The following is a 72,089-nucleotide window of genomic DNA, read 5'->3' as shown; positions in this document are numbered from 1 at the left end:
ACTGTCCCAGCGAGGGCTCCACGCCCCCCTCCCCCAGCCACCAGAGCGACATCCCTGCCCGGAGGAGACTTCTAAAAGCTCTGATTTTGTGCTCCTCGGCTCTAGCACTTGCCGGGAGCCGGCGGATGGAGGCTCCCTTCCCCCCACCACAGCCTGTCGTCCCATATGTCACCTCAGATTCACCTCACCGCACCTCCTACCTTGCAGAAAGTGGCCGCTTTTCTGCTCACAGAGTTGCTGCTAATCTTTTCTCCGTTCTCCAGTTGAGTTCATAGTGCTCAGAATGGTCTGAGAGCTATCTAGCTGAATTCCTGGGACCAAGGAAATCTGGGTCTCCAGCTCTTCCGCCATCTTGGGCCCCTCCCTGGACCCGTGTTGGAGGACCTTTCACCATTCACCATTGCTCTAGAAATACCAGAGAATTGATCATAGGGAAGTACTCGACTCGATTACAGAGGACTCGATTCTGAAAAGACTACCAGAGCCTTTATAATGCAGAGATTACAGATCAATGCAAAGGTGGCTGTCTAGTAAAATTCTGATGTATCTTCATAACAGCGATAGCTAGAAATAGAAAATAGTAGTGGATGTGGTTGAAATGAAGAAATCCTGGGGTGCCTGGGTGGCTCAGTTGGTTGGGTGTCTGCCTTCTCCTCAGGTCATGATCTCAGGGTACTGGAATCGAGTCCCACATCAGGCTCTCCGATCGTCAGGGAGTCTGCTTCACCCTCTCCCTCTGTCTGCCGTTCTGTCTGCTTGTGCGTTCTGTCTCTGTCAAATAAATAATAAAAAAAAAAAAGAAGAAATCCTGACAGATACCAGAAAGAGGATAGCTAACTCTTCCCCAACATGGCATTAATTGTACATCTAAGTTTCTTAAGAATTACCTCAGGCCTGAAAATTACCTCAGTATTCCCAGATCATTATATCAGCACTTGAATGCTTCTTAACACTTGTATTCTGTATTTTGAAAAAGAATTATAAAGTGGATTTGAAATGTTTGATGTAGTCTATGTTTGAATTTAATATGTTTTAATTAATTAAACATAATGGTTTTTAACATGTTAACACGAACGATCTGTTATCCCACCACCAATGTTAATCTATCTTATTTTATTGAAAATTGTGGGGAACTGATGAAATCTGTCACCTATTTGGTAATGGAGTGGAATAATCCTAGGAATCCATTTTTTCAGTGGCCTTAAGGTTTAAATAATGTGTGATTATTTTTCCCCTAGTTTATCTATTGTATCATTTTCTCCTCTTGGTACTAGTGGGATATTACAACAGACATGTTACAGATTATATAGAGGTATTATTGACCATTTATCTCAATTATCTCATGATACTGCAACTTCGCATCCACTTTGTGTAGCCAGTACTTTTGCAGGGCCTTGAACTCACACCAGCCCCTCTCACTACTGTGTTTCCTAGACAACACCCTGCAGAGTCACAAGGTAATGTAACTTCTGATATGACATCTCTATCCGCCCTTGTGAGCAACCATCTCTCCATTTTCCCAATGTTTTCCCCTCTCGTGTCCACTAGAGAAGACCCCCACAGAGCTTACATAAACCTCTTTTAGTTTGAATGGCTCAATCTGGACCTAGCCCAGGGACTCAAAAGCACTCCACCATGGACCCTAGTAAAGGTATGTGCCCCAAGTCATAACTGGGGGTGTTGTTTTGATGTTTCTATGAAGTAAACATACACATGTGACAGTGCTGTGTGTGTAAAGATACCCCATTAGTAGGAGAAATATATTCCAATAGGAGTGATACTGTGGCCCCAGGTAAGAGATAAAAAATACAGGGGATGGGGCGCCTGGATGGCTCAGGTGGTTAAACTTCCAACTCTGGATTTGGGCTCAGATCAAGATTTCAGGGTTGGGAGATCAAGTGCCATGTTGGACTCTGTGCTCAGGAGGGAGTCGGCTTGAGGATTCTCTCCCTTTGCCCCTCCCCACCACCTGTGCATGTTCTGTCTATCTCTAAAGAAAAAAAAAAAAAGAAAGGATGAAGAATTGACATGACTTCCGCATGTGGAGGAGGACACCTATCTCAGGTTGTACCACCGACTCCTTGGATTTAGAAAAACAACTTCTGACTGTTTTATTTTCTAGTTATCTCCAGATCTCCAGTTCTATTTTTCCTCATTTTCGTTTCCAGCTACACAGGCATCACAACCATTCTTCTTTGCCTTTGTTGTGGGGACAGTGACCTCACTGACCTCCTAATTGGACTAGAGAGATGTAAGGCCAGTGGGCCACAGTATGAATTCAGCCATTTAGCACTGGGATGTGGGATGTCAGAATAATTAAAACACGACGATGGTGCCATCCTTAGAGAGAAAGATGAGACCTATTAAAAGAAAATGTGAAGAACTCTTTCCAATGTAGGGAGGGAACCAGAGGCGGCTCCCTGTAGCCACTCCAAAGTCACAGAGAGCTCTTGGTGGTGTCATCCGACATATACATTTAATGGAGAAAAAGAATTGGCAAATGTGGTGGGTTCCTGGGGATCAGGGAAGTCTTGTTTTATCTTCATGATTTTATCCTGTGTGTTGGTGAGGACACGATGCTGTTGGATGACAATGATTACTGTGATTGCCCAGGCCTAGATTAGTAGCAGTGGATATAGGAGGATATATTGAATGATGCAATCATTTGGGCATAGCTTTAAAATATCACATGGCGGAGTAGATGTTGGACATGAAGAAGCCTTCTGGACACTGTAATAGGCAGGATCAGCAAAGTGCGTGCTGTGGTTGCTCAACGCCCTAGTATCCCAGGTATATAACCCTAACATAGGTTAGATCACTGTGGATGGATAACCTTCCAGGAAACTGCTACGCTGCTGGGTGGGACCTTCCTTCTTTCTGTGATGACTGTAGTCCTGTCCTCTGGCTCTGCCTGTGGCATGGATTTGTTGGAGGAGTATTTCAATAGTCCGTAGCAGTGAGCGTTTCTGCTTCAAACAGTCCACGCGGTTTTTCTAAAGCACGCTCTTCTTTCATAGCCCTTTCTGTCCTTTTACTTAGTCTTTGTGGAGTAGGAAGAATATTTGTCACTTGTGGAAACTGACACAATGAATTTCGGTAGCCAGTTATGCTCACATTTAATGTTCATACAATTGAAATAAACAATGCATTTCTCTCCATAGGCCTTAGTTTGTGTTGAGTTACACCGAGAAAAGACTGATGCCTGCTTATAGAAAAGACCATGTATATTTTGTCTCACATGCATAGTCAATATGTAGAAACTCATATCTGATCAAATGAAACAGACACCATATAAGGAACCCTCATTTTCCATTCCTTGTCTCTGGTATTATCCACATGCAGGCATTGTGCTCATCCTTAATCTCTCATGAACTCTCCAAATTATTGATTCTCCAGGAGGAATCAAACTCTGTTCCATGCATCAAGAAGGAGGAGATACAAATCTGAGTGTACATGGAGTTTTGATTTGAAGTCACTTCATCTTCACTTAGAGTAGTCCTTCCTCAGCAGGCATCACTCTTCCCATCTCACTGGCCAGACCTCCGTCATAGGGTCACTCTAAGCAAAAACATGTCGTCCCAGAGGTGGACACGTGAGAACATCATTGGGAATGACTGTTGTTACCCACACTGTTTCACAGTGTCTGACACAAAGGTCATCGCCCATTGCAGTGCAACAATGTATTGTGAAAAGACTCTCAAATTTAGACTAATCTTACCCCAGATACACATGAACTTCATGATGTATGCTAATAGATTGCCTCTTCTTTTTTTCCCTAAAATTGATTGATTGATTGATTGATTTGACAGAGAGAGATCCAGAGAGCACAGTGGGGGAAACAGTAGAGGGAGTGGGAGAAGCAGGGTCCCCACTGAGCAGGGAGATGGATGTGGGGCTTGATCTCAGGACCCTGGGATCATGACCTGAGCCGAAGGCAGCCGTTTAACTGACTGAGCCACCCAGGTGCCCCTAGATTGCCTATTCTTTAGTGGTAGGCATAAAGAGTTGTTTAACCCCAAAATTATGCCATTTATGATTTTTTTATAGAGTTATTTATTTATTTATTTAAGAGTGAGTGTGTGTGCACACACAAGTGGGATGGGAGGGGCAGAAGGAGAGGAAAGAGAATCTCCAAGCAGACTTCCCACTGAGCATGGAGCCCAATGTGGGGCTCAATCCCAGGACCCTGAGATTATGATCTGAGCCCAAATCAAGAGTCAGACACTTAACCAACTGAGCCACCCAGGTGCCCCTGTTATTTTTGATTTTATAAACCAAAAAAATATTGTTGTGGAGAAATGATTTTCCTTTACCATTCAAGATTATTCCATCTGGTCTAAGAATCACATTGTCTTAGGTTACAGGAGAGAGAAAATAAGGTTTAATTATGTGCACACGAAAACCCATAATGAAATTGAGACCCAAAGAAATGACCAAGGCAGTTTTTATACTTTTTAGAGAAAGAGAAAAGATAGCTGTAAGGAAGTGGCAGGATAAATCAAACTTATGTTTGTTCTAGGAATTCTGAAGAGAATTTGGGCTGGAGAAGTAAATTAGTGAAAAGTAACAAGGTTTGCTCATGCAGACTTCTAAGCTTTAAGTTCCCTATCTCTGGTGATAAGAACATCTCTTTACCTCTGGGTACAGAGGGTACCTATCACATGGGAGACTGATGTCCTACTTTCTGGAGAAAAAAAATGGGGTCAGAGTGTTATTTTTGCATTGATTGTTTAAGTAACTTTTAATTCAAAACAATCAGTATGTGAAAGTGGCAGAGGGGCACGCTGCCCTTTTTCCCTACACAAAATTACAAAGATAGAACTGGGATTACCCCATAGGCAGGGACATCAGAAGCCTGGGGCTCTCATTCCACAGCCCTGTCCAGACTCCTCCTCTTCTGCAGCTCTTTTTTTTTTTTTTTTTAACTTATTTATTTGACAGAGAGAGAGAGAACACAAGCAGGGGCAGTGGCAGGCTGAGGGAAAGGAAGAAGCAGGCTCCCCACCAAGCAGGGAGTCCTATATGGGGCTCCATCCCAGGACCCCAGGATCATGACCAGAGCTGAAGGCAGACACTTAACCAACTGAGCCACCCAGGCACCCCTCTCCTGCAGCTTTGTCCAGCTCTGGCCCCATTCTGGGCTCCCCTGTCACTGAACAGATTACAGGAGATCAGTTTGGTTCACTGTTCCTCAGGCATCCCACTGGTATTTGCTCATACATTTCTGAAAAACACAAGTAGATATATGGGAGCAAAAACTGAATGTTTTGGTGCCCAAATTTCTTCCTTATTGAATTCTGAGCTTTAAGATCCAACCCGTTTAGCACCTATTTTCCATTCCTGAACATTCTGAGCCTTGCTCAGGTTTTGAAAAATACATATACGTATATTTTGCCACATGATCACCACAATCGAGCTAATGAAAATATTTGTCACCTCACATGGTTAACTTCGTGTGTGCATGTGTGTGTGGTGAGAGCACTTAACATAGTCAATCCTAGCAGGTTTCAAGGGAATAATACAGAATTAAGTATAATGAACACGCTGTATATTAATCCAGCACTTATTCATTTCCCATAAGTGAATCTTGTTGCCATTTGACCAACGTCTCAATATTTTTTCCCACTCTTAGCCCTTGGAAAGAAACGTTCTAATCTTCACATTTATGGTTTTATCTTTTTTTAGATTCCACAAATACGTGGTTTTATATAGTATTTTGTTTTTGTTTTTGTTTTTCTGTGTGTGGCTTATTTAATAAAATGTCCTCCAGCTTCACCCCGTTGCTGCATATGGACAGATTTCCCTCTTTTTTTTTTTTTTAAAAGATTTTATTTATTTATTCGACAGAGAGAGAGACAGCCAGCGAGAGAGGGAACACAAGCAGGGGGAGTGGGAGAGGAAGAAGCAGGCTCATAGCGGAGGAGCCCGATGTGGGGCTCGATCCCAGAACGCCGGGATCACGCCCTGAGCCGAAGGCAGACGCTTTAACCGCTGTGCCACCCAGGCACCCCAGATTTCCCTCTTTTTGGAAGCCAAAATATGTTTTCCATGTGCATGCATGTAATCGCGTTGTCTTTACACATTTGAGGTGGAGTGGAATACTAGATCCCAATTAAGGTCACTTTACATGTGGTTTATTTCAGCTGAAGGCAGTTAGGACCTAGAGGACGCAGGAATGTTTACTTTGTTTGTTGGTTTTCTGAATGTTTGTTTATTTTTGCTTTGTTGTTGTTTTGCCTCTCTATTAACTGCCTAAAAGAATTTATTTATTTATTTTTAAAGATTATTTATTTGACACACAGAGAGAGAGAGAATACAAGCATGGGGGAGTGGCAAGGAGAGGGAGAAACAGGCTGCCGCTGAGCAGAGGGCTGGAGAGTGGGGCTCGATCCTAGGACCCCTGGATCATGACCTGAGCTGAAGGCTGATGCTTAACTGACTGAGCCGCCCAGGTGCTCCAACAATTGTTACTTTGAATTAATGTCCTGCAACTATTGAAAATGTTCCCTTTGTGACTGATCTACGGGAATCCATGATGCCTATTGAAGAAGGGGTCAGGTTCTGAGATATTTGTGAAGGAGAGCATTTCATGTTTAGGTCCCATCTGGATGCTCTAAGTAGACCAGGGTTAAGAAAGTGTACAGGGGCACCTGGCTGGCTCAGTCAGGTAGCATGCAACTATTGACCATGGGGTTGTGAGTTTGAGCCCCATGTTGGGTGTAGAGATTACTTTTAAAAATGTACGAATAAACAGGATGAATATGTAACCCAGAATAACTGAGAAAATTGTGAAAAAGAAAGAGCCCTATTCTCTAGAATGTGACAAATTTGCTGTTTAAGATGCATTAAAGATCACAGGACATGGGAGCTTTATGTGGCCTGAAATTTGCGTATGTCTACCATCTTCTCATAATTAGATTTATATTGTGATTTACCTTCTTGTGGGTAATAATAGCATAGCAGGCATAACGTGTTCTTTGGCATTCCTGAGGCAGCTGATGTTCAGTTTGTTTATCTGGTTTGCTGCTCTCTGCCAGATTCCTCGTCTATAAAGTAAGCCTTTTCCACTCTCAGGGAGGAAGAGTTCCCTCTACCTTTCAAGGTCCCTCTAGCTGGACGAAATCAATTTGACATGAGACAGATCAACTGGAGAAAAGGAAATTCAGTTTTATACATAAGGCAAACTCACACAGGTATGAAATTCCAAAGACAGTGAAGCTACGTGAATTTTTAAATGATATTTTATTTATTTATTTATTTATTTATTTATTTATTTACCTGAGAGAGACAGAGAGAGAGAGCAGGAGGAGGGGCCGAGGGGGAGGGAGAAAGAGAGTCTCAAGCATACTCCACTCTGAGCACAGAGCCTGATTCGGGGCTCAATCTTACAACCCTGAGATCATGACCTGAGGTGAAATCAAGTGTCAGACGCCCAACCAACTGAGCCAGCCAGGTGCCCCTACAAGAAGTTCATATGAGCTAAGGAGAGGGGTAGCAGGAAGGTGAGAGGAGATAGTTGGAAAACAAATGTTGTCCTATTTGTTACAGGTAAGTGTCTTTGGTAAGGAGGAATTTCTATTAATATATCTCTTCCTGGTACAGGCTCTCCTTTCCATGGAAATTTAGGCGGTTGAAGGAGAGGTAAGGAGCTTTTCCTGAATCTACCTAATCTGGGTGTTGATTGCTTTTCACTTAAAATAACCTTCCTGCCATAGTGGTCTAACTTGTGGTGGTCTACCCTTGGCCCTTACACCCCTTTAACATTCATATATCTTGGAGGGTTTGCTGAAAGTTGTGCAGAAACCATCACATTTAATCTGGAAAGTCCCCTTTCTTCTGGGTTTTTCTGTGCTTGTAGTTTGCCTGAGAACATGCAAGGTCTCACCTTTGTGAACTGGAGATCCTGGCTTTTGTCAGCAGAGGTTCTAAATCACATTTCCATCTTGTAAGTTTCTATTCTATTCCACACTCACGTCACAGACATACTCTTCTTTGTACTTCTTTGTATTTTCAGAAAAAGAGAACAAAAATCACATTAGTAACACGTTTATGTGAAAATTAATAACAAGAAATTGCACTGACATGGAGTCAGGAGGTTTAGCAGATCGTATAGTCGATTACAGACCCAACAGGAAGAGATGGACTTGACCTGAAATGAACCTGACCTCATACAGGTGTACTACTCTACTGTCTCAGCCTTTGGAAGAGACTCTTTGCTTATTCCCCGCACCCCTGGGGAAACAGCTCAGCTAATGAAAAAGCACCACACTTCAAACTCCCAGTTTACTCCGATGGACTTTTAGCTTACAACACCCTCACAACTTAACTCTTTTCTCCTTAAAAAGTGTACCTCTCCTTTGTTTCTTGGACTTGCCCACAGTTTTGTCTCACCTTGTGTGTCCTGGATTGCAAGTCTCTTTTATTTCCGCATAAAGCCATCTTCTGCTGGTAAGACAACTGGTGATTTTTGTTTTTAAGAGTAACAGTCAACTGTCTTAAAATTCTAAAATTTAGCACAAATAATAATTGAAACAAAATTTCAGTGAAATATAATGCTAAGAAGTAATGGCTATTTTATTTGTACGGTGTGTGTTTATCTTCATAGCGTGATTAAATGACAGAAGCATTATCATCCATAAATAGATTTACAAGCTTTATGCCATTGAAAATATTTCTTAATTTTGGGACACCTGTGTGGCTCAGTCAGTTAGGCGTCTGACTTTGGCTCAGGTCATGATCTCAGGGTCCTGGGATTGAACCCTGCCTCCAACACCCTGCTCAGCAGCAGGGAGTCTGCTTGTCCTTCTCCTTCTGCCTTCTTTCTGCTCATGCTCTCACTCTGTCTGTCTCTCTCAAATAAATAAATAAAATCTTTAAAAATATATATTTCTTAATTTCAGTCCACTATGACAACTTTCTACTCTATCACTTTCAATGTGTACGTAATCATTTTTTACGGTATGGATACATGCCAAAAATGTGAAAGGTATTAGTGCAGCTGAACCAAATGGCGGTGTGTGTACCTGATGGGTGGCCAGCCAATAACTGCAACTGAGATTTTGCAGTGAAGGAAGGTTGCCTTTTTGTTGGTGTGATGCCTCCCGGGACAAGGGGGCGCTAAACTTCTGATCTCTTCCAGTGGCTTGCAAGTGAGGGTTTTTAAGGGCAAAATTTGGGGCAGGGGTCTCCTGAGAAGGTGGATGCCATTGACTGGAGGCCCATGGGGTCGTGTTAGCAGGGGTCTCCTGAGAAGGTGTGTGTCCATAAGGTGATGTTAGCAGATGGTATGTAATAACTTCTGGTGCTGCCTTCCCTGGCACTCTGGAGTCCATTCCATCTCAGTAGACTTGGAGTCTGAAAAAGACCTTTATTCTTTGTGTTCGAGATTTTATTAGGTGCATCTTGTGATTATATCCATAAGGTAGTGCTGATTAACCATTTGTAAGCTAGTGGGGTTGCATTCCTCTCTCTTGAGCCTATGTGTATGTGTTCTTTGGTCAGTTCAGCTGTGCCTGGTGGGCATTGTAACCTCTAGTGTTTATTCTTTTATCTGAACTGACAAAGATAGATGGTGGCCTCAAATACCCTTTTTTTTTTTTTAGTCATTAGTCACTCTTGGGGGACAGGGTAATGACTGCCCTAGCTACTTCCTGCTCACAAGGGGCTCACAATGACCACTCTAGCTACATGGTCCTCACAGGACTTGAGGAATAAAACTGCCTTGTACCCCATTGAAGGTATTCCCTAGTACTAGCTTGAGCCCTCATTCTTCACAGAGCTATTATTTTGAAACTCTCATGGATAGTCTTATTTTTTTTTTTTTTTTAGATTTTATTTATTTATTTGACAGAGAGAGAGACAGCCAGCGAGAGAGGGAACACAAGCAGGGGAAGTGGGAAAGGAAGAAGCAGGCTCATAGCAGAGGAGCCCGATGCGGGGCTCGATCCCAGGACTCCGGGATCACGCCCTGAGCCGAAGGCAGACGCTTAACGACTGCGCCACCCAGGCGCCCCTCTCATATACAGTCTTAGAACAGCATCTTACTCTCTACTTTGTACCAAGGTAAATTAGGAAGATAATTAACAAAAGTGTCGATCCAAATGGAAAAATCAGTTTTAACATATACTGTACCCCTTGAGGAATCCAGGAGAAGAGGCTGTTGAGTTTAATAATTCTTGCAACATCGACCTAATTCCATGGGGAACGTATGAAAATCAGGAACCATTCCTGATTTGACCCTGTGACGTCAGCTGGAATTCAGTGTGCCTCTGTGCCCAGAGCAGTTTCAATATGCTTATATATAAACCGTCACCCTTTGTACAGAAGTGCATATATTATTTATAGCATCTAGACATTGTACCATTAGTTTAGAGTGAGTCTAAATAGGTCACTGTACACAACAAAAAGGTAACAATTTGTATGGTGAACAAGTAAAACGCTGATGTCATAGCTACAAACGTTAGAGTCAATTTAAGCCAAGAATTTCTAGAAGTAAACCACGCAGCTAGCATTTCTTTAGGCCTGGGTGTCGGGCCATCCAAGGGTGATACTCGGTTCTCTACACGATCACTCCCCTGGGATGAAGGCTGAACATCCCGTGTATATACCGGCACAAGTCCCTCCTTGTGATGTCATCAGCATATCTGAAGTCATCTTATTTCGTAAAACAGCTTTTCTCACTAGTGGGACTTCTGAGTTTATCAAAGAAATTGCATGATTAAAACACAGGTAAATGGTTGAAAGAAATTATAAACCTGGTGTCTGGGTCCTGAGTGCTGCCCGTGGGAAGATGTGTAGATGTTGGGCTTGAAGTCTCTTCAGATGGAGTGAGCACAGGTAGTGGCGATGGGAGACATTTTCCTGGTCTGCAGTTGGAGCGTCTCTGTGTTTTCTGAGTGGCGCAGAGGGCAACAGCCAAGAAGTGGCCCACCGTAAACATGGGCCATTGTGGCAATTTCTCCGAGTAGACCTGGACTCTTCTAGCTTTAGTTTGCAGGAAAGAAGGGCAGTTTAAGTTCTCAGTGACTTCAAGTCAAGAGACTGGAGAAAATTGGGAACCTTAGTGTGAAGAGTCATAGCCAGATACTCCAGGAAATCAAAGAATTCAGGATCCAGTCCAGTTTTATGGCAAACAACAAACATTTAGAAATAGCTCATCCAAGGGGCGCCTGGGTGGCTCAGTCAGTTAAGCAGCCAACTCTTCATTTTGACACAGGTCATGATCTTAGGGTTGTGGGATCGAGCTCCTCATGGGCTCCGAGTTCAGGAGGGAGTCTGCTTGGGGATTCTATTTCCCTCTGCCTCTGCTCCTCCCACTATTCACGCACATTCTCTCTCTCTCTCTCTCTCTCTCTCTCTCTTACACACACACATAAATAAATAAATCTAAAGAAAAACTAAAAAAAAAATAAAAATACTTAATGAGAACTGGAATCTAACATCCATAAAGGTGTATTGCTAAAATATAATTTTTCTCTCTGATATTATCCTCATTTTTACCAAAGATAGTCAAATTATGACTAATTTTCTTGTAAAATAAACCTGTTTTGACAAACTTGGCCTAATTATTTATGTAAGGGCAACAAGAACAGTGATTGGCTATATAGGCTCTTTTAGATCTACTTTGCTGGAACTCTTTGTAAGAAATTTCAGATTAAAAAAAAAAAAGAAATTTCAGATTTAACATTTAACTGACTTTGAGGCTAAGAAGCCAAGCCACATACCTGCCATCAGACTCACCTACTTCTCTTGTTGAGGTCCCCAAAATATCTTAAGGTTCTTGAGCCTGCCAGGAAGTGACCACATGATGGATTCTTTAAATATATATGTCCTTTATATTGGCTATATTAATATATGCATGAAATTATAAATCTTATCATGTCTTTGAAATGTAAACAGAGCCCACAATCTCCTGAGACTGAAGAAAAGTGTGAAAAAAAAAAAAAAAGAAAAAGGAAAAGGGGGGAAAAGCCCTTTCAAAATACAAACTGCTGAAAGAACTTTTATGCCCAGACTTTAGCATCTCTGATAACAGGCAGATATGCTCCAAATATCCACCTTGGAGAAATTAGATACTCTTTCTCTGCCCTTGTTATAAATTTTCTACCCCATCTTCTCTAGGACCTCAGAACCAATCTTTGACATGAGAACTTTAGGGAGAAGCTCTTCATAAAAATGAATGAATGAATGAATGAATGAATGAATGAATGAATGAATGAATACAGGGAAGTATTTAAAAATTGGGCCTATAATGTCCTCTCCACAAATAGGAAAACAAAATTGAGATTTTGTTTACATCTTGTCTTCTTTGTGTGTGTGTCCATATATGCTGTAAATGTAAGATATTTTCTCTACCTCCAAGTGGTATTGCTAAAATTAATATGTGAAGGAGCTCTACTTAGTTGGTTTGAAGGCAAGTTCTTGTAGGATTGGATATTCTAAAAGTCAGAAAGATAGGAACTAACCCAAATGTTTCTCAAGTTCATGTGATCTGGGAAAATATTCTGTATTAAAGCTAATTTAAGGTTGCTGGTTGAACTAAAATAGACATGTCTTGGGGTGCCTGGGTGGCTCAGTCTGTTAAGAATCTGACTTTTAACTTAGGTTCAGATCATGATCTCAGGGTCATGAGATGGAGCCCTATTGCGGGCTCCACGCTGGTTGGGGAGGGGGAGGAGTCTTCTTCCCTTCCTCTCCCTCTTCGCCTGCCTCTCCCCCCACCCCTGCCCCTGTGTGCCTGCCTGTGAGCATTTGAGTGCACTGTCTCTGTTTCTCTTAAATAAATAAATAAATAAATAAATCTTTTAAAAAATACATAAATAAATTAGACATGTCTTTAGAGTTACCAGCATTAACTATAAGTTTTTTTTTAATTCTATTTGTGTTTATTGAAAGTCAAATAAGTTCATGGTATTTCTGTTGCAAAATTTATCCAAAAAAAAAAAAATTAGAATAATGTTAGGCTATGTCTAATGCCTCAAAGTTTTAGTGGGTAATCTAAGCATAATTTTTAACACCAAGTAAATTAAATAGATGGAGGGGCACCTGGTTGGCTCAGTCAGTGGAGAAAGCAACTCTTGATCTTGGGGTTGAGAGTTCAAGGCCCATGTTGGGTATAAAGCTTACTTTAAAAAAAATTAAATAGATGTAAAAAATATAATAAAAATTTAAAAATTAAAACTAAAATTGAAAAATTAAATAGATGTAAGTAAAATAAAAAGGTTTGTAGGTAAACTTTTAATAGCTTCTAAATCTTTGGTAACCTAAAATTTTAAAGTTTTGCTAAGTTCAACGATGAGTAAAGTTCAGTTCATGGATAGTCCAGATCATTTCAGAATAAGATAAAATATTAAAACATTAAGTACTGAACATAGTTTATCTATTTTTATCTTATCATAAAGAAACTAAAGATAAATATGGGTCTGTTAATAAACATGTATTTTGCTTTATTAAAAGATTGTACTATGAAAATATATATACATGTTTCTAAAAATTTTGAATTATATCCATAAATTGGCAATCTAAAGAATTCTGTTTTAACAGACATTTCACCATTGCTTCCTACTTAATTTACACTAGAAATAAGGTTTCTAAGCATTAAGAGTTCTAATAAATGTAATTAAGACTATTCGAAATAATAAGGGAAATAACTCGGTAGGCAAGGAAAGTTACGAGCTGAGTTTTTGGTAAGAAAAATGATGAGGACGGGCACTTGCGTGGCTCAGTCGTTGGGCGTCTGCCTTTGGCTCTGGTCATGATCCCAGTGTTCTGGGATTGAGCCCCGCGTCAGGCTCCCTGCTCAGCGGGAGGCCTGCTTCTTCCTCTCCCACTCCCGCTGCTGGTGTTCCCTCTCTCACTGCCTCTCTCTGTCAAATAAATAAATAAAATCTTAAAAAAAAAAAAAAGAAAAAAGAAAAATGATGAGGAATAAAAATACATATTCATTGAGAGAAAAGAAAATAGTTTTGTCCCCAAATAAGACTGGTTCTTTACAGAGGACAAAAAATAGGACAAAATCTGAATGTAAAAAAGAAAGTTGTAGGTTTATGTTGAAAGAATCTTTGGAAGGAATTTTATGTGTGGTCACATAAATTTTATGCATGTCTCCTCCCCCATAAGCTGAAAATCAGGTACAACTGGGGCAGCAGGACCTGTCTTTATTCTAGAGCTTCTGTCCTTAATAACCATGATTGACCACCAATCCTCAACACAATGCCAGCATCCCAAAATTGCTGATAAGGAGACATCCACCTGGCAGTGAACAGAAAGCAAAGAAGGAGAGAGAGTTTGGAGCCCAGACTCTATTTCAGGGAGAAAGGTGATGGATCAGGTGGGGAGAACTCCCCAGAGAGTCACCAATGGACTGATCTTCCCCTCTTGGGTGTCTCGGTTTCTTCCAGCAGCAGTCTAGAACTGCCGTGGGGACTTGGAGCCCTCAATGATCTATCCTTACGTGTGTATCCGCTGGTGATCCAGAAATCAGTTATCATGGGGGGATTTCCCTGGGAGACTGCGGGCATCAAGGAAAAACCGCAGACACTTTCCCTCAGTGAGTTTCCTCCCAACTACCAGGCTTGAAATGGTCCAGAGGTCAGGATAAAGAAAGCGTGCACTTATTACAGTGAAAGCGAAGCCCCAGAGCCAGTTAGAGCAGCAGCAAGGGAATGGGGAGCAAGCTCCAGGAGTCCGAGTTCTAGGCTGGAGAACAGCTGAGTGAGCCTCGGTGCGTGCTTGCAGGGCTGACTGCTCTGCCTGGGGATTCCCAGACAAGCAGACGCTACAGCCAGGCAGAGAGAAGTAATTCAGTGGGAAGAAAGAACAGGTTCCCGGCCGTTCTTCCAGTTTTCCTTCTTCCCTGGGGGAACAGACCAGTTACACAGAAAAGCACAGACAGAAATGACATCGCTGTTACAGCGACTCTGTTTCCCAGACGAGGAACTTAGCAGGTCCTGAAAGTCAAAATGCTGCACGGACTCAATTTGGGGGTATTGCTGTTCCCCTGAATGTCCCTTCCTCGTCGCCAAGATGGCAAAGTGGGACATTTTAGGGCAGCCTGCCCTTGTCCCTTACCCAAACTCGGGAAGACAAAACTGGTAATAGTGCATAGGCAGGGAGATCAGAAGCCTTAGAGAGCTCTCCCTCCACAGCACCCCCCCCCCCAGATCCCTGCTCCTTTGAAGCTTTGCCCAGGCTTGGCCCCACCCTCGTCTCTCCCCTCACTGAACAGAGGAGAGCAGATGAGAGTTTGGTTTGTCGCTCCTCCCACATTGTAAGCAGAGAGAGTTAGGGGTCCCCAGCCAAAGAAAGAGAAGTTGTTTTAAGTCCCCAGCTATTTCCTGTGATCTATGCCTTACGGGCTCTGCTTGTCCTCGCACACTTCCGGCAGAGCTTCCTAGAATGTGTCAGAACCACAGAGCAATGCAAAAACCTCAGTAGTTCAGGAATTTAAGGGAACAAAGGGAATGAGAAAACTAACAGTCTGGCCTAACCTTATCAGAGACGATTAATCAGTGGCACAAATTTCCAGCGCTGTTTCAAAAGCAAGCAGGCCCTGCATTCCTTTCCTGAGATAAGGAACCCAGAGCCTCATTCCATTTGCACCCGCGCTGAGAGCTCGCTCCACAACCCTTCCCCTAGTCTGACAGTTACCTCTGCCTCCTGATAATGTTAGAGCCTCCGTCGTGGGAGGAGCACGAGACTCATTAACATAACATAGGATGCCTGTAGATGCGGTCACCTGCTCATTAACATAACATAGGATGCCCGTAGACACGGTCACCTGTGCCACCCCATGCCTGCCTCTACCTGGGATGACAGAACTCCTCATTCTGAATATTCATCCTAACCCTAAATTAAAGGAACCCACTCATCCCTGCTCAGGGAGTCATGGCTTTGGAAGTTCTTCCCAGTGATCTTTTTATTTGCTGCAACCCAAAAGCTGATATATGGGAGCAAAGAACTGTATGTTTGGTTTCCAAATTGTCTTATCAGGTTCTGTGCTTTAAGAGCCAACCGATTCAGCACCCTGTTTCCTACTTCTGAACATCCTGTAGTTGCTCAAGTTTTTTGTTTTTTGTTTTTAAAGATTTTATTTATTTGACAGAGAGAGAGAAAGCGTAGGGGCGGGGAGCAGCAGAGGGAGAAGCAGACTCCTCTCCGAGCGGACGCAGGATTCTGTCCCAGGACCCTGGGATCAAGACCTGAGCTGAAGGCAGATGCTTAACTGACTGAGCCACCCAGGCACCCAGTTGCTCAAGTTTTAAAAAATAAATACAAATATACATTGTGAAATGACTACCACAATCGAGCTAACGAACACATACCTCACCTCACATAGCTAAGATCTGCGTGTGCGGTGAGAACATTTAACAAGCTCTCTCCTAGCAAATCTCAAGTACATAATACACTACTATTAATTATAGCCAGAGTGATGTGTATTAGACCTGGAACTGACCTATTTAGCATCGCTCCTAACTCAGGAAATGAACAGGTGAGCCCTGGTGCACTGCCTTGGCCAAGAGCTCTGTCCAAGGGAATGAATCCCGAGGGGGCAGGACAAAATGAAAGGATAGCTCCTGGCTGGGTTTGCCCACACTGTTGCTGAAAAAACTCCTATAAACCCATCACAAGAGAAGCCAAGAACTCAAGAGATAAGAGATTGGAAAAGCGAAAGGGAAAAATGTATTTTGGGGAGAGGAGGTAGGGCCAAGCCTTCATAACTGACCTCTCTACCAATGGGCTGGACACCTAGTGTTTTATAGGGAGAGGTTCAGGGGGGCACAAGCAAGAGAGCAGGCAGGGAGCACACGATCATGCGTGGGGGTTGGTATGTGTTCAGTGCACGATCATGAGCAGAGAAGGAGCAGAGAAGGGGTTGAGGTCTTGAAGGCGTTCTGTTGCTATCAGGGCTTTTCTGGTCTGGCGATTGGAACGTTCTGGTCATTTCAAAACATCTTCATCAACGCCTAAAAAAAAAAGTGTGATAAAAAGTAAGAATAATGGGTTTCACAGCATGAGTTAAGCGGTCTTATGTATTTCTGGTTTTAACTGTTGGGGTCTGCAGTTGAGCAAGAGGGCTAGCTGACAGACCTTCGGTAATTATTTATCCTGCCTAAGTGAATCTTTTTACCATTTGACTAGCATCTCAACATTTCCCTCATCCTCAGCCCCTGACAACAGACATGCTAATCTTCACATTTATGATTTTAACTTTTTATGGATTCCACATATATGTGGATTATATGTGATTATATACAGACTTGTGTTTTTTTCCTGTGTTTGGCTTATTTAACTTGGCAAAATGTCCTCTGAGTACATCCTGTTGCAAATGGAAATAGTTCCTCACTTTTGAGGCTGAAATAGACATGCACACACACACGCACACACACACATTATCTTTTTCTTTTTTCTTTTCTTTCCTTTCCTTTCTTTTTTTTTTTTTTTTTTTTAAAGATTTTATTTATTCGACAGAGAGAGAGACAGCCAGCGAGAGAGGGAACACAAGCAGGGGGAGTGGGAGAGGAAGAAGCAGGCTCATAGCGGAGGAGCCTGATGTGGGACTCGATCCCGTAATGCCGGGATCACGCCCTGAGCCGAAGGCAGACGATTAACCGCTGTGCCACCCAGGCGCCCCTCCTTTCTTTTTTCTTAGTAGGCTCCATGCCCAGTATGGAATCCAGTGCAGGGCTTGAACTCACAACACTGTGATCAAGAGTCGAATGCTTAACCAACTAAGCCACTTTTCTTTATTCATTCAGGAGAGAATATGTGAGGTCAAAATAAATCACTTTGCGTGTGGATTGTTTTGAGTTGAAGGCGGTTAAGACCCAGCAGACTCAGGTAATGTTATTTTGCCTCTCATTTAACTGCCAAAGAAATTAGATAGGGGACCTCAATCAAGAAGAGAGCTAATACTAGAGATAATGTTTTTTTTATGAGAAAGAGTCACCTGCCTGTTGTGGAAAACATTTACCAACATTTGCTATTTCCTTTTTCCTGTGACTATACTTCCCCCTTTTTGAAATTCTAAATTCTAAATTCTGCGCCCTTCTCCTTAGGTCAGAATGGCATATCAGCATCCTTTGCTTATCTTGGAGTCTAGTATCTTTGGGGTTCTTATAATGAATAAATTAAATATGTTTTTCTCCCGTGAATAATCTGTTTTATGTCAGTTTAATTATTAGACCAGCCAAAGAATCTAGAAGGAAGAAAAGAGTTTTCCTCTCTACACATTCATCCCAATCCGTAGGACAACTGTAGTAAGACCACTTCATATTTTATAGTGAGAAACCACTTACTATTATCTAGAATGGCTAACACAGAAAAAAAAAAAGGATAATATCAAATTTCAGTGGAAATGCTGAGCAATTAGAATTCTCATACATTGCTGATAGGAGTGTAAAAAGTGGATTCACTTTAGAAAACTGGCAGTTACTCATGAAAATAAGCATTTACCTACGAAAGGGTGATGTAGGAAATATGTTGGGGCTCAGAGCCCACGGCCAAGAAAGAATTGAGTCATCTTTGGTGCAAAAACATGGTTTTATTACTCACCATTTTTATTAATGAGACAGGACCCCTGGGCCGAAAGAGCTGCACTGAGGTCACGAGGAAAGGCAGATTATACACTTTCAAGTGGAGAGGGGGTTGAAGGATAATGTAAGTCTCTAGGGAATTTTGGAAGCAAGATTTCCAGGACCTTGAGGGGTTAGGTAAAGGTCATTTATTACTGTCTAATAAGACCTTAGTCATGAGACCCTTAAGATGTGTATCAGTGGGCCATATGCTTAGAGGATGATTGCCAACGTATATCTTGGGGGGTAGAGATAACGGAAGTTTCCAAAATAATTTTTATATGTTAAAGTAGACTTACAGGATCCTGGGGGTTGGGCTAAGATTGTCTTTAGCCCTTTGCAAAGTATTAACATCAAGGCAGCTGAGCTTCACTCTACCTGCTTTAAGGACTTGTCAATGGGCTGTAGGAAATAAGGATATTGAATTTTTTCTCTTGCTTTTGCTTCCACATCAAGGGGAGCATTTTGTCACCCCAAAATACGTCTTTTTGGCATCAGGATTATTTTAGACTGGTTATTTTATAGATACAGCAGATGAAGGTGTCTGGTTTGCTTTCCAATGCTTCCCAATAGGATCGCGTGTGGAGTTCCAAAAAGGAACCTATCTGGCGGGCTCCCCCTCAGGTTCTGTCCATTGGTTTGGGCCAAAACAGCAGTGTTGTGTTAACGAAGGGCTCCAGGTGATTCTCAGTGAGGCCAGGGGTAAGCACCAGGGCTTCCCGTTATTTTATGAGAGTTGAGTCAGGCTTTGGCTCAAGGAGAGGTAACAGGGTCTCTGCTCCATGAGTCTGGGAGGGTCAGGTCTACGCAGCACGCGGTTCCTATGCTGTAGAACCCGTGGGCGTCTGTGGGACGTGAGGCCCCTTGAGAGTGTTGCTGGGTGGCCTGGGGAGACCCTGGCCCATCCCAAACATGCTGCTGAAGTGTCCTCCTCTTGTCACAGGAAACAATTCAGGGGCATACAGAGCACAGCAAATGAGTGCCGCCAACAGGAAAGTTTACTGACACTAAGTACACTCTCGAGATGCGCGAGCAGGAGATCCCGAGAGAGAGCCGGGAGCCCGCGGCTTCGGCTTTCTCTGCGTGACTGACAGTTGTTACCCAGCGGGTGGACTATTTACTGCTCGGGGTGGGAATTTCTCGAGAGCAGGGTTTCCGCGCCTTTTCTTCCTTATTTGGTCAGGCGCTTCCGGTCGTGGCGCCCGCCATCTTGGGCCCGGCTGGTTGGATCTGGCTTCTCGGGCGCTGCTGCCCGGAGGGGCCTCTGCCTTCGCTCGTCGGTGCCCGCGGCGGTCCCCTCGCTCTGGTCCAGGGATCCGGTGAGAACCCGGCTGACCGCCGACCCTCACCAGAGCAGAGCCGGGGAAGCTCAGGGATCGGGCTCCGCGTAGGAGCTCATGGTTGCTGCCTGGCTCCTGACACAAAGGACGAGGAAGTTGGGCCTTTTCTGCATTTCGCGGTCCTGCCTGCAGGCGACCGGTTTACGTGTGACGAGCCTCTGCTGGTGGCTCTCAGGGCATTTTCTCCGGATGCGGCTGTGATTTCTCCACGAATCTGCCCCGGGCAAGAAATCCCGAGAACGAGGTGAAAGGAGAAGAAATGGCCCGTTCTCAGGTAAGCCTTGCGTCCCAGGTCAGAGGCCCTGTCATCCTTCCCTCCTGGAATTCCAAAGCAATTAGAAGTTGCAAATGTCGATTCCTCTAGTTCTGACGTTCCTATCCTAGGAGCGTTTTCACCTATTTTTAAAAACCTTTTTAAAAAAGGATATTGAGGGGTGCGTGGGTGGCTCGGTCCATAAGACGTGGGACTCTTGATTGTTGGCTCAGGTCGTGATCTTGGGGTGGTGAGACTGAGCCCCGCGTGGGGCTCCCCACTGGCTGGGGAGTCTGCGTCTCTCCTCCCTTTTCCCCCCTCACCCCTTTCCCCCCTGCTCAGGGGCGCATGCACGCACTCTCTCTCCCTCTCTCTAAAATAAAATAATTTTTTTTAAAGGATACTGAAATTTAGCTCTTTAGGATACTTTGCCATATTCCAGAGCCCTCTTTCCCTTCCCTCCGACCTGGCTCCCAGTAGAACACGCACAGTCGTCAGTGTGAATTAATGTCTTGCATCTATCAAGAATGTGCCCTCTGTGACAGAGCCACAGGGGAAAGCAGTGAATGAAAGATTTCTGTTGTGGCCGTGGTCGAGTCCTGGGATATCAGTCAAGGGGAACATCTCACGCCTAGGTCCCATCTGGGTACTTTAATGGCTGTGCGTACACCAGGATTAAGAAAAGGCACAGAGAAGCAGGATGGGTATGCGTCCCAAATAACTCAGAAAGTTCTGGAAAAGAAACAATCTTGCTGTTCAGAATGTGGAAGAAAGATGCTCTATTTAAACTACACTAGAAGGGCGCGTGGGTGGCTCAGCCGGTTAAGTGACCGACTTTTGATTTCAGCTCAGGTCGTGATCGCAGGGTCGTGGGACTGAGCCCAACGTCTATCTCCCACGCTCAGTGGGGAGTCTGCTTGAGATTCTTTCCCTCTGCCCCTCCCCCCCGCTCGCACTTCCCCTCCCGCTCTCTTAAATCTTAAAAAAAAAAAAAAAAAAAAAAACAAAACCCAAAAAATACACTGGACATTACAGGACATGGGCGCTACATGTGGCTTGTGATTTGTATAAATCCACTGTTTTCTCATAATTAGATTCATAATTCTGATTTACTTTCGGGGGCAGTGATAATATGTCCTTCCGTGTGCTGCAGGCACGGATACCGATTTGCTTCATTGCAGCTGATGTTAACGTCTTTTACTTGGCTTGGTGCTCTCTGCCAGATTCCTCCTGTATAATGTAAATATGTCTCTCAGTCTTTCATAACGATTAGATGGATTTACTGAGAGATGTTCAGAAGCCATCACATTCAAACTGGAAATTCCTTTCTTCGGAGTTTCTCTTTGCTTGTAGTTTCCATTGGAAAATGAAGGCTCTCTCTCTTGAGCCCTGGAGATACTGACTCTGGGAGTGGTGTTTGTAAATAATTCAGGCCGTTGTCCTGCAAGTTTCTCTTTTACTCCACATCCATGTCTCAGACATACTCTCTTTGTGTTTTTAGAAAAAGAAAATCACGTAATTAACATGTTCGAGTGTCTTAAAATTCTAAAACCTAACCTAGCATAAGTGATGATTGGAGGAAAATGTTTAGTGAAATACTAGACTAAGAAATGTTAGCGGTTTTCTTTTTATCCCCAAATTTTTATTTAAATTCTAGTTTGTTAACGTACATATAGTGTATAGCTGTTTTCTTTATAGCATTCTGTGTGTTTGTCTTTATAGTGTGATTAAAAGACAGAAGCATCATCACACATGGATTTATAAATTTTATAGCATTGAAAAGGTTTCTTCAGTTACTATGACAGTTTTATACTGTCACTTTTAATGTGTATGTAATTGCTTTTTACATGTGTGGATTTGTGCATAAAATGTAAAAGGTAGATCAGTTTTGTGTCAATGCCTTCTTGTTTTCATCTCTCTTCTCAGATGGCAGCAGGCTTGTCTCTGGATATTGTCCTGGGTGTCATTTTAGATCGACTGTAGGTCAGACAACCCAGATTAAAAACTAATACCTTCCATGTACTGGATGTTTGTCAAAATATTCTCATAAAAAGAAGAGTATGTTCTGTTAGATTATTATTACTTGTGCATTAATTTGTGAAAAGTCATTAGAATGCTATCTAGTAACCAGTAAATGCTCAAAAAGTATTGTGCCGTTCTTGCTATTATAGTAGAACCTGTAATTGCTTTAAAATGCCTTCAGTTTCAAGTCCTCCAGGAATTCTTAGAGTTCTACCTGTTTGTTATTTAAAAAAAAAAAAAAAAAATGTATCCCTTGGCCCATAGGCCGCTGCCTCCACCAGAAGTGCAGACTCCGATCCCACTCCAGAAGTCTGGAACAGAATCTGCATTTTTACAAGACCTATAATGCACTGTTGTGAAATTCTAACTGACATTAGAATTTGATAAGTACGTTTGTAACCCACTAAAACATTCCACCTAAGAAGTAGACACAACTTACACTGTATGATACAAATGCAGTTCTCAATAATGTGTATGCTTGTGTTGATGCCTTCATTGGACAAGTTATCTTAGGCAAACGCACAGTATTTATAATGGTTTTGTGGTTCATATGCCATCCTCTTACCTCAGAGCTAGAAAATATGTTAGAGTACATTAGTGTGTTAAAAATTATCTTTTGGGGACGCCTGGGTGGCTCAGATCATTAAGCATCTGCCTTCAGCTCAGGTCATGATCTCCAGGTCCTGGGATAGAGCCCCACCGAGGGCTCCCAGCTCAGCAGGGAGTCTGCTTCTCCCTCTGCCTCAGCCCCTCCCCCCTGCTTGTGTTCTCTCTGTCTCTGTCTCTCTCTCTCAAATGAATAAATCTTTAAAAAAAAATTATCTTACGGATACAGCAGGAAACACACCTAAGCTACAACCAGTTTTTCTTAATATAACCGAACGAACATGAGTTCACTCCTTGGTGAGTCACAGATAGAAAGCACACCAGGTAAAGTTGTGACACAAAGGAAATATTATTTGCAGCAAATAAGGAGATCGTTGGGAATAACTTCCAAAGCCTTGACTCCCCAAGCAAGGGTGAGTGGGTTCCTTTTATTTAGGATTAGGATGAATATTTAGAAAAGGGAGCCTTGTCATTTTTTGTAGAGGTGGGCATTAGGTCGTGCACATGCCTTAAGAAACCCAGTCTGTATACTTTGTGTGTTATGTAAATGAGTGGAGATTCAGTATTATTATGAGGTAAAGGTAACTCGGTCACTTCATGGTCCATCTGCAGGTGTGATTTGGAGGTTAAGCTCAAACTGGTCTGGGCCACTGGAACTCTTTGTCGGAGCAGTCCTTATTGCTTGAGGAAGTTTCCATTATGGGGGGCTATGCCCATCAGGTCTTTTGCCTGAGTTGAAAGAGAAGCTGGAAAGAAGAGCTTAAGGAAAATGTGGGACAAAGCTGGCAGGGTACATGCAGGTGAGCAGTAAAGGTCTGGTCTTGGGGTCTAGCTGGTGACAAATCCCTCCTCGGGTTTCATTCCCCTCATTCTTGAGGGGCACAAGGAAAAGGTCCATCTTCTGGAGCTACTTTCCTGCTAGATTTGGGCATATCATAAGGATTGGTTGAGGAGCAGGATTTTTCCTCAGCTAGTTTTAGATATGCTTGTGGGTCTCCAGGTTTAACCCCAAGCGGCTCATATCCTCGTGTTAGTACCATTTGTAATTTTATAGCCTCTGTGCTTGGACACAAATTGTACCAAGCAGTTAAGTATGCAAGGTCTAAAAGGCAATAAGAGCAGTGTTTTGTTAGTTTCTTTTTGTTACAGTCTACTGACATTTACTAGGGAATTTATCCCCCAGGGATGGTGCACTGTGTTTATAGCTTTTAGCGTCTTGAGGATAATAGTGGCAAGAAGTAAAATTAAGAAGGTGTTCATTGTGGGGCGCCTGGGTGGCTTAGTTGGTTAAGTGCCCAGCTCTTGATTTTGGCTCAGGTCATGATCTCAGGGTCATGGGACTGAGCCCAGCATCTGGCTCCCACGCTCACTGGGGAGTCTGCTTGAGATTCTTTCCCAGTGGGGGAGCCCCTCCCACTCTCTCTTCCTCCCTTTCCCTCTCTAAAATAAATAAGTCTTTAAAAAAAAAAACCCTCCAAGAAACAAGTAAAACACACTAGACATTACAGGACACGGATGCTACATATAGCTTATAATTTGTATAAATCCACTGTTTTCAGGTAAGAGATCAAGCTCTGTGCTCAGTGCATTCTGCTCGAGATTCTCTCCCTCCTTTGTCTGTTCCTCCTCCCCCACCCCTGCTTGCTTGTTCTCTCTCAAATACATAAATAAAATCTTAAAAAAAAAGTGTTCATTGTAAAATCAGACCAAGTCAGAGGGGTCTAGGACATCTGTTTTGCCATGTATTAACAATAAGCTGTGGTATTTATTACTCAACAGTCACAGAGAGAATGATTTAATCTGTGAAAGAGGCCTGGCAGCAGACAATAAGGCTGAAGAAACCAGAACAGCAGTAGTAGTATCAGACAGATAGAGATTATTATGGTTTAAATTTGAGAGCCCTTTTGCACTGAAACTAACCTTGTGAGTTTCTCCACTGGAGGTTTCACGTCACAGGAATGTTTGTTGTTACCTGGTTCTAGTAACATCTGCCACTGGGCCTATTTTACTAGAAAACAGATGCCTATTTTCCTCTAGATTCAAGGTAGGACTCCCTCTCATTTGAAGGAAGAGCTTGTGGTTAGTAGTACTGGGTGGGGCCCTGTCCGAAGAGGGTAGAGTTGATCCTGTGGTGACCCATTTTTCCAAGTTTGGAGGTACATCAGTTCCCAGTTTCATTTGGGTGAAGCTTAATTTCAGTGGGTGGAGGGAGGAAAAATTTCCGCATTTATTGAGTATATCTGTCACCTGTCGGGGGATTAATTACATGCTTAATGGCCTGAGAAACCTGTGGGTCTGGAGGTGAGGAGTCAGCATTTTGGAAAGCCCCCCCATAAGTCATCCCAGATGGGCCAAGATTTTAGTTTCCCCGTGGGGGTGGCTCTCACCCCGGTGAGAGCTGTTGGTAGTAACTGTAACCAATATTCCTGTTTACTGGCACAACTTTGCCAGAGTCTGTTTTAGAATTCTACTCGCCCATTCTGTCTTCCCAGAAGACTGAGTCTCCAGGCAGAGTGTAACCTCTACTTGATACCTCAGAAGTGATTTTGGTTATAAAAGTTGGCCCATTGTCATTCTGGATTGACCTTGGCAACTGAAATTGAGGAATTTTCTCCTTTACTAAGGCCCTTGTTACTTTGTTACTTCTTTCTGTCCTTCAGGGAAAGGCCTCAGTCCATCTGGTAAATATATCTACAAACACCAGGGGCGATTGGCATTACAGTAAAGTCTGTTCACCAGTCCTCCCCTGGCATTGTCCAAAAGACAGGTCTATTTTAGTTAAACCAACAAGCTTAAACTTTTAATTTACAAAAATGATCCCAGATATGTGGATGTGAAAAAATTTGGGTTACTTTATATTTTTGTGGATTTTAGAATGCCTACTTTTTCTTTTTCTCTTCTCTCTCTCTCTCTTTTTTTTTAACAAGCATTTGTCTTTTAACCAGCTAAATAGAACTCTTACCTGTTCCATGTGCATGCTTCTAGTGACCCAGGGAGTTGCTGCCTCCTTTTCTGGGGGTTATGAGGAGAGGAGGAAGTGCTCAAGGACCAAGCAGCCGGGGTAGAGACTTAAACTGGGAACAACAAACAGACCAAACAACCAGGTGGGATGGAGATTTCAGTCTCACAGACCTTAGACTCGTTTCCATTAGGTCATTCCCGTTTTGCTCGGTTAGGTCATCCAAAGCCTGTGAACGGCTGCGTCTTGTGATCATCTGTCACCGGGGATGTGTAGACTCAAGTTGAATGAGTATTCAATTCCCCCAGAGTATTCTGACCTAATATTATGCTGGCTTGCCCAGACTTTGTGAGTCAACCCTAGTTTACCTCTCAAAGCTGTGCCACAGGGCGTCTGGGTGGCTCAGTCGGTTAAGCTTCTGCCTTCGGCTCAGGTTATGATCCCAGGGTCCTGGGATCGAGCCCCACATGGGGCTCCCTGCTCGGCAGGGAGTCTGCTTCTCCCTCTACCCTTCCCCCCTGCTTGTGATCGGTGATCTATCTTTCTCACTCTCTAATGAATATAATCTTAAAAAAAAAAAAAAAAAGGCTGTGACACATACCTGGTGTGACTTATCCCAACAGAAGTTCTTCTGAGTAATAGTAGTCAGGGTGGATGCTGGATTTCAGGTGACGTCAGAACACCATGCTGGCAGTCACAGGCACGAAGAGGGGAGCCCCCATCTCCCCCAGGGAATCTGCTCCTGGCCCCAGTAGCTTGAACAGGTTAGCCAGGGTGAGCCTGTGGTGCCCACTGCTTCATCTTTTGGAAGCCAGGGAACCAGAGGCCAGAACCTGGGAAAGATACCTGTCCCATCTGGATCACCAAGTTTGTAACTGAAGTAAAGTGGTTTTGCTCCTTGGTGAGTCACGGATAGAAACTACATGGTGGAGTTGTCACACAAAGGAAGATTTGTTAATAGCAAATAAGGAGATCACAGGGAGTAATTTTCAAAGCCAAGACTCCCGGAGCAAGAGTGAAGGAGTTCCTTTTATTTAGGCTTAGGATGAATATTTAGAAACGGTAGCCTTGTCATCTTTTGTAGAGGTGGGCAAAAGGTCACGCACCTGCCTTAAGGAAACCATTCTGTGCATACTTTGTATGTTATGTAAATGAGGTTCGTCCTCCTCCTTGGGGGGGGGGATTTGGTATTATAATGAGGTAAAGGTAACTGTAGGCTACTCCTTGGGTCCCTCCATGGTGCATCTGCACAGGTGTGAGTTGGCAGTTAAGCCCAAACTGGTCTGGGTGGCCTGGGTACTGGAGCATTTAGTCAGGGCAGTATTTACTGCTTGTGCAGTCGTTTTTGTTTCCATTATGGGAAACTATGTCTCTGGGGTTTTTTTTTTTGTTTTGTTTTTGTTTTTTTGCCTGAATTTGAAGATAGGCTGAAAGAAAGAGCTTAAGGAAAATTTGGGACAAATTCAAGGGGTACTAGCAGGTGAGCAGTAAAGGTCAGGTCGTGGGCCTAGCTGGTGACATTAACTCCCTCTTTCATCTTAGGTACATTATGAACTCTGCCAGTGGCCGCTTGGTAACTGTGGTATTTATTGCAGGGACTGCTGACATTCAGGGATGTGGCCATAGAATTCTCTCAGGAGGAGTGGGGATGCCTGAACCTCGTTCAGCGGGAATTGTACAGGGATGTGATGTTAGAGAACTATGGAAACCTTCTCTTCTTGGGTGCGGATAACTTGCTTCCAGACTTCCCAAACCACACTCAGGGTTTTCTTCCTTTCCTTGAAGACCGTCTCTTGGAAGATTCTTCTCTGCACGACTGGAATTCAGATCGCTGCAGTAAGGGAAGTAAGTAGGGGTTTATAGGTGGAGAGAAAAATCTTCATGATGTTTCCTTCCCAGCTTTAGCTTCCCCTTCCTTAAGGCAACATCATCATCTCTGTAGGGTAGTGGCAATTCTAAATATTGAGGGGCATAAAATGGTACTGCCCACATCTTAAACTCCCGTTTCCACTCCTTATTGTATGTAGTACTTGGAAGTAGAATCCAAGATCTGAACATTGGCAATTTCTCCTTCATGTTCTCAATGGGCTGTTGGACAACAGCTTTTGGGAAGTCATTTTCTAGACTTCTACAATGTCTTCTCTTCTCTGATGAGCATAATACTGCATTGAAAGTTAGAATCTCCAGCAATACTCATTCCTTTTTTCTAATAAACAGGTCTTGTTGTGTCAAAGCCAGACCTGGTCATCTTTTTGGAGCAAAAGAGGGAGCTCTGGGATGTGAAGGGAAAGGAGACAGTAGCCATCCACCCAGGTAGGTGGGAATGAATGAAGCAGCTGACAGGTTGGGGCCCAAAGGTCAGGGAGGAAGGTAGACCTTACACTGTGGTTCGGGTAGCTCTCTTTGAATAGAAATAAATTTGAGAAGCCTAGGTGTATTTCTCTTGCTGTCAGAGGGACATCCCCTGTCCAGCACTCATCGTGCTCCTGCATCCTGTGAGGATTCTCCTTCAGCTCTAGTGATCTTCCATCACATTGACAGCATAGACAGCACCCTCCGCTTGGATGGTGAAGGCCTCCACGATCTGAGGCTTTTCCATTGCTTTTGGAGGCCTGGGGAAATCTGTGCCTATTTCTGAGGAACTCTGTTACGCCATTTCTTTTCTTTCTTTTTTTTTTTTTTTTTAAAGATTTTATTTATTTATTTGACAGAGATAGAGACAGCCAGCGAGAGAGGGAACACAAGCAGGGGGAGTGGGAGAGGAAGAAGCAGGCTCATAACGGAGGAGCCCGATGTGGGGCTCGATCCCTCAACACCGGGATCACGCCCTGAGCCGAAGGCAGGCGCCCAACCACTGTGCCACCCAGGCGCCCCATGTTACGCCATTTCTAAGTTCTGTTTTGCCTCATGTCAGAGGTGTATCAAGGGAGTGGTGGGCATGTTGGGTTTTGGTGCAGAAATCCCAGGAACAGTGGAGACAGATTTCACCTGTTTCCTCCTTATGATTTCCAATTTTATGGAAGCTTTAAACATAATTGTACAAAATTGAGACAGTAATTTCTTCAAATAATAAAGCACCTCCCGAAAATGAGAAAAATCTAATGCTTCATTTCCCTTCACAATTTCCTTTCTCTTGTCTGGACTAAGATAGAAATTGCAACTCACTGTGATCCAGTTCCTCAATTTAATGTTTCTGTTTGTATCCCAGAGTTCCTGCATATGGTAATGCCATAGGGGAGCGAGAACATTTAGTACTTAGAACTCATAGCATATGATGAAGTCCCAGTTATTAACCTTATTTCTTAATAATTTCATCATTTTATAGTTTTGTCTAGGTTAATATGAGTTACCTGTGACTGTCCTATGTTTTCACCTTCTGATTATTTTTATATGAGATTCATTTGGTTTTGAGATGAGAAATTCTGATATGACATAGGCATGTGCTTTATAAGAAATGAGTCACATAATTACTAAAAGTCCCATATTTAAAAAAAAGTTTCATTCATACATGTAATTTATTTCAGGAAAAATTAATCCTCAGGTTTTTCTTCTACTTTCCGGAGAATGTATCTGAATTTAATCCCAAATATTTATTTTATATAAAGGAATTGTGAGCATATTTTACAATTTCTCTGTTGTTTCTTCAGAAGTGAAGGGCTTTTGTTTGTTTGCTTGGTTCTAAAGATTGGATCACAGCTTTACATGCTTTGTAAGAGTAGGAGGAACATATTAATAACAATACATTTCTTTAATGTTTTTTAAGTGCATATTCGTAAAATTTTCCATTAGAGTTTTTTATGATTGATCATAATGAATTTCCTTCACGGTTTTACTGCTGTATAAGACATGGCAATGATGCAAAATGCTTGCTTTTCATACCTGCACAGTCACGGTTTAAAATTATAGTAAAATAGAAGAATTCTTTTTTTAATAATACATGTTTTTGGTTTTGTTTTTTTGTCCTTTTTTTTGAGAGAAAGAGATAGCAGAGGGGAGGGGCAGAGGGAGAGAGAGCGAGAATCTCAAGTTGACTCCCTGCGGAACGCAGAGCCCAACGTGGGGCTCCACCCCAGGAGCCCAAGATCATGACTCAAGCTGAAATCGAGAGTCCGATGCTTATCGGACTAAAGCCGCTCATGTGCCCCAATACATGTATTTTTATGTAACATTTTTATGTAACCTTTTTGGGTTAAATTTTGTCTTATTCTGGTTTTGCAATTCCATAATAATGTATTTTCTTTTGTGTGGGACTTTCCACACATTAGTTGTGTTTTTTGCTTTTTACCTATGTGTTAGGTTTTCAGGATGACAATTTTTATCTCAGTATATTTTAAGACAGTGTGGGTTTAACTCAAATACAGATCAGCTGTATGTCCATTGCCAATAAAATTATGTATGTATTTTTCTGTCTAAATATTACCCATACATACATGTATGTATTTTTCTGTCTAAATATTACCCATACATACTTTGCTTGTGACTCCCTTATTTCTTTCCATAGTTAGTGGTCAGTGAAGGTTTTATCATGTCTAGGTGAGTTGTCATAGTAATAGAATTAATTTCATCAACTATTTACTGATGAATTTATATTCTCTTTGCATGAGAGAAACACTTTTTTGAATTGAAGGGGACTTTTTTTTAAAAAAGGTTTTATTAATTTATTAGAGAGAGTGAGCGAGAGAGAGTACAAGCAGGGGGAGGAGAGGAGGGAGAGGGAAAAGCAGGCTCCCCATGGAGCAGGGAGCCTGACGCAGGGCTCCATCCCAGGACCCTGGAATCATGATGTGAGCTGAAGGCAGACACTTAACCAACTGAGCCACCAGGGTGCCCCTGAAGGGAACTTTTAATTAAACATTTTATACCTCTGTATCAACTTTAGGTAATACGTTTTGTCCTTAATGGTGGTATTATACCCATGACAGCCTTTGATACCATTCTGGTTAACTTTGTGTGTCTTCTGTAGGCATTTTCTTTTCTTTTTTCTACCCCCCGGGGTATTTTCTTTGTGGTTACCATAGAGGTTACATAAAACATCTTAAACTGATACTGTCCGGGATGCCTGGATGGCTCAAGTCAGTTAGGCATCTGCTTTCGGCTCAGGTCATGGTCCCAGGGTCCTAGGATCGAGCAAGACATCGGGCTCCCTGCTCAGCGGGGAGCCTGCTTCTTCCTTTGCCTTGCACTATCACTGCTGTGTTCTCTCTCTCTGACAAATAAATAATAAAATCTTAAAAAAAAATAAAAATAAACTGATACTGTCCATTGCATAGAAAACTCTACAACCCTTACCATCTCCAGTCCTGCACCCACTTCATTACTGATACCGCAAATTCTACCTTTTACGTTGTATAGAAATTAGAGTGACTTGTGCTCCCTCATTGCAACACAGTTTGGCCAGATATAGTATTCTTGGTTGATATTTTTTGATCTTTCAGCCCCTGAATATATTGTTCAATGCACTTCCTTTTATGAGGTCTGCTGAGAATCCAACTAGCAATCACATAGAAGCTCTGTCGCTCAGGGTGAGTTGCTTTTCTCACACCGTTTCAAAATTCTCTTTTCACCTGCAACTTTTGCCAGGTTAATTATAAAACATCACTGTGTTCACGTCTTGACATTTATCCTACTTTGAATTTACTGAGCTCGTTGAATTTTACTTTCTTTCCAGAAAGGTGGGATGTACCAGCCTTTAGTTCTTCATGTAAGCTCTCTGCCCCCTTTCGCTCTCCTCTCCTTTTGGGGTCCCCTTCATGTACATATGGAACCACTTGTTGTTGTCCCTTAGATTTTGTCCTGTTCCACATTTTTCTTTGATCTTCTTCATAGATAATATAAAACAAGGTGTCTTTAAGATGTCTGATTCTTTCTGGGGCGCCTGGGTGGCTCAGTACTTTAAGCGTCTGCCTTCAACTCAGGTCATGATCCCAGGGTTCTGGGATCAAGCCCCGCATCAGGATCCCTACTTTGTGGGGAACCTGCTTCTCCCTCTGCCTGCCATTGTGCCTGCTTGTGTGCGCTCTCCCTCTCTCTCTCTCTCAAATAAATAAATAAAATCTTAAAAAAAAAAAAAAAGATGTCTGATTCTTCTGCTTGATCAAGTCTGTTGCTGATTCTTGAGTTTATTTTTAAATTCAGTAATTGTACTATTTAGCTCCCAACTTCTGTATGGTTGTCTTTTATACTTTCTACCTCTTTGGATTTTTATTTTGATCATGCATAGTTTTCTTGATATCATTTACTTTCCTATCTCTTTTCTTCCTGCTTGAGCGTCTTTATGATAGTTACTTGAATTCTTTGGAGGCAATTAATAGTTCTGTTTTTATTTTGGTCCAGCCTGGGGTCTTTATTTTGTTCTTTTGATTGGGGCGTACTTTTCTGTATTTTTGTAGCCTTGTGATCTTTTGTTGAGATTTGGGAATTAAAACAAACAAAAGAAACAGCCTCTGGTCCCAGGCTTTCTGTACTTACTTTGTACAGGAGAACACAAATAACAGCTGTGCTAGTAATTCTGGGGCTTCTCAAACATGTTCTTGGGATGTGTAATGTCTGAGTTTTTCCAGTTATAAACGTGGTTTTTCCTTCTTTGGAGCCCATGATACTTTCCTCTCCCTGATGTTTGCCTTCAGCTCTGCAGTTTCTCTGCCACTTGAACGAGCTCAGGTTTTCTGTGAGCGGCCACCACAGTGCATCCAGAGGGTGCTTCCGTTCCCTCAGCCCTCCATGTCATGCACGAGAGGAAGAGGTCTGTCAAGCAGCTGCAGAAAACCAGATGGTTAAACACAGAGGTCACTTGTGTCTTTCTCTCCTGAGGAGAGGTGAGGGTTTTCTCACAGTCTCATGGAATGCTAGGCAGCGTGAGCAACGATGAAGGCAAGTGTAACAAACTTTCCTTGTCTCTCCAGTGTGGCTCTCCTTCGTTTTGTGTCTGACTGTGGTGCTTTGTTCTCCTGATGGCTTCTGGAGCATTGAAAGAGGTCGTTTGGTCCATTTTTGTCTCCATGGAGGAGCAAAGCCCTGGTTGCTGCTTCCTGTTCCTCCATTCTGCTGATGTCCTATGATGGGCGTTAATTTTGTACATGAGCATTTTAATGTATATTCACGTAAGTGTAGTAAGTGGGATAATTATTTGGTATCTTTCAGTTATGTCTTCTGACACCCTAGGCTTACTGGCAAAAACAAAGAATATTCTTTCCATAGAGTGATATGGAAAGAGAGGAAAGCTGTGGCCCTGAGTATTTATACTTAATGAATGACTGGGAATGTGAGGGGGGAGGGAGGAGGGTAGAAAAGGGCAGGAAGGATTTTATGATGGATATAACCAAACTGGAACAATTAACCATAATGAAATTGTAGTGCCAGAAGAGACTGAGGATATGAAACAGCTCGAGGAGATCCCCACTTAAGACAGTGTGTGTTTTTTTCTTTTGACCATAGTTGAGTATTTTTGAATGGCAAATACCATTAAATTTACTCTTAAGTTATTTTGTGCCTTTATTGCTACTGTGCACGTAGAATCATTTGTTTGTTGCTGTCTCAGACATGAGGGGCGCCTGTATAGTAGGGAATCCATTCATACCTACTTTTCCGTGGAAAGTTAAGGACACTGTAATGTGCAGTGTGTGAAGAAAATCTCAATGGAGATGCTGTTTGTGGTTGGCCTATAACACTGATAAAAGTCACTATGGAGTATGTGTTCAGGGCATCATTCTTTGCATTAAAATAAAACAGAGGAACATTCTCAATTTTCAGTAGTTTTACCCATTGCTCTTTAAGGAGAAAACGCTGGTAGTTCATCAAAATCTGGATGTGTCTTCATAATAGCAAGAGATAGAAGTCTTTTTTTTTTTTTTTCTTTAAAGATTTTGTCAGAGAACACAGCAGGGGGAGGGGCAGGCAGAGGGAGAAGCAGACTCCCTGCTGAGCAGGGAGCCTGATGCTGGACTCAATCCCAGGACCCTGAGATCATGACCAGAGCTGAAGGCAGACGCTTAACCGACTGAGCCACCGAGGCGTCCCAAGAGCTAGAAGTCTTGATCTCTGTGGTCGAGGTGGTCCTTCAGCACACTCCTGAGTACTGACATGTGCCCGCGGTGTCTTGTGTGGATAGTTGCTAGTTGAGCGTTCTGTGAGAAAGACTGAAGTGGGAACTACCCATTTCACCATCTTGGATGATGTCATCCCTCTGTGATCAATGCTTTTATGTCTCATGAGCTAAAAATCAGTGTTTTCTATATACCTATATGTGTATGTGTTTATATCTGTATATAAATATACGCCTAGATTATTTTTGTTTTCCATTATGTAGACTTGTTTCCCAACAAGTAATATACATGTAGATATTGAAAAATAACACTATTAATAACAGTGACAGACTTCTTTGGTATTAAAGATGATTCTATATGATATTCATACTGCTACTTTGGTTGTTTGATTGGTTATCACTGCATGTTTGTTTTTCTTCACTTTAATCCTCATGTTTTAGTTCTAGCTCTAGGAATATTCCAGTGGAATATATTCAAGCAAAGTTTGATGGTACCAGGAACATTTGGTTTATTTGTTTGTTTATATATTCTAATGGCTATAGTGGGGTTAGGATTTATCAGTTTCTTATGCTTTTCCTATACCCAGTCTACTACTTTTTTCTTGACTTTTCCTGTGTGTGTTTTAGGAAAATAATTCTACATTTTTTTCTGTTACTTGGAACGTTCTGTTCTCAGCATCTTATATTATTTAAGCTAAAAATTAGAGCATGCTTTTAAAAACTATTCACAGTGTGACGTTACTTCCTACCTTTAATTTCCATATTGTCTGTGTAAGTATATTGTGAAACTAATCTACTTACTTCCAGTTGTTTTTTGTAATGATGAGTATTTTTTTAAATAAAGGCACTTGTACAAATCATAAGTAAACAGATGAATGGAATTTTGCAACCTGATTACATCTCCAAAAACCACTGAGATGAAGAGAATAATGTTGTTCCTGTAATATTTTTCTTTAGCTCCTCAGGAACTTTCCCCAAAGCTCAGCACTCTTTTAACAAGCAAGGCAATAGATTGCTGTCTTCATTTTTGTACTTTATATAAATGTAGTCAGGCAATGGGAACGCTTCTGTATTTGGCTTTTTCTTCTTTCCATATGTTGTTTGTGAATACTGCATGTTACTGTGCATCGTTCATCAGAATGGATGGATCCGGTTCCATTGTGTGAATATCAGACAATTGATGGCATCATTTTACTGTTAATGGGCATGTGGATGGATTTCAGTGTAGGACTGTCATGAATATACTGGTATATAAAATCCAGAACTTGTCTTTTAGTGGATTGTGCATTATAGGTTGGGAGGGAGTTAGTGGCAGTTGCAAAATCTCCTCTTTTGACAAAATTTTTCTTGGAAAAACATCATACATCAACATGATTTCCTACAGCTAGAAGCTGTAGTTTAACTGTTCTGCTCTGAGCCTTAGGTTAGAAGTTTGGTTACTATCTTAGGAACCAGTCTTAGTCTTCAGAATAGGTTAGTTCCCTTGAGTAGTTGTCTCATTTCAGGAAGCGGTCATGCAGGTCGATTTTTTTTTTTTTTTTTAAGATTTTGTTTATTTATTTGAGAGAGAAAGAGGGAGTGCATGAGCAGTGGAGGGGGACAGAGGGAGAGGAAGAAGCAGGCTCCCAGCTGAGCAAGGGAGCCTCATGTAGGGCCCCATCCCAGGACCCTGGGATCACAACCTGAGTGGAAGGGAGATGCCCACCCAACCAACTGAGCCACGTAGGTGCCCCGTGCAGGTGGATGCTCAAAGGCAGACCTGTATTGTGTAAGCAGTCAGGTAGTTATTAAGAGGTGTTTCTATGGAAACAAAAGAAAAACACAGGTTTAGATTGGAGCAAATTATAAACCCAATGTCTGAGTCCTGAGTGCTGCTGGTAAGAGGATTTTAGATGTCAGGCTTGAGGCATCCTCCGATGGAGTGGGAGCAGGCAGCTCTGATAGATTCTTCTGGCGTGTTCTTCAGACATCTCGGGGGGGTTTTCTGAGTGGCCCGTATGGCAACAGGCATGAAGATTTTGTGAACATGGTTGTTGTGGCAGTTTCTCTGCAGTTCACCTCAGTTGTCCAGCTTCAGGAAGAAGGGCAGTTTACTTCTCAGACATTCTAAGTCAAGAGAGAAAATTAGAAACCTCAGTTTGTAGCGTCATAGCCAGATTTTTGAGGAAGCCAGTAGAATTCAGGATCCAGCCCTATTTTATAGGCAAACAAACAGGGATAATCAGAACTAGAATCTGACATCCACAAACACGTGTTATTAAAACATGATTTTTCTCTCTAAAATCACCCTCATTTCCATCAAAGATATTGAAATGAACACTAGTTCATTTGTAACAGAATTTCAAGTTTAACAAATTTGGTCTAATTATTTACGTAACCACAGCAGGAATAGTGCTTGGCCATATAGGTTCTTTTAAGTCTGCTTTGCTGGAACTTTTTTTTTTCCCCTAAGATTTTATTTTCAAGTAAACTCTACACCCAACATGGGGCTTGAACTCACAGCCCTGAGGTCAAGAGCTGCGTGCTCCACCCGCTGAGCCGGCCAGGTACCCCTGCTGGAACTTCTATAAGGAATTTTAGACTGGGATCCACTCCTCTGTCAGGCTCCCTGCTCATCGGGGAGCCTGCTCCTCCCTCTGCCTCTGCCCCTCCCCCCTGCTCCTTCTTTCTCTCTCTCTCTTTCTCTCTCTCTCATGCATGTGCACTCTCTCAAATAAAATCTTTAGGGGGAAAAAAACTTTAAATGTAATTATTTATTTAACCAGGGTGGCAATCAGTGGTTCTATAGGTTACATAGTTGTTAGCAAACTTAGCTCATATAATACCGGGAAGTTTTGACTTTCTTAAGTAAACAAAGACCCAATAAATAGAAAACATGGAAACTTTGGTTTTCTGGGCAGATAAAGAAGAAAAAAGACTTTGTTTACAATTTCTTATCAAGAGATGACCAACAATCTAAGAAAACTGTGTCTTTCTAACAAGGTGAAAAGCCGAATGTCCATCCTTATACTGATGTACTTTTAAAAGTCTTTCATCCCAATCTTAGGCCAGATCGTGCATAAATTTTTTTCCCAAAGATTCCCCATTCACAACCCTTCAGCGGTTTTCTCTTTCATCCAGATTTTGTTCTATGCCCTCCCTCTCTACACCGGTCCCATTTTAGGACAAATGAGTTGAGGGTTATTTGAAAAAATATTATACCTCTGTATCAAGTATAGCTATTACATTTTATTCTTAATTGTGGTCATAGAGAGCATAAAATTTACCATTTTAACCATTTTTAACAATATTTACATTGTTGTAAAACTGATCTCTGGAATGTCTTCATCTTCAAAATTCAAAGTCAATACCTGTTATACAATCACTTCCTCATGTCCCTCTACCCAAGCCCCTGGCTGTTACCTTTTTTTCCCCCATAAGAGGTTTACTACATTAGATTACTCACATAAATGGAATCCTAGAATATCTGGGGGTTTTGGCTCACTTATTTCACTTACCATAATGCCCTCAAGTTTTACCGCTGTCGTATAATGTGATATATCTTCTTCTACATTCTTCATTCATTTGTCCCTGCAAGGACATTTCTGTTGCTTCCCTCTATTAGTGGCTTTTGTGAATAGTGCTGCTGTGAACCTGGTTTTGGAAATATCTGTCGATCGTCCTTTGTTTTCTTCTTCATGTATATTTAGAAATGGGATGGCTGTGTTACATGGTAATACTATTTTGAAAGAAAGATTACATTCTGTTTTCCACAGTGGTCCCACCATTTGTATTCCTTCCAGCAGTGCAGAAGGGTTCCAAGGCTTGTTGCCTAACCAGTGCTCATTGATTTTGTTTGATACGGTGATCCTAATAAATGTGAGTTGGTATTTACTGTGTTTTCATTTGTATTTCTCTAATGATTAGTTATTTTGAGTATCTTTCATCTGCTTGTCTGTTTCTAATCATCTTGGATTATGTCTATTGAATCGATTGGCCATGTTTTAATTATACTCTTTTCCCATGTTTTTGCAAGACTTCTTTCTACATTCTGCATGTTAACTCCTTACCCACTAGATGATTTGAAAAATGTCCTTGCACTGCACAGGTCACCTTTTTATTCCACAGATTGTGTCCTTAGACTGACTTTTTCTGAATTCTTTACGTTTGGGCATATTGTGTTTCTTTTTTAAGATTTATTTATTTATCTTAGAGAGAGATGGGGGGAAGGGGCAGAGGGAGAGAGAGAATCTCCAGCAGACTGCCTGCTGAGCAAGGAACCAGGGCTGGATCCCACGACCCTGAGATCATGACCTGAGCTGAAATGAAGAGTCGGACACTTACCCAGTTGAGCCACCCAGGTGCCCCATGTGTCTTATTTCGTTTTTCTCAGGATATTTTCCTTCTTTTTTTTTTAAATAATTTTTAAAATTATATTGTATTAGTCATCATACAGTACATCCTTAGTTTTTGATGTAAAGTTCCATGATTCATTACTTGCATACAACACCCAGTGCACCATGCAATACATGGCCTCCTTAGTACCCATCACCGGTCTATCCCATTCCTCCATCCCCCTCCCCTCTAAACCCCTCAGTTTGTTTCCCAGAGTCCATAGTCTCTCATGGTTCATTCCCCCTTCTGTTTACCCTCCCTTCTTCCCTTTCTTCTCCTACTGATCTTCCTACTTCTTATGTTCTCAGGATATTTTCTGATTGTCTTTTTGATTTCTTCTTGACGCATTGATTATTCATGACTTTCCTAATCTTAAGTTTTGTTTTGTAGAGTAACAGGTTGTCTATACTAGAGAATGTTCCATGCGTAATTCAGAAGGTTGTGTATTCTGCTCTTGCTTGGTGTCTATTACATGTAATTACTCTATAAGGTTGTACAGGTGCTTTCCTTATTGAATTTCTATGTGTGTTTTTTTAGCCAGTTAAATTGGGGTATTGACCTCTGCTACTAAGAAGATGCTATTCCTTTTTTTGCTTCAATTCTCTCATGTGTGCTTCATAGATAGGGATTCCTGATGCTAGGAGCATACATAATTAGAACTGTGATAGTGTCCTGGTGATTTCATACCTTTATCTTTATACAATATCCTTCCCATTATGTTGTGCCACTTTTTGACACTTCATGTGTATTTGCCTAGTGCTTTAGTGTCTCTCTGTATTAGTGTGACCACCTGTGCTCGCTTTTTTTTTTTTTTTAAGATTTTTAAAATTTATTTGACAGAGAGAGAGAGACAGCGAGAGAGGGAACACAAGCAGGAGGAGTGGGAGAGGAAGAAGCAGGTTCCCAGCGGAGGAGCCTGATATGGGGCTCGATCCCAGAACGCTGGGATCACGCCCTGAGCCGAAGGCAGATGCTTAACAACTGAGCCACCCAGGCGCCCCACCTGTGCCCACTTTCTGTTCCCATTTGCATGGGATAACCTTTTGTATATTTTTACTTACATCCTACATCTGTCCCTAGACCTGATGTATGTCTCTTGTGGACAGGGGATTGTTTGAATGTGTGGGGTTTATTTTGAAGTTTTATTTATTTATTTGAGAGAGAGCAAGCGTGCCAGTGCAAGTGGGGGGAGAGGAAGAAAAGCGGAGTCTCCGGGGCACCTGACAGGGGGGTCTGCCCCCCCAACCCTGAGATAATGACCTATTCTGAAACCAAGAGTCAGACATTTAACTGACTGAGCCATCCAGGTGCCCCTGAATGTGTTTTCTATGCACTCAGCCAATTTATGTCTTTGAAGGAGTTTATTTATTTTTGTTTATTATTATTTTTTTAAAAGATTTTACTTGTCAGAGAGAGAGACAGAGAGAGCATAGGCAGGGGGAGTGGCAGGTGGAGGGAGAAGCAGGCTTCCTGCTGAGCAAGGAGCCTAATTGAGGACTCAATCCCAGAACCCCTGGGATTGTGACCTGAGCCAAAGGCAGAGACTTAACCGACTGAGCCACCCAGGCATCCTCTTTTTAGAGAAGTTTAATCTATTTACTATCAGAGTAATTACTAAAAGAGCTACTATTGCCATTTTAAAATAGTTTTCTGTACATCTTGTAGCTATTTTATCCCATTTTTCTTCCCTTACTGTGTTCCCTTATGTTTCTTTGATTTTTATAATGAAATGCTTTGATACCAGTCTCATTTCATTTTTGTTTCTTCTGTAGGTATTTTCTTTGTGGCTACCATGGAGATTACTTAAAACCTCTTTAAAGTATAACAGACCATTTAAAACTGATATTGTCAGTTGCATCCAAAGTTCTACTTAGGATCACCACCCCTGCATACACTTTATTTTACTGATATCCCAGAATTGATCTTTTATGTTGTATACTCTATAACCTAGATTTATGGTTTTTATGCTTTTATTTTTAAAGAAATTCTGTAGCAGAAATAAAATTGATTTGTGCTACCTCATTACAGTACTTGGGGTTTCTGTATTTGTGTAAATATTTACATTTACCAGAGAGCTTTATATTTTCATGTGGTTTTAGTTAGTGTGTAGAATCCTTTTTCTTTAAGTAGAAGAATTCCCTTTAGCGTTTCTTGGAGGGCAGATCTAGTGGTACACTTCCAGGGTTTTTACCTGGGAAAGCCTTCTTTTCTCTGTATCAGGACAGTTTTGCCAGATAGAGTACTCATGATATATATATATATCAATCAAGAATACTCTTTTTTTTTTTTTAAGATTTTATTTATTTATTTGACAGAGATAGAGACAGCCAGCAAGAGAGGGAACACAAACAGGGGGAGTGGGAGAGGAAGAAGCAGGCTCATAGCAGAGGAGCCTGATGTGGGGCTTGATCCCATAACGCCGGGATCACGCCCTGAGCCAAAGGCAGACGCTTAACCGCTGTGCCACCCAGGCGCCCCATTGGTATATATATTTTTTATATTTCAGTGCTTTAATATATTATGCCATGTACCTCTTTGGGTCTGCTGAGAATCCCAGTAATAATTTTAGAGGAGCTCTCTTGTACAAGTCTCTCTTTCGTCATGCTGTTTCAAAATTCTCTTTTCACCTGTACTTTTTGATAGGTTAATTATGATATGTCACTGTGTTCATATCTTGACATTTATCTTATTTAGAATTCACTGAGTTACTTGAATTTGTCTCTTTCTTTCCATAAATGGGAAGTATAAGCCATTAGTTCTTCATGTAAGTTTTCTGCCCCATTTTACTCTCTTCTTTTTATGGGGACCTCCTTAATATGTAAATTGCTCCAATGTCAGTGTCCCATGAGTCCCTTAGGCTCTGTCCTTTTCCATATTTTCTTTGTTTCCATCAAGGATAATTTAAAGCAAGGGGCCTTCAAGAGGTCTGATTCTTTCTTTCTTTTTTTTAAAAAAGATTTTATTTATTTATTTGACAGAGTCAGCCAGTGAGAGAGGGAACACAAGCAGGGGGAGTGGGAGAGGAAGAAGCAGGCTAGCAGCAGAGAAGCCTGATGTGGGGCTCGATCCCAGAACGCTGGGATCACGCCCTGAGCCGAAGGCAGTCACTTAACGACTGTGCCACCCAGGCGCCCCTGATTCTTTCTTATGCTTGTTGAAATCTGTTTCTGATCCCATAGTGTATTTTTAAATTCAGTTATTGAACTCTTCTCCCAATTTCTGTGTAGCTTTTTATACTTTCTGTCTGTTTGGATTTTTATTTCGGTCACGTATAGTTGTCCAGATATCATTTATCTGCCTATTTGTTTTCTTTCTCCATGAGTACCTTAATGATCATTATTTTGAAATCTTTGTCAGGTAATGAATATTCTTTATTAATTTAGGGCCAGTCTTGAGTTTTATTTTGGCCCTCTGATTAGAACACATTTTCCTATTTCTTTGTATGCCTGTGATCTTTTGCTGAGATTTGGGGATTAAATAAAAAACAGCCTCTGGCCCCAGGCTTTATAGACTTGCTTTGTACTAGAGAACAAAAATAACACTGAACTGTGCATTAGCCTGAATAATCCTGCATAATCCTGGGGCCTGTCAGACATATTCTGGGGATGTGTAATGTCTGCGTTTTTTTAATATCCCAGTTAAAAAAAGGCTCTGTTGTTTCTTCTTTAGAGCCCATGATATATTACTTTCCCTGATGTTTGTCTGCAGCTATGCAGTCTCTCCAGTGCTTGAATAAGCACTCAGCTTTTTTTTCTGAGCAGTCACCACAACGCATCCGTCTCCCCTCAGCGGAATCCTATAGTATCTGTCTTTTGTGAGTCATTTATTTCACTAGATGTTTTCAAGGTTTGCTCGCGTTGTATCATGTCACAAAATCGGTTTGTTTTTCAAAGTTGGAAAGTATCCCACCGTATGGATGTGCTACATTTTCTTCATCCACCCAACCATTAGCATTTGGGTGGATTCTACCTATTACTGGCTTTTTGGGTCAAGCTACAGTGGACGTGGTTGTGCAAATATGAATTCCAATCTTCCTCTGAATTCTTTTGGATCTAAACCCAAAAGTGGGATGGGGTAGGTCATGGACTAATTTTGTTTTTAATTTTTTGAAGAACCTCCATGCTGTTTTTCACACTGGTTCCACCATTTTGTTTCCTGCTGCGGTGCATGTGAGTTCTGACTTCTCCATGTCCTTAGCAAGCCATGTTAATTTTGGTTTGTTCCATAACGGTCATCCTGATGGGTGTGAAGTGATACCTCAATGTTTCCCATTTGTATTTCACTAATCATTTGTGATTTGGAGCATCTTTTATATGCATTTTGCCCATATGTTTACATTTTGGGGATTAATGTCTATTCAGTGCTTTACGCGATTATCATCCAGGTTGCTTCTGATGTTGTGTTGTATCAGTACTTTATAAATTCTGGATATTTACCTTTTTACACACAGGTGCTTTGCAAAAATTGGTTCCCATCTGTAGTTTCTGTTTTCACTCCATTGATTCTTTCCTTTAATGTAAACAAATTTTATGTTTGTTATAATCTCACTGGTTTATTTTTAATTTCGTTGCCTCCAACATGGATGTCATATCTAACAAAATCATTGTCAAATCAAATGTCACATAGCTTTTTCTTTATCTTTTTTTCTAGGAGTTTTATATTTGTGTTTACATTTAATTAAATGTTCAACCCATTTTGAGTTAATATTTGTATATGGTCTTGAGTAGGAGTCCATCATCATTCTTGTCATGTAGACATCTGATTTTCTCAACACCATTGTTTAAGATGCTGTCTTTTATCTGTTCTGTGGTATAAGCAGGCAGTCTTGTTGAAGTTCCTTCGAAATGGGAGTTTATATCTGAGCTCTTTGTTCTGTTCCACTGTCCTTATCTATCATTATGCCTCTTACATTTTTTTGATTACTCCGGCTTTGTAATATGCTTACCATCAGGAAGGTGTGATGTCTCCAAAGTACTAATAATTTTCAAGATTATTCGGGATACGTGGGGTGCCTGAGTGGCTCAGTCGATTAAGTGTCTGCCTTCGGCCCAGGTCATGATCCCAGAGTACTGGGATTGAGCCCTGCATCGGGTTCCCTGCTCAGGTTCCCAGCTAGTTTCTCCCTCTCTCTCCCTCTCCCCCTCCCCGTGCTTGTGTTCCCTCTCTCTCTCTCTTTCTGTCAAATAAATAAATAAAATCTTTTAAAAAATTAACTCTCAGCTATCTGATCATCATTTAGCTGGTTGTTATAATTGTGTGTCAGGTGATATAGATGTCCATTACCTACAGGCAGTTTCTGCAGGTGTATTTTGTTTCTTTCAACGTGCCTTGTTTTTCTCTTTGTATGGTTTTTGATCTTTTGAGATTTGGGAATTTAAACAACCTATGTCTCCTAGTCTTTATGGACTTGATTTTTTCAGAAGAACACCAATAACCGTCATATGATGCAGAAAATTTGTAACTTGTCAAACACATTTGGTCAGGTATATTCTCTGTGCATGTAACATCCCAGTAACAAAAAAAAATTTCTGTTTCTTAAGAGCCCATGATATATTGCTCTCACTAATGTCCGTCTTCAGTAGTATAGTCTCTCTGGTGCTACCACAGATTTCACCTTTTTATTCATGACAATGAATGGTGCCTTGATGGCATATGGCATTCTGTCTTGTACTCTGTGCCGTGCAAAATAAAATAAGTTTCTGTACCCACATGAAAATTCACAGCTTTGGACACAGAGACACTTCAATATGTTAACTATATGATTCATGTTTTCTTTTCCGGAAAATACAAAGAAGTAAACAAAAGAATGTGTCTGTGACATGAGTGTGAAATACAATGAAATCTTATAAGTTGGGGGCCTTACTGACTTAGAACCAACACTCCCAGAAGGCAGTATCTCCAGTACACAAAAGAGAGAGTCTTCATTTTCCAATGGAAATTACAAGCAAAGAGAAACTCAGAAGGAGTTTCTAGTTTGAATGTGATGGCTTCTGAACATCTCTGAGTAAATCCATCCAATCCTTATGAATGAATAAGAGATAAATTCACGTTATACAGGAGGAATCTGGCAGAGAGCACTAAGCCAAGTAAAAGAAGTTAACATCAGCTGCAGTGAAGCAAATCGGTATCAATGCCTGAGTCACACTGAAGGACATCATAACTTCTGTGTTCTTGTTGCTGCCCCAAAGTAAATCAGAATATGAATCTAATTAGAGGGGTGCCTGGGTGGTTTAGTCACTTAAGAGTCTGCTTCGTGGTTTTGGCCCAGGTCATGATCTCATGGGTCATGAGCTCAAGCCTAGCGCCGGGCTCTATGCTCACCAGTGCTGACATTCAGGGACGTGGCCATAGAGTTCTCCCGGGAGGAGTGGCGATGCCTGAGCCACACGCAGCGGGAATTGTACAGGGACGTGATGCTGGAGAATTACGGACACCTCCTGTTCTTGGGTGAGGATGACTCCTTCCAGATTTCCCAGTCCACACTCAGGGTTTTCTTCCTTCCTGTGAAGACAGTCTCTTGGAAGATTCCTCTTTGTATGAATGGAATTCAGATCCAGGCAGAAAGGGAAATAAGTAGGGGTTTGTAGAGAAAAATTTTGATGATTATTTCCTTCTCTGCTTTAGCTTCCCCTTCCTTAGGGTAGTATCATCAATTCTGTAGATCAGTGGTAATTCTACATATTCAGTGACGCAAAATGGTACTGCCTATGTCCTAAACTCCAGTTATTACTCATTATTATTGTATCACTAGTACTTGGAAGTGGAGGTCATATATGAATATTTGAAACCCCTACTGTGTGTTCTAAAGGGGCTGTTGGTTAACAGCATTTGGGAAATCATTTTCTAGAATTCTCCAACGTCCCCTCTTCTCTACTGAGCACAATAGTGGATTGAAAGTTAGAATCTCCAGCAATACTTTTTTCTGTTAAACAGATCACGTTGTTTGGAAGCCAAACCTGGTCATCTTTTTGGAGCAAGAGAAGGAGCTCTGGGATATGAAGAGAAAGAAGAGAGTGGCCATCCACCCAGGTAGGTGAGACTGAATGAAGCAGATGACGGAGGTGAGGTCCAAATGTGAAGCAGGAAGATTGACCTTAGTGTGTTTTAAGTAGCTCTCCTTGAATGGAAATTAGTTTGAGAAGCTGATGTTATTTCTCTCCCTCTCACAGAGAGACATCTGCTATCCAACATTATCACGCTCTTAACATTCGCTTAAGATTTTCCTTCAACTCCAATGGTGGTCCAGCGCATCCACAGTGAGGACCAGGCAATTACCCTGGGAGTGGGAGGGGCTCTATAACTTGAGAGCTTTTCCATTGCCATGAGGGCCCTGGGAAAATCTCCCTATTTCTGAGGAACTCTATGCTAAACCCTTCGTAAGTTCTGTTTTGCCTCGTGTGAGAATATGTCATGGTAGCAGTAGACATATTGGGGTTTGGTGCAGAAATCCTGGGAACACTGGACATAGATATTCCATGTTTTCTGGTTTATGCTTTCCAGGGTTATGGAGGCTTTAATTTTAATTGAGCAAAATCGAGACCCAGTAATCTCATCAGATATTAAAGCACTTCCCTAAAATGTGGAAATCTAATCCTTTATTTCCCTTCAAAGGTTCATTTTTCTTTGTATTGACCAATATTAGAAAGTTCCACTCTGTGTTGCATTCCTCAGTGGTGAAATAATGTAATGTATATATTTGTATCCTAGATTTCCTGCATAAATTATAAATTGATGCCATAAGGGAGCTAGAACATTTAGAACTTAGAACTTGTAGCCTATAATAAAGCCTCAGTTGTTAATTTATTTCTTAATAACTGCATCATTTTATAATTTTGTATGATATGAAGTTCTTGTGATTTTTGTCATGTGTGTTTTCACTTTCGTATTAGTTATATATCAGATTCATCTCTGATTTTCTTTTTGTATGAATAGTTGTGATAAGACATGGGCATATGCTGATAAGAAGTGAGGTGGATAATTGGTAAAATTCCCATATTTAAAAAAAAGTTTTGTTTATGAATTTAATTTTACTTCAGGAAAAATTAACTGTTAGGCTTTTCTTCTACTTTACTCAGAATGTATGCAAATTTAATACCAAATATTTATTTTTTACAAAATGATTGCCAGCATATTTTACAATTTTGATGTTGTTTCTTTATTTCAAAATGAAAGGTATTTCTTCGGGTGCTTGGTTCTTTTTTTAAATTTATTTATTTATGAGAGACAAAGAGAGAAAGAGAGAGAGCCAGCCCTAGTGGGGGGAGGGGCAGAGGGAGACTACCTGAGGGGCTCAATCCCAGAACCCTGAGATTGCGACCTGAGGTGAAATCAAGAATCGGATGTTAACCTGTTGAGTCACCCAGCACCCAGGCTGCTTGTTTCTTAAGAATGGATTATAGCCTTGCATTCTGTGTAAGAAGAGGGACATGTTAATAACATAATACATTTTTAATGTGTTTTAAGTGCTCATTCATAAAATTTTGTATTAGAGCTATTCATGGTTGATGTTAATGAATATTCTTTGCAATTTTACTGTCAATGAAGGCATGCCGATAATTCCAAATACTTGTTTTTCATGGGTACATAGTCACAGTTTAAAATTATACTTATATAGAAGGTTTCCTTTCAGAAATTCATGTATTTTTTTGTAGAATTCTTTGGGTTAAATTTTGTCTTATTCTGCTTTTTGCAGTTTTGTAATAATGTGCTTCCTTTTTTATGGGACCCTCCAAAACACTGATTTAGTTGTGGTAATGTTGTTACCTATGTATTTTATTATAGGATGACAATTTTCAACTCAATAGAGTTCAAGACAATGTGAGTTTAACACAAATATGAATCAGCTTTATGCCCTTTGCCAATAAAATTATGTATGTATTTGTCTGTATAAATACCACACATACATACTTTGATTATGACTCATCTTGTGTATTTTTTTTATTGGTTAGTGTTCAGTGACTGTTTTATCATGTATAGGTGAGTTGTTATAATAATAGAATTAATTTCATCATCTATTGGTGAATTTATATTCCCTTTGCATGAAAGGAACAGTTTTTGTGAGTTGAATGTAATTTTTAAACATTTTACACCGCTGAATCAAGTTTTGGTATTACATTATATCCTTAATTGTGGTGTTATACCCATGATATGCTTTGATACCATTCTCATTAACTTTTGTGTCTTCTCTGTACTTATTTTCATAATAGTTAAGTTAAAGATTACTTAAAACATTTTAAAGGTACAACAAACCATTTTAAACTGCTATTGTCAATTGCATACAAAACTTATCATCTCCACCCCTGCACCTGCTTTGTTACTGATATCACAAATTCTTTTATGTTGTGTACTTTATTACCTAGGTTTATGATTTTTATGCTTTTATTTAAAAAAAATTCTATAGCAGAAATAAAAGTGACACGTGCTACTTAATAACAATACTGCAGGTTTCTATAATTGTGTAAATATTTATATTTGGTGAGAGCTGTATGTTGGCATGTGGTTTTCGTTGCTGTTTAGAATCCTTTTATTTCACCTAGATAGACTTCCGTTTAACGTTTCTTGTAGGACATGTCTACTGGTAAACTTAGAGGGGTTTTTACTTGGGAAAGTCTTCATTTCTACATTCGTGGAAAACAGTTTTGCCAGATAAAGTATTCTTGGTGGCTATTTTTTTGATCTTGCAGTACGTGAATATATTTTCCCATGTTTCCTATCAGGTCTGCTGAGAATCCCACTACTAATCTTAAAAAACTCTCTTGTACAAGATGGGTGGTTTTGTCATGCTGTTTCAAAATTCTCTTTTCACCTATGATTTGTCATAGGTTAATTATGTGTCACTGTCTTCATGTCTTCAGATTTATCCTAGTTTGAATTTACTGAGTTTGTTGAATTAGTCTCTTCTTTCCACATACGTGGGATGTGCAAGCCTTTAGTTTTTCATGTAAACTCTGCCCCCTTTCACACTCCTCTCCTTTTGGGGGTCCCCTCAATGTATATATGGGACCACTTGTTGGTGTCCCATGCATCCCTAGACTCTGTCCTTTTCCACATTTTTCTCTGCTCCTCTCGGTAGAGCATTTAAAATAAGGTGTCTTTAAGATGTCTGATTCTTTCTTCCGATTAATCAAGTCTATGGCTGACCCCTTGGTGTATTTTTAAATTCAGTGATTATACTCTTCAGCTCCCAGTTTCTCGTTCATTGTTGTTATACTTTCTGTTTGGGTTTTCATTTTGGTCATACGTAGTTTCCCTGATGTCATTAGTTAACTAACTGTTTTCTTCCTCCATGAACATCTCTATGATGGTTATATGAATTCATGTCAGGCAATTAATAATAGTTCTTTATTAGTTTAAGGCCAAATTTGGAGATTTATTTTGTTCCTCTGTTTGGAACACATTTTCTTCTTTCTTTGTATGCCTTATTATATTTTGTTGACATTTGAGAATTCTAAAAAAGCAGCCTCCCAGCCCAGGATTATGGACTTGCTTTGCAGAGAGGAACACAAATAATAGTAATTCTGAGACCTGTCATACATGTTCTGGGCATTTGTCATGTCTGAATTTTTCTAATTTCCGGGTTCAAAGCTCTATTTACTACTTTATGTCCATGATGGCTTCCTCTCTCTCTCTCTGTCTCAGCTCTGTGGTCTCTCCATTGGTGGAACAAATGCTCCCCTTTGGTCCCAGCAGCCACCACACTGTGTCAGGAAGGCGCTCTCATTCCCTGTGCCTCCCATGTCATGCATGACGGAAGCAAGTCCCTCAGGCAGCAGCCAAGAAGCCAGATCATTGAACATACAGGTCACTCATTTGATCCTCTCCTGAGGAGAGGGAAGAGTTGTCTCACAGTGTTGCCGTGGGGTGTCAGGGAGGGTGAACGGCTACTGGGGGCAAGTGTCACAAACTTTCCTTGTCTCTTCGATGTGCCTCTTCTTCCTTTATACTTGCTGGGGATGCTGTGTTCTCCTAGCTCGCTTCTGGAGCACTCTGAAAGGTAAGTTGTTCCATTTTTGTCTCCGTGGAGGAGCACAGTCCTGGTGGGTCCTATTTTTCCCTTCTGCTGATGTGCTGTGATGGGTATCAATTCTGCACATGAGGATTTTAACATATATGCATGTCAGTGTACTGGGTATGATAACTTATTTTGAATCTTTTAGTTGTGTCTTTTCATAACACCCAAGGCCTGTTAGCAAAGACAGGGAAAGGAGATTGAGTTTGTAGAGTGATACGGGAAAATGTGGAATCTGTGGAAATAAGTATTTATACTTACGAATGACTAGGAATGTGAAGGGGTAGTGAATGGCAGAAAGGACGTTATGATGGATATAACCAAATTGTGACAGTTACCCATAATGAAATGCTTAGTGCCACAAGAGATCAAGGATATAAAACATTCAGCGAAAACCTCCCCTTTAGTCTGTTATATTTGCAGAACAATGTCTTTGAACCCAGGGAAGATAATCCATTTTTTAAACATACGGTTTTTTTTTTTTTGAAGGGTATTTGGGAATTCTGGAAAGTCACCTAGTCCATGCTGAAAGTAATCATTCAGATGATTTAAAATATAAGATTGGTTTAGTCATTAACTGACACGTTTCAGAATGTGAAGATAAAATGTCTAAATGTGATTGATTTGAGAAGTGCTTTCCAGAGGGTTCATTATACTTCCACCAACACATAATCCCTCCTTGTTGCAAAGTCTCCAATTTTGATATACACCAGAGGGTCTTTATCCAGACATCACTTTGGAATACTTAATCACATAATTCTTTATACAGAGCGAGGTTTCATTTGTTGTGAACTTAGGAAGGTCTTCGCGAAGGCTCTCACTTTCATAATTATGGAGGTGTTTATAATAGAGACAGAACTTACCAATGCAATGAATCTGGGAAAAACAATAAACAAGGATCAAATCCTACTAAATATCAGAGAGCTCAGTTTTCACAGAGCCAGTATGATAGTAATAAATGTGGGAAAGTCGTTTATGAAAGCTCAAATCTTATTGTACATCATTGTATTCTTACTGAAGAGAAGACTTAAAAAATGTAGTAGGTAGGACAGCAGATATTTCATAATGGGACGAGGTGTTACAAATGTAAACAATGTGCAAAATTTAGCTACCCCTCAAAACTTACCAATATATAAGGTAATACATAATGGAAACAATGCTGACAAATTAAAAAAAAATGTGGCAATGTCTTTATGCAGAACTACATGCTTTTTTTTTTTTAAAAGATTTTATTTATTTATTCGACAGAGATAGAGACAGCCAGTGAGAGAGGGAACACAAGCAGGGGGAGTGGGAGAGGAAGAAGCAGGCTCATAGCGGAGAAGCCCGATGTGGGACTTGATCCCATAACGCCGGGATCACGCCCTGAGCCGAAGGCAGACGCTTAACCGCTGTGCCACCCAGGCGCCCCTGAACTACATGCTTTCTGAACATTATAGAGTGCATACTGTATGAAACCCTACAAATGTAAAGAATGTGGCAGGGAATTTAATTCATAATCAAAAGTATTCAACATGAGATAATATATCCTGGGGGATACCTTACAATAGTCAAGAACGGTGGCAAAGTCTTTACCTGGAACTGAACCCTTACTCAACATCAGAGAAAGCATAGTGCATAGAAACCCTAGAAATGTAATGATTGATGAATGAACTTGGTTTTTAATACACAGTTCAGAAAAAAGAGAGTCTTCATAAAGGATAAAAATATTAAAGATGGAGACAATTTGCAAAGTATGCAGTAGAAAGGAAATCTAATAAGAACATTCACAGTAGAAAGCAGTAAGTCAAGTCAGTACCACATTTTAGCATTATAAATCAGAGTATTTATTACAGAGAAAAATTCAAAGTTCAAACTCCTAGATCAGTTACATTTTAGCCTTGGACAATGCAAGCTGGAGGGACACTAGCCCCTTGCAGAAGGGGAGATCTGTGTGTAACTTTTTTTTTTATTTTAAGATTTTATTTATTCATTTGAGACCGAGAGAACACTGGGGTGAGGGGGAGCATAGAGGGAGAGGGAGAAAGCAGGCTCCCCACTGAGTAGGAAGCCCAAAGCCTGGCTCCATCCCAGGACCCCAGGATCGTGACATGAGCTGAAGGCAGAGCCTAAGATAGACGCTTAACCAACTGAGCCACCCAGGTGCCCCTGCGTGTAACTTTTGAGTCCCCAGAAGTCAAAACCATACCTACTTTTCCATAGAAATAGCCTATTATTGACGAGAAACCTTATCTAGGACATTAACAGTTAATCATCCCCTTCTTTTTATCTTGTCTGTATCCTATACAGTATTTTTATAATCAAGTAAGGTTAATAAAAGAAAATACTAAGGAAAGCATAACGAAGAGAAAACATGTTTACAGTACCACACTATATTCATAAAAAAGAAAAAAATCTGTGTATAAATTGACCCACACTGTTCAAACCCATGTTATTCAATGGTGAACTGTATCTGTTAATATGCCTGAAAGGATCAAGAGGGGATGGATATCTGGAGAAGGATAACTAGTTTCAGTGTGTCTCTTTTTTTCTTTTGACTATATTTCAGATACTTTGCATAGCAAATATTATTAATTTTACTCTGAAATCATCTCATGCTAAGCCTTTATTGCTTGTATGCATGCAAAATGATTGATTCTTGCTGTCTCACCGACATGAGGGCGCTATGATGGGGAATTCATTCATAACCTGCTTTTCCGTGCAAGATTAAGGAGGCTATAACATGAAATATATGAAGAAGGTCCACATGGAGATGTTATGTGTGGTTGACATATAAGAGTGAAATAATTCCCCATGAAGTAAGGATTCAGGGCATTATTATTTGCATTAAGGTAAAACACAGGAACATTCTAAATTTTAAATAGTTTTGCCATTTGCTGTTTAAGGAGAATACAGTGGTAGGTTATTTAAAAGCTGGATGTATCTTCGTCATCATAGCAATTGATACTAGTATATGTTATTCGGTTAAAATAAAAGAAATATTCACAGAAAACGGAGGAAAGTATAGATAGCTGACTCTTCCCTAAAAGAGTGTAAAATTACTGTAAATCCTCATATACTCAATAATTAGCCTCAGTTGAAAAGCATAGAAAACACAACTCAGATCATTATGTCAGGGGAACAGGGATGGTTCTTGAATGATGTAACGGGCATTTTGACCAAGGATCATATAGTGATTTTTTTCAGTGGTTTGTTTACAGTGTGTTTGAACTCAATATATTTTAATTAATAATGCTGAATAGACTTCAGTGTGTTAACACTGATGTGTAATAAAAGAAATGTTATTCAACACAACCTTAGCCACCCCAACTTCATTAAGGTTGCAGATAAACAGTAACACAAAGCACACTTGTCCCTTGAACAACATGGGTGTAAAGTATGGTCCCCCTGGGGTCAGATTTATTTGTAATACAGTATCATAAATGTATTTCCTCTTCCTTCTGTTTTTCTGAACATTTACTTTTCTTGAGCTTCGTTTATTGTCGGAATACCACATATAACATATATGAAATACATATTGACTGTTTTTGATAAGGTTTCTTGTCAACAGTAGGCTATTAAATTAAGTGTTAAGGAGTCAAAGTTATACGTGGATTTTCAACTTCATGGGTGGTGAGTATGCTGAACCCCTGCATTATTCAGGTGTCACTTGTACTTGTTAAAGCAGTGGGATGATATCACTAATAATCTTTTTTCCCAGTGACCTTAAACCTCAGATTATTTGTGATTAATTTTCCTCACATTTGTGTATTATAGCTTTTCTTCCTTTTTGTTACTGCTGCGACTTTGGTGCTTTTAATAAGGATACTATAGAAGTATTATTGAGAGTGTAGCTAAACAAATGCATGACACTGCTGACAGCGTACGCACTATGAAAACGAATGTGTCAGACTTAGTGAATACTTTGGATTTTATTCTTCATGAAAAAGGTAGCCCATTAGTCATGTTTCATGCTGAATCCTCTCTATTTGAATGTGAATATTGAACTTTGAAATATAACCGAATAGCCTGTGTGCATTTGAAAATTGGAATGATTTCTCTGGTCAAGATTTTCCTTACAATCCATATTTTCTATGTTCATGGAGGGCAGACATGTGCCCATTGGCACTGTGGGCGCCAGTGCTGGCACATCTCTGGTCGGGTGGGGCCAGAGGTTATATTCAAACATTTGACAGGACTGAAGGCCATTCTCTGTTTCTGGGCGGTATAATAGACTTCACTCTGAGACTGCCTTGGCTCACTGTTCAGGCTCTCTAGTCCTGCAGAGTCAGGGTTATGCTCAGCACTTGGACAGTGTTGCTGGCTTGGCTCTCTCCCCATAGGCCTATAAGATAGGCTGTGTGGTTGCCCAGGGTCTTTCTTTCTCAAGCAATTGTTCATGCTTGCTGTTGGAGGGGGTGGGAACTAGAGGTTATGCTCAGCAGTGGAAAGTGACTTCCAACTTGCATGCCTTCCCAGATAGGGTCATAGAATGGCCTCTATGATCTAGCTCAACCTTTTGGCTGGAGACCCAACTCAGGCATAGCCGCTGACAAAGCCCCTAGACCAGGTGCGTTTATCTCAGCTCTGCAAGTGGTCAGAGTCACTGGGATCTCCGAATGGGTGTGACTGCAAGGTGGAACACAGTCTGGTTTGGGAGTCTTCCAAGATCTGAGCACTGGTTGCTGAAGTCCTATCCACCTTCTCCATGTCTTTGTGATCCCCAGTGTCCAGCACCACAGATGCCCCCGGGGATTCCACTGATATGAGACCTAATGGCCATCCAGGAAGTAGATTGCCACTTGAGGAATACTGGGTGCCTACCATGGGTTCTTTTTCTTAGTGGAGCAGTTGTAGTTCCTGTTGGTCCCTGTTGGGGGGGGGGGCACTGTTCTGACCTTGGGAAGGTGCATTGTGATCAGCCTGAAATTGCTCCTCTTACCCTTCTAATGTTGTCCTTCTTGACTCTGTGGTCCAGGGGGTGTTTCAACCTCAACCCTGAGTACTGAGAGTTGCCCAGTGATGTCCTATGTGAATAGTTGCTAGTTGACCTTATTATGAGAAGTACTGAAGTGGGGGGGCGCCTGGGTAACTCAGGTGCTTTAAACATCTGCCTTCATCTCAGGCCATGGTCCTGAGGTCCTGCGGTCCAACCCCAAGTTGGACTCTCTGCTCAGTGGGGAGTCTGTTTTTCCCTCTGCCCCTCCCCCTCTGTGCTCTCACTTGTACTCTCTCTCTCTGAAGTAAATAAATGAAATCTTTTTTTTTTTTTAAAGAAAAGTATTGAAGTGGGAACTAGGTATTCCTTCCTTCCTTCCTTCCTTCCTTCCTTCCTTCCTTCCTTCCTTCCTTCCTTCCTTCCTTCCTTCCTTCCTTCCTTCCTTCCTTCCTTCCTTGGAGAGGGAGAGGGAGTCACAATCAGGCTCTCTGCCCAGCTTGGTGCAGGATGTGGGAGTCAGATGTGAGGCTCTGTCTCACAACTGTGAGATCATGATGTCAGCTGAAGACTAGAGTCAGACACTTACCTGATTGAGACACCCACTGGACCTTATTTCACCATGTTGATGATATCAGCCGTCTGTGATGATTATTTTAATATCTCATGAGCAAAAAATAAATGTTTCCCTGTGTTTGTGTGTATTTTTATATATATATGTGTATAAATATGCACACATACTAACACAGATTGTTTTTCTTCACTTATATTGAAATGGCGTATATTTAGGTATTGAAAACACTATAAATAACAGTGACAAACTCCTTTAGTGTTAAAGATTATTCTATATGATAATTATATTGCTCTGCTGGTTGGTTATCACTACATGGGTTGTGTTTTTGTTTCTTTCTTTGTTTTTGTTTTTTGTTTTTGTTTTTTTGTTTTTCCAATTCTTTCCTTCTGTTTTCGTTATAGCGCTAGGAAAACTCCAATGGGATGTATTCAAGCAAAGTTTGGCATTACCAGGAACATTTGGTTTATTTATGTTTAATATTACAGTGGAGATAATGGGGTTTGGATTTACCAAGTTTTTTGTTTTTCCTTACACCCTACTTTTTTTTATTATTTGTTCTTATGTTTTCCTGAGTAGATTTTATTAAAATAACTACTTTTCATTCTATTTCTGTGAATTGTGTACCACATTGTTTTAACTAGAAATTAAAACATGCTTAAAAAATGCTTTTTAAATCTAGTCACAGTGTGAAATTACATCCTAGTTTTAATTTCAACTTGTCAACATATACATTATGATATTTCTCTAATTACCTACATCTATTTTTTTGATGAAAAAAATTTTTTAAAGATTTTATTTATTTAATAGAGAGAGAGTGAGAGAGAGACAGCCAGCGAGAGAAGGAACACAAGCAGGGGGAGTGGGAGAGGAAGAAGCAGGCTCATAGCGGAGGAGCCTGATGTGGGGCCCGATCCTATAACGCCAGGATCACGCCCGGAGCCGAAGGCAGACGCTTAATGACTGAGCCACCCACGTGCCCCTTTTTGATGAAATTTTTTAAAAAGTAAAGTCACATGTGGAGATCATAAGTAAACAGCTCAGTGTAATTTCACAAACTGATCACATCTGAATAAGCTGCTGAGATCAAGACACAGAATAATGTTTGTCCTCTAAAATTTCCCTTGAGCTCCTCAGTAACTTCCCCAAAGTTCAGCTCTCTTTTAACATGTAAGGCAAGAGATTGCTGTCCTCATTTTTGTACTTTATGTAAATGTAATCAGGCAGCAGGAACTCTTTTATTATTATTTTTTAAAGATTTTATTTATCTGAGAGAGAGAGAGCACAAGAAGGGGAAGTGGGAGAGGGAGAAGCAGGCTCCCCATTGAGCAGGGAGCCCGATTCGAGAGTCGATCCCAGGACCCCAGGTCATGACCTAAGCAGGCAGAAGCTTAACCACTGAGCCTCCCAGGCACCCCAGGAACTCTTATATTTGGCTTTTTTTTCTTTCCAACTGTTCTTTGTGAATTTATCTGTATTTACTGCATGTTATTGTGCATCATTCATTAGAATGGAAGGTTCCAGTTCCATTGTGAATGTCAACTGAGTGCATCATTCTACTGCTATTGGACAGGTGGATGGTTCTCAGTGTAGGACTATCATGAATAGTACTGGCATGTAAAATTTATAATTTGTCTTTTACTGAAACGTGCACACTTGTCCTTGGCTATAATGTGGGAGCGAATTGTTAGTAAATATGTTTAAATATGTCATGCTTTAATAAATACTCCAAACACTTTGTAAAGTATTTGTACAAATTTTCACACCCACCAGAGTGTATTGGATTTCTGGCCTACCACATACTTTCCAAAACGTGGTAGTTTATGTCATTTTCATGGTAACCTTTTTTCTTCTTCTTCTTCTTTTTTTTTTTCTTTTTTAAGATTTTATTTATTCTTTAGAGAGAGAGAGAGAGAGAATGGGTGGGGGAAGGGGCAGAGGGAGAAGCAGACTCCACATTCAGTGGGGAGCCCCACGCAGAACTCGATCCCAGGACCCCTGGGATCATAACCTGAACCGAAGGCAGACGCTTAACCAACTGAGCCACCCTGGTACCCCATCACAGTAGCCTTCTGGTTGGTTTGTGATGTTACCAAGTCTTGGTTCTATTTCCTTTTTTGTTTTTGTTTGTCAGTTCCTGTTAGTATGGAGTTGGGCATCAAACTTTGGATAATCTCGTTTTCAAAGTGTTTAATGGTCATTGTGCCCATTTTATCACTGTTGTGATATATTTTTCTTCAATCTTTGTAGTTTTGTATATATGGTGAGAATAAGTCCTTTGTCTTCTCTCTGTATCTCTACTTCGTTCTCTTGAGCTTGCGATGCAGAGAAGTTCTTCATTTCAGTGTAATCCAGTTTGTTAGTTCACCCTTCAGGGTTAGTGATCTTTATCGCTTTTGGAAATCTCTCCTTATACCAAGACCACAGAGATCGAATCCTTTTGTGCTTTTCTAAAAACATCATTATCTTTACAGTTTTGATCAGAAATCTTTTAGAAATGAATGTGTTGTGTGGTTTGTGTAGTGACTGAGGTTTCCTATTCATTTTCTTTTTTCCCATCAAATTTGATAACAAATTGAAATATATTTTGAAAAAGTTGTATTGTGTTTTCTTTTAATTTGCTTACCAAAGTCATTTCTTGACATTGATAAATATCACCTCAGTCTTGGAGCAGACTTCTCCTCTGACTTCTTTCCATCTTTTCCTGCCTCTAGTGATGTTTACAATCTCACAGGGCTGTACACTCAGTGTCAGTTGTTTTTTTTTTTTAAAGATTTTATTTATTTATTTGACAGAGATAGAGACAGCCAGCGAGAGAGGGAACACAAGCAGGGGGAGTGGGAGAGGAAGAAGCAGGCTCATAGCAGAGGAGCCTGATGTGGGGTTCGATCCCATAACGCCGGGATCACGCCCTGAGCTGAAGGCAGACGCTTAACCGCTGTGCCACCCAGGCGCCCCTCAATGTTAGTTTTGATGTCAAAAACCTTCCATGGGCCTCTTTGCACAGATGAATTATTCCTATATTCCCATAGCAAAATGGCTTCAAGTGGCTTGTCAATTGAGCATTCGTCTTCTTCTTATACATGTAGAGAAAATCTTGGCAAACCGATAGCTCTTTTACCATTATTTCTCTCTTTAGTTCACTGGGTGTAGGTTAAGTTCTACAGATTTTATTGCCAGACATGTGAGTATGTATAACTCATTGGTCATTGACTGTAAAGAATTCCCATCAACCATGACAGCTTTTGGGTGAAAAGATTTCTGCCATGGTTTTGGGTGGATACTTCTTTTGTATGTTTACAAAGTGGCCAGGGGTGTGTCCAGTGTGGTACAGTGTGGGTCTTGGGTGTCTTCCAGATTATTAATAGCTAATAATAATATTAGCCCTATGGATGATTGTTGGAAGGAGCTTAAAGTAAAAGCTTCCAGATACAAGAGTTTTTAATTTTCTGCTGTATGTCACTTCCAAATGAGCAGTAAAATATAAAGGGAAGTGTATTTTAGATACTGTTCTGCATATTAGAACCAAATCATTCATTTGCTGTGTACAGTATTGTTACTATTCTTGAAATCATGTTGTGAGCTCATGATCTGGACTAGTGGTTCCATGATTTTCATCCAGTACAGACACAAGCAGTGTGTCAGGTGCATTCATAGGATCAGTGTTCTTCACCTACATTCAGGGCTACCCACACTATTTTTGTCCCTGCGACCACTTCCGTTTCATTTTACACAATCTCATACGTCTTTTAGGTCTATGTTGGTCTTCTTAATACTCCTTGTTGATTATTGGTGAACACCTTTGCTGTACTCCTCTGCCCTAATTCCTATGTGTTTTCCAGTTCTCATCCCTTTTATTGTAATAAGCCATGATTCCACTGTATCTAGGACCTGCTTTGCCTGGGTGAGGAGTACAGAATACTCTCGTGTAAATTGTATTGTATGTTTTTGTACAGTTTCATTCTTTCTTTACCCATCTCTCTTAGAAGGATCACTATGGAAATTTAAGGTAGTCCCTAATGGGTATTGCGATTTCTTCACCTGGTTGAATGCATGGCCACAGGGACATTGCAGAAGGGAACGCGAGAGCTCATCCCATTCTTCTGCAATGTATCCTGCTGATCATAGCCTTGAAAAATGTTTCCTGGTGTAACTTGAATACCTTTTATCCTGGATGCTTTGTAAGATTAATGAGTGTTTCATGAGGTGGGTGTACACATGGGAAAATTAGGCAGTAGCCAAGCCAGGATCAAACTGAGTGGGGGATGCTGTTGGGACATGATTTTCTATGGGTTTCAGTTTTTACAGGTGTTAGGGATAGAAGCATTGAAAGTTTTTATTCTAATTGTTTTTCCATTGATGTTTGTATATAAAAAGGCTTTGGAATATAGAGATACTATCTTGCTCATGGGTAGAGGACAGATTTGTTTACTGCACAGGAAAATGGAGAGGTCTCCTTCCAGTGGCAAAGGTGCGGGCAGATATGTTGGTTGTTCCTTTAATATATTGTGGTTTCCTACGCTCCGAGTCTCCTAGATGTGACACAAACCCACTGCGTGTGCAGCATCTACGTGTATGAATTGTGGTTGGGGGGCTGGTAAGTGAATTAGTGTGAGCAAGAAGATTATGGTGATTGCTGTGTCATGAGCCATAAGATCCTTGGACTTTGATCCAGGATCTCTTCTGCCAGCACTGGAAAATTGTTAGAAGCCAATTTGTCTCACCTATGGAATGGTGTAATCTTGGAATTTTTATAGTTTTCAAGATTATCCATGGACTTTATTCAAAACAAAATAGATATTCATGAGTCTGTTTCTGGTTTTGTTTATTTTGTTGGTTAGATTGTACATACAAGTGAAATCATGTAGTGGGTTTTTTTTTTTTTTTTTTTTTTTTTTTTTTACTTATTTCACATAGCATGATATCTTCTAGGTCTATCCACATTGTCATAAATGGCAAGAAACAACCAAAAAAGCAGAAACAGACCCATAAATACAGTTAACAACCTGCTGGTTGCCAGAGTGCAATGGAGAGGGGCAATGGGCAAAATGGGTAAAGGGGATGGGAAGTACAGACTTCCAGTTATGGAATGAATGGGTCATGATGATAAAAGACACAGCATAAGGAATATGTTCAGCGGCATTATTATAGCGTTGTACGGTGACAGACTGTAGCTCACTTGCGGTGAGCGTAGTAGGACCTATAGAGTTGTCAGATCACTGTGTTGTACATCGGAACCAGCGTAACAGTCTGTGTCAGTTAAGCTTTAATAGAAAACAGAATTGCAAAGATATGCATATACCTATTTAGGTTCAACTGCGTTCTTTAGAACTTGCATGTAAAGAAAGCTAACCTATTGAAGCTGATCCTACGTATTCATAATAGGATGTAGACTTAGGAAAGCAAATTTATCTGTAACACAATGGAGATAAGGCTAAATTGCCGGAGAAAGGAGAAGATATGGGAGGGAAGAGAGAGTTACTAGCAGGGTGGAGAAGTGAATAGAAGGACATAGAAGAGTCTGGAGTCCTCACTGGCTGAGCAGCCCAGGAGGTACATGGAAGAGCAGTCATTTCTGTGAGAGCTTAAAGAGTTCTCCCCGCAGTGTGCTGTGTCTCTCATCTTTTAACCATGCACGTGTATGTGATAATGGCCAAATATCTCACAGAGGCTTTTCTGTACAAGTGGATTCTTTTGAGGATACTGGAAATTGCAACTGATTTTATTTCCTGTGCTCAGTTCAGGCAAAGTCAGTTTTTAGGGGGAAGGCTGACATGTAAACAGAAGAGACCCTGTAGTATGAAGCACTGAGGATTAGTAAAGTGTAGGGAAACCGTGATATTTTTAAAATCTGTGTAATCTGTGGGATCCAAACTAAGAAATTAGCATTGTACCAGAAGCATATTGCACCTGTGTTGTCAACACGGGAGCTATGTCCACGAATATGTTTGGCATGGTGACTTGAAGAAGGAGAAATAAAAAGAGGTCCAGAGAAGAGTGGCTGATGAAGTTCACCATGCAGGAGTGACGTTAGCTTGAATGCAAAGTGAAGGGAGGGAGGGACTCCAGGCTCCCCTGTTTTATCCTCTTCCCTGTGTTTAGGAACCCTTTTAAGCCGTTCATCCTCTGATGCAGGCCTGGAATTTTGTCTGGAGCATATTCTCAAGTTTGACTGCCCAGATGCAGCAGTGTGCTTCAGAGTATAGAAGTCGTTTTTGGTTTTGTTTTGTTTTTAAAAATACACTTAGTGCCCTTGACTGAACTTAAGCTGGTTTCCACACATCCTTGATTCAGTCTCCTGGTTCCCGTGATGAGGTATGCCTCTTCTATTTTTCCACCGCCTAGAAAGGAATTAATTTTTATCATTCTTTGGTTAAACCTGAGAGCTAAATGAGGTAAGGGAGCCATAGATTCAGCCCTGGCCTTAAATGAACTTTGTTCCTCTTCAACTTGACTAGATCAGTAATGTTTATACACAGGTCCCTTGCTATGGACACTCTCAGGAAAGAACAGAAGACCATTATTCTTGAGAGACAAAAATTGGACAGACGTTGGTCAGCGTGAGGACTAGGACTTGAATCTAAACTCGCAGTGCATCTGTGTTGCAGTGGAGAAATCACACAGTGTTTCAGGAACCCTGGAGGACATTCTGAAGTGAGGGAAGGGCACCTAGAGGAGACGAGAGTCCCCAGTTCTTGTGTATCAGTTCAGCTCTCCTGTCAGGGTCTCTGGACCAAGCCTTTGTGATTCAGCGGCTCAGAGTGCAAAGAAGAGCCTCTGAAAGCCAGTGATCACACGTGAAGACAAAGCTTAAATCCATTCTACAGAGTACAGCGTGTGCATGGTATCTGTGGCTTGATATTGGAAAGAAAGGGAAGTTTTTATGTTTAACATTGAGATTATGATTTACTTGCTATCCCGGATGTTTATTTCACAGTCGTTATCATGTGTCTGTTGAAGAATGTTAGGCACCGTCACCAGTGTGACCCATTAGAGATTCGTGTACTTCATGTCCTCTGGACTCTCTGCTGGATCCCTCTACTCTAAGGTTAATACTTTTTCTCATTTGTTATTATGCACTTTGGGACGATTTACTGAAAGATGTGCATAAGTCATCTTATTTAATCAGGAAACTCCCTTCTCCGTTTCACGTTGTAGTCTGCTTTGAAAATGAAGACGCTGTCCTGTGTTGGCTGGAGATAACGTTGTTTGAAGTGGAGATTGGCCCTACACATTTCCATTTTATTCCACACTCATGTCAGAGACATAGCATTTCTTACCACTTATCTGTTGCTCTAGAGAAAGAAAACATGCATCATAAATGTTCTTCTGCCTTAAAATTGTAAAATATAACAGCAGTATATGGTGGTCTATATAGTGGTCTGTGTGTTTGTCTTGGAGTAATTCAACTTCAGACAATCTGGGTAAAACTCAGGCTCTACTATTACTGAAGTTTTGCCAAGGTATTTTTTTTGAAAAAGGAAGAACAATTCTACTCCTCTCATAGGTTAGTGTGGATTCATGGGTGAATTTATGAAAAAGTGTTAGAATGTGATGTAGTGGGTAGTAAATGTTCAAGAAGAATTGTTTTGTTCTTGGTATTAGAAGTTGTAATTTCCACAATATTCTTTATGTTCAAGGTCATCCATTTCTTTTCTTTTCTTTTTATTTTTGGAATTTAAAAGTGTGGCACTTGAACTAAGATACTGGCATCACTTGCAAGCTCGTGAGAAATGTGGAAATTCAGATCCCACCCAGAAATCCAAATCAGAATATAAGTTTTGACAGGATCTTCACTTCATTGTCATACACATTAACACTGGATAGGGACAGGTCTAGCTCACCTCTACTATTTTGTTAGTGATCCCTGTATTTATGTCTGTGGTGCATTATTTTGATAACTATGGCTTTGAAATATGTTTTATTTTTATTTATTTATTTTTAAAGATTTTATTTATTTATTCGACAGAGATAGAGACAGCCAGCGAGAGAGGGAACACAAGCAGGGGGAGTGGGAGAGGAAGAAGCAGTCTCATAGCGGAGGATCCTGATGTGGGGCTCGATCCCATAACGCCAGGATCACGCCCTGAGCCGAAGGCAGACGCTCAACCGCTGTGCCACCCAGGCGCCCCTGTAGTATGTTTTAAATCAAGGAGTGTAGTGCCCTTCAGTTTCAAAATTATTCTGGGGGTGTTATCCTGTAACATACACATGCATGTTATAGGGGTTTTGATCTTTCTGCCAAAAAAAAAAAAAAAAATGGCATTGGAATTTTGATAGAGATTTTCAGTGTTAGTTTTGATTCTGATCTCAGTTTTATTTATGTCTTGATTTTTCTTTATTTCCTTCCTATACTAATTTCATGTTTATGTTTCTTCTTTTTCTAGCTCCTTGTGTAATGTTTCGTTGTTTATTTGAACTTTTTTTTTTCTTGACTGAAGCATTTATAGCATTAAAAAAATAAAAAATGGAAAGTCTAGTGGGGAAAATTGGCAGAAATAAACAATACAAGTGATGACCAAACAATAAAATAGCATGAAGATAAAAACAGGCATTCTTTAGGGCTGTCTACAGATCATGTCATCTGTGAGCAGAGATAGCTTTTTCTTTTTGAATTGGATTCCTTTTATGTATTTTTTTCGTGCCTGGTTGTTCTGACTAGAACATCCAGTACTATGTTGAATGGAAGTGCTGAAGTCACTCCATTACCTTGTTTCTGGTCATATAGGAAAAGCATTCAGTCTTTTACTATTGAATGTGTTAGATTTCAGCTTTCAATATGTATATGGCCTGTATTATGCTGAGGTGGTTTCCTTCTCTTCCTCCTCTTGAGTGTTTTTAAACATGAATCTGTGTCCGATATACTCATATTCTTGTTCTGCATCAATTAATAGAACATGTCATGTTTGACCTTCAATTTTGTTAATGCATACTGTTAAATTTATAGTTTTCCGTATGTTAAAAGACTCTGAATTCCAGGAAGAATTCTCACTTAATTATGTTGTAAAATAGTGAAATGTGCTTTTGATTCAGTTTGCTTTATTTTATTGTGGACCTAGTTTAACTATTCCTCGTAGGTAGTAGTTTGTAGTCTTCTTTTTGTAGTGTCTTCTTTTGGCTTTGATAACCTGGTAAAGCAAGTGTCACAGAGATTGTTTGATAGTTTCCTTTCTCTTCACTCCTTGGGATGTTGGAGATTTGAAGTACTTTCTCTTTAAATATTTGTTTGAATTATCCAGAGAATTTATCTGGAACAGGACTTTTATTTGTTGGGAGGTTTTTTTTTTTTTTTAATTATTATTACTTTTTCAGTCTACAACTTAGTGGTAGGTTTATTTGATATTTGTATTTATTATTATTATTTCTCCATAGTGGATTCAGGTAGGTTATACACTTTTTGAGATTTACACAAATTTTTTTGATATCTATTTTTGGACATATAATTATCCATCATCACCTCTTAAGATTGTTTTTTGTTTCTATGGTATCAGTTATATTGTGTCTCCTTTCACTTCTTTACTTCTGATTTTACTTAGTCTTCTCTCTTCCATTCTTTATTTAGTTAAAAGTATATCGATTTTGTGATCTTTTCTGGAAATCCAACCTTCCTATTGTTGATGTTTTCCTGTTTTTGCTATCCTATTTTGTTGATTTCTATTTTAAGTTTAAATTTGCTTCCTTCTGCTACTTTTGGGATCAAATGGCACTTTTCCTGATTTTTGAGGTATAGGATCATGATGTGTGCTTCAGCATGACAATACGACAGATCTCTGTGATAGGCTATGTGGTCTGTACATTGTCTGCAAGTGTATGTCTCCCTGGAGGAATGAAGTCCTGATGATTCTTTCTCAGCCATATTGCTGAAGTTCTGTGATTGATTTTAATTTTGCATATTAGAAGCTTTCATTATATTCATCTGAGAATAGTAAGTGGAATGATTTTACTTTTCTCTTATTCGATATCTTTCAGCTGTATCTTCACATGGCACCCAGAGTTTCCTGCCAAAGCTGTGCATAGAAGCTTCTTTCCAAAACGTGGCAGTGGGTAGATATAATCATAGTGCCCTTGGGAATTTACACTTAATGATAGACTGGAAAAATGATGGGGAGAGTGAAGAGCATCAAAGATATCATGAAGGACATATCCAAACTGAGACAACTGTCCATAGTATGAATCTCACTGCCCAAAATGGTGAAGGATATAAAACACTTTGGAAAACATCCCTTCTTAAGTCTGCTACTTCTGAAAAGCAGTGTGTTTCTATATACAAGGGCTCAAATCAAATGGTGAAACATACACATTTGGAGAACGGAAATTTGGAAAATCTGGAAAGTTGCCTAGTCCGTGCTGAAAATAATTATTTGAACCATTTTGAAAGTAGGATTGGATTGACCTTTGAGTCAAATATTTCTGGAAATCAGAGATTTAAAAATGAAGAACAAAGTGCTAAGTGGGATCCATTTGAGAGGTCCTTCACCGAGAAGTCGACCCTACAAGATGATCAGAGGATTTTCAGTGAAAATAGAATTGCTCAAGGCAGTGAATCTGAGAACCAATTTAACGAGGGTTCAAATGTTAATAAATGTCTGAGGACTCATTTTCCAGAGAACCATTATGAATGTGATAAATGTGTGGAAGTCTTTTATCAAAGCTCCAACCTGATTATACACAAGAGTATCCCTATGGGAGAGAATCCTTATAAATATAATGAATGTGGGAAATCTGTTAACCAGTCCTCCCATGGTGGTGATAATCAGAGCATTCACATGGAAAAAAACACATACAGATGTAATAAACCTGGGAACATGTTGAGTCAAGCATCAGGACTAAACATACATAACACAGTCGCTACTGGACAGAAAACTTACATTTGTGAGGAATGTGGTAAAGCCTTTGACTGGCACTCAGCACTGTCTCAACATCAGCCAACGCATACTGGAGAGAAACCTTACAAATGTGAAGAATGTAGCAAGGTCTTTATCCACCACACACACCTTATTCAACATGACAAAATTCATCCTGGAGAGAAACCTTACCAGTGTGAAGAATGTGGCAAGGCCTTTAACCAGCACTCAATGCTTACTCGACATCAAAGAATTCATACTGGAGAGAAACCTTACCAATGTGAAGAATGTGGCAAGGCCTTTAACCAGCACTCAAACCTTATTCAACATCACAGAATTCATACTGGAGAGAAACCTTACCAGTGTAAGGAATGTGGCCAGGCCTTTAACCATCACTCAAGCCTTACTCAACATCACAGAATTCACAGTGGTGAAAAACCTTACATATGTAAAGAATGTGGCCAGTCCTTTAACCAGCACTCAAACCTTACTCGACATCACAGAATTCATAGTGGAGAGAAACCTTACATATGTAAGGAATGTGGCCAGGCCTTTAACCAGCACTCAAAGCTTACTGAACACCTCAGAATTCATACTGGAGAGAAACCTTACATATGTAAAGAATGTGGCCAGGCCTTTAATCGGCACTCACACCTGACTCGACATCACAGAATTCATAGTGGAGAGAAACCTTACCAGTGTAAAGAATGTGGTAAGGCCTTTAACCAGCAATCAAAGCTTACTGAACATCACAGAATTCATACTGGAGAGAAGCCTTACATATGTAAAGAATGTGGCCAGGCCTTTAACCGGCACTCACACCTGACTCGACATCACAGAATTCATAGTGGAGAGAAACCTTACATATGTAAAGAATGTGGTGACACCTTTATCCAGCACTCACACCTGACTCGACATCACAGAATTCATACTTGAAGGAATCCGAACCAAAATAAATGTGTCGAGGCCTTTAAGCAATGCTAAAGTCTTAACTTCTGATCAGAGAATGTATACTGGAGAAGATTTTGCAAATGTAATGAATTTGGCAAGCTGGAAGTCCAGCTTCACTGGACATCAGCGAATTCATATTGGAAAAAAACTTAGAAATGTAAAGAATATGGTAAAACTTTTAGGATTGCTCAACCCTTACTCAGCATCTCAGAATTCATACTGAGGAGAAGCATTACAAAGGTAAAAGAATGTGTTAAGCCTCTATCTGGAACTCCCAACTTACTCAACATCATAATTCTCATACAGGATAAAAGCTAAAATACAGAGAAATTTGCAGTGCCTTTAACTGGAATTCAATCCTTAATTTCCAGAATGCACACAAGATTCAAATCCTACAAACTTAACAAATGAGGAAAGACCTTCATTTTAAATATACATTTTAGCAAACACCCGTGAGTGCATAAAGGAACTTGAAAAATGTAAATATTTAGGAATGAATGTAACTGAACATCAAATGTCAATAAATGTCACAGAAACCAAGTAGAAAACTACGTCAGTCAATCTATTCAGACATTACATCAGAATACTCATGATAAGGAATAATAACAAAGTTAAACTGTTAGAAAATGTCTATCCTATTATGCTTCAAAAGATTAAGTGGATAGATTTTTGCATAGTTCTAATTAATTTCAATAGGTGTTTTTTTTTTTACATTGACCCTATCTGATTTTTGTGTCTAGCAAATATTAATGTGTCTCTACTCTTAAAGTCACTTCGGAAAATACATTTATTTTTAGTGTGTGAAATTATGTGACTGACTGTTGCTTCATCAAAGCTAAGAGATCTCTCCTTCATTAGGTGGGACTCGTGGATATCTAATTGTCCATGGAAGATGAAGGACAACATAATATACAATATATGAAGAAAATCTAAATGGAGATACTGTTTATGGTTATAACAGTAATGACAGTTGTCATGAAAAAGGTGTTCAGAACATCATTCTTCTCCATTTATTAAAACTGAAGAACTTCCTGAATATTATAAATAAAATATTTTACCAACTGGTATTAGAGGAAAAAGAGGTAGCAATCCAGTAAAATACTGATGTGGCCTCATGATAGCAATAGTTAGAAGTAGAGAATATTAGTGGATGTGGTTGAAAGGAAGAAATCCTCACAGGTATCATAGAGAGGGTAGCTGACTCTCTCCCGCCACAGCATGCATCCACATTTGTTGAAAATGACCTCACACCTGAAAATTATTGGAACCATTACTCCCACATCATTATATCAGTGCTTGAATGCTTTTTAACACTTAAATTCTGTATTTTGAGCAAGGATTATAGAGGGGATTGAAATGCATAACTTAGTCTATTGTGAACTTAATATATTTTAAGTAATAAAACATAATGGTTTTTATCATGTTAACATGGATATGTAATGAAGTGTTATCCAACTACCAATGTTAACCTATCTCGTTTTATATAAGGTTGTAGGTAACTGGTATCTATCACCTATTTGGCAACAGAGTGGAAATATATCTAGTAATCCATTTTCTCAGTGGCCTTAATGTTTAGATAATGTGTGATGGTTTTTCCCTTAGTTTATCTGTTGTATCATTTTCTCCTGTTAGGGACTAGTGGGATAATATAATGGATATATTACAGATTGTATATGGGTCTTATTGATCGACTAACTGAAGTACTCCATGACAGTGCTATTCAGCATAGATTTTGTGTAGGCAGGAGTTTTGCAGGGGACTTTAAGTGACAGAAGAGAATCTTCCTAGTGCATTCCCTACGTAACAAGCTGCAGAGTGAGAAGTTAATGTACCTTCTGATACAACATTCCCGTTCCACCCTTGTGAGCAGCCATTTCTCCTGTCTCCCATTACTTTCCCCTTATGTGTCCTTTAGAGAAGATTCCCACCAAACTTACTAAAACCTGTTTTAGTTTGAAAGGCTATCTGGACTTTTCCCAGGGATCCTAAAGGAATCCTCCATGGCCCCTAATAAAGTTATGTGTCCCACTTCATACATGTGGGTGTTGTTTTCATGTTTCTGTAAAGTAAACATACACTTATAACAGTGGTTGGTGTGTAATAGATACCCCGTAAGTTAGAGAAATACAGTCTAGTAGAGTCATATTGTAGCCCCAATTAAGAGATGGAAAGTACAGAGGATGAAGAATTGGCATGAATTCTGCATGTGGAGAGAGGACACCTTTCCTGGGTTGCACAACTGACTCCCTGGATTTAAAAAAATAACTTCTACTTGTTTATTTTCCTGGTTATCTCCAAATCTCCATTTCTATTTATCCCCAGTTTTATTTCCACCTATCTAAGCATCTCAAACGTTCATCTTTACCTGTGTTATGAGAGTGTCCTCACTGACCTTTTAATTACAATTAGAACAAGTAAGGCCAATGGGTATCAATTCAGACATTTAACCCTGGGATGTGGGATATGAATGTAAGCAAAACACGATGATGGCACCATCCTTAGAAAGTTAAGTCCTATTAAAAGAAAATGTGAAGAGCTCTTTTTATAGTGGGTAGGGAACTCAACGTGACTCCCTTTAGTCACTCAAAAGGCACAGGCAGCTCTTGGTGGTGTCATCTGATGAACACTTGTAATGGAATAAAGGAATTGGCAAGTGTGGTGGGTTTCTGAGAAGTAGGAAGTCCTATTTGATCTTTACGATTTAATTGAATTCCTGTGTGTTAGTGAGGACCAGATGCTGTTGTGATGACTGTGTTTGCCCAGGCCTAGATCGGTGGCGGTGGGTGGAGGAAAGGTGTTTGATGATGCAGTCATTCAGTGCCTAGCTTCAGAATGTCACATGGCAGAGTAGATGTTGGAGACGAAGAAGCCTTCTGGACAGAGGCATAGGCAAGATCAGCAAAGTGTGTGCTGTGGTTGCACAAAGTGCTAGTATCCCAGGTATATGACCCCAACATAGGTTAGATCACTGTAGGTGGGTGACCTTTCATGGAAGCTGCTGCACTGCTGGGTGGGACCGTCCTCCCTTTACTGAGTGCCGTGATGAGTACAGTCCCAGGCTCTGGCGCTGTCTGTGCCATGGATTTGTTGGAGGAACGATTCAGCAGTTGGTGGCAGTGAGCATTTCTGCTTCAAGCAGTCAGTCCCAAGTGTTCATTGACTGATAAATGAATAAAGAAGATGTGGTATATATATAGAATGGACTATTACTCAGCTTTAAAAAGGAACGAAATCTTGCCATTTGCAAGGACATGGATGGAGCTAGAGTATTATGCTGACTGAAGTCAGAGAAGGGCTAATACCATGTGATGTCACTCCTGTGGAATATAGGAAACAAGCAAAGGAGAAAAAAAAGCAGACAAGCAAATCAAGAAATAGACTCTTAAGTATAGAGAAGAAACTGATGGCTATCAGAGTGGAGATGGATTGGGGGATGAGTTAAATAAGTGATGGAAGTGAAGACGTGCATTTGTTGTGTCGAGCACTGGGTGTTGTATGGAATTGTTCAATCACTATTGTACATCTGAAACGAATATGACAGTGCATGTTAACTCACTGGAATTTAAATAAAACCTTTTAAAAATATTTTGGTTTTTACAGATTTAAGAAATTTTGTCCCTTAAGTTACCTGACTTGCAGCAGTCACACAAAATATACCTTTGTGAACAAACTGGAACATTGAGCTTTTCTCCCTGATTCCTCCAGAAGTCAGAGAGTCTCAGTAACTATTTTTATGTTTTAATGCCTCTATATATGTTTGTATAATTTCATTAAGAATCTGTTCTCACGATGACAAGACACAAGCAGAAACACTGGTTATATAACCGTGGCTTTGACTGGACTGTCATAGCTGAGAAAGAGCTGCATAGGCTCAGATATGACAAGACAGCTATAGGGAACTGTTGACTTTATAGAGCAAATAAGGCCCCCTTGGAAATATCAGCCGGATACCTTGTTTACAGAATTCCCAGCAGCTTTACCACGTGAGCAAGGAAGATTACTTCCTAGCAGGTGCAGAAACCTCAGGATGTTTAGGGAACTTCATGAAGAGGGGAATTCCCTGAAATCTGTAGTTGCCGTACATGAAGTCTGGTGGCGAGTATATGGCATATGGGCTCTGACCTGGAGATGCTATTAAAAGTTCAATTTAGAGATTCCTCATGAAAAGTTCCTGAAAAACTTTTTAAAGTATCTATAGCTCAACCTCCATTCTACCTTGAGTTATATAAATAATCAGGCCAAGTGTTTTTTTTCTTAGACTTATTTTGTAATCAAATTAATGTTAATTTGGCTATCTTGGGTAAAATGCACATGATTATATGGTAAAAATGTTTCAATAACATTTTGTAGATAATTAGATTTTAATAGTATTCATCATTAACTGGACTGCATCCTGATTTCTTCTAATGTTCACCAATGCGTGGCTCCAAGTCCCCAAACATTTTCATTTTTCTCTCACCTTTCTACTTGGAATCATATGAGAACAAAATTGACATTCTTCCTGAAGCTCTGTGAACTTAGTCTAAATGGCTTGTTGTAAAGAAATTGTCACAGTAGCTCATGCATCGACAGTCAGTGGTGTGGCTTTATGGGCCACTGAAAAGATTACCAAAGGCATTTAAACTATAAACCAGGACAATCTGTTAGGTTTCCCTGCCTACCCTCACTCTATCTGAAGGTCTAACAGCTAGAAGTCTGCCCAACTGGCTTCCCTTAGAAGTCAGAACCTACCTTAACATTTGATCTAATCATTAACCGTAGTTCTTTTGTTTTCATATAAATGCCTTATTTAATAACATTACTTCAACTACAGGGCTACCTTTGAAAATACACCTGTATCATTGCCTCTTGAAATGAGTTTGACTAAACTGACCTGTTGCCAGGGTAAAATGCTAGATCAGTGACACGAGGTAATCTACCAGATCAACTTGTGATATGTGAAACTCCCAAGGTTCAGATGGGGGAACTGAAGGAGCAGGACAGCCTCTCTATCGACCCACCTCCCCCTGGAAAGTGCCACTTTGGATAATTGAAGTTGAAGGTACTTGAGAACCTGCAGGTTCCAGAGAACATTCTACCCCTCCCCTGCCATTAACAACCCAGAAGAATCTAAATTGGGGGGGGGGGTCTTTCCAGAATATGAGAGATTAACAGTGACAAAGTTGATTTCTGAACCAAATGTAAGGTAAGACAAATATCCAATTACCAAATATGTGTTCTTCTTATCGCCCTGTGAAGTGTTTTCCTTTCGTGCGAAGCTCCTGACCCCCACCCCTTTTTCCTCATTTCAGGATAATATTTGAACCTCCTCTTCCCTGACAGTCTTTGGAACTTCCACCTCTCTGTGGATTTCCTGTACATACACCTATTAAATTTTATTTTCTCCTGTTGATCTGTCTCATGTGAATTTGATTCTTAGTCCAGCTAGAAGGACCTTTGAGGGGACAAGAATTCTTGTTCTCTGACAGGGAATTTAACTTTAATGCCTCATTTCCTGGCATCCTATTTAAGTTATAAAAAGGTGGTGTAGGCAAAGGAAGTACTTGCACAGGAGTTGATATTTTTGAGCTCAGGTTTTGGCCCTATTTCAGAAGGTCCTTTATTTGTTTCCTGCTTGGATACTATATTAATGT

General features: G+C 40.5%; 1 protein-coding gene across 1 annotated transcript; it reads left to right on the top strand.

Moving 5' to 3' along the window:
• The first annotated feature begins 19,773 nt into the window (after window positions 1-19,773).
• Window positions 19,774-70,041, top strand: LOC123787005 (uncharacterized). Its single transcript, XM_087871177.1, has 3 exons — window positions 19,774-20,186; window positions 45,101-45,196; window positions 64,631-70,041. Exons 2-3 carry the CDS (start codon window positions 45,163-45,165, stop codon window positions 66,439-66,441), a joined length of 1,845 nt encoding a protein of 614 aa, XP_087727303.1. The 5' UTR covers window positions 19,774-20,186; window positions 45,101-45,162; the 3' UTR covers window positions 66,442-70,041.
• Window positions 70,042-72,089: the final 2,048 nt, after the last annotated feature.

The sequence above is a fragment of the Ursus americanus genome, chromosome 21, assembly GCF_024610735.1.
Source record: "Ursus americanus isolate L20-20 chromosome 21, mUrsAme1.1.p, whole genome shotgun sequence".
In the NCBI taxonomy this organism is placed as follows: Eukaryota; Metazoa; Chordata; class Mammalia; order Carnivora; family Ursidae; genus Ursus; species Ursus americanus.
The sequence above is the reverse complement of the archived record's forward strand: the minus strand, read 5'-3'. Positions and strand labels throughout refer to the sequence as shown.

What these genes read in the sequence shown, in the direction of transcription:
- LOC123787005 (XM_087871177.1), top strand. Translation starts at nt 45,163, where the DNA reads ATGAAGAGAAAGAAGAGAGTGGCCATCCACCCAG. An exon ending in GAGAGTGGCCATCCACCCAG is followed by an intron (nt 45,197 to 64,630) that starts GTAGGTGAGACT and finishes GATATCTTTCAG; the next exon opens with CTGTATCTTCACATGGCACC.